Source organism: Vigna radiata, chromosome 6, assembly GCF_000741045.1.
Source record: "Vigna radiata var. radiata cultivar VC1973A chromosome 6, Vradiata_ver6, whole genome shotgun sequence".
Classification (NCBI taxonomy): Eukaryota; Viridiplantae; Streptophyta; class Magnoliopsida; order Fabales; family Fabaceae; genus Vigna; species Vigna radiata.
The window spans coordinates 27472020-27544108 of record NC_028356.1 but is presented as its reverse complement, the minus strand read 5'-3'; the positions used below and the strand labels follow the sequence as shown (position 1 = coordinate 27544108).

Genomic DNA, 72089 nt, shown 5'->3' with positions numbered 1-72089 from the left:
GGTTTTCCACGAGTCAAAGTCCGCGTTTTCAAAAAAATATCTTTTATAGGAAAAATGAAGTCCCTTAATTAGGTGGTGGGTGTCATATACATATACTTCTATCAATGTCTAAGGTGTGCATATTAAGTTCCAGGAATTGACTCCCCAAACAATAATTAAGTGCGAGTCACACTCATACAAATTCTTCGAAATTCACAGCCGCACAAATCCAACTATGTAATTAGTGTTGTCAAAATAAATTAGCACTCAGCAGGTTAATTCTGTTTAATAGGAGTTTTGGTTGAATTGGGTCAATTTTTAATTTAATTCACTTAAAGACTTAGGTCTATAATGAGTTGGGTTAGTTCACCAATTTATTTTGTTTAATTTAATTATTTATTATTTTAGTTTTTAATATTATTAATTAACATTTTTCTTATTATATTATAAATGGAAATAAAGAAAACTATGTTTAAAGAGAATAAAATATTATAAAATTATTAAATGAACACTTTAATCATATAAATGAATAAGTGAAATAAGAATTATCAATATTATAAATTTATTTATTTGTTTTTTGAGTTTACTTTTTTATTATATTTAAGTTTTATGTTAATTTTTTATGTTGAATCATCTTTCGAGTTTTATATCATTTTAGAGCAATTTTTTTGAATTTAAAAAAAAAACTTTTAATTAAATGAGTCAGTAAACCAATCCGTTTAATCAATTTATCCGTGATGAGTCGGACCGAATTCGAATTTTTTCAACTTATTAATAAATAAATCGAATTGAGTTACTTTAGTGACCATGATAATCCCTTTTCACAATACTATATGTGATGGAAGTTTAAGTATAATAAGTTAAAATTATAATTACATAAAATATATTTAGAGAGAGATGAGTATTTTTTCTCCCTATGGATGGATATACACACTCTGAGCATCTCTTCATGGTTGACCAATTACATATTTTAAATATTGAATATTTATTTAACTATTACAATATTTTTGGAAAATGATATTTTAACATCTTTTTTTGACACCATTTTGACACTGCACACTTGTCAAAATATGGTTGGACAATTTCAAATTAAAAAAAAAAACAAACTTTGGTTTTTCTCTTCTAAATATACCCTTGCTTCAACTTTTTTAATTTAAAATCGTCCAATCACATTTTGACACGTGTGCAGTGTCAAAATTGTGTAAAAAAATGATGTTAAAATATCATTTTCCTTAAATATGAGCATGTAGAATTGTTGAAAGAGAAAAGAGATTAGGCGTGAGGATGTGGAGAGAGAGAGCATTGATAGTGTTGGTGGTTCTACTCCACCAAATTCATGGAGGAGATGGTTGCTCCCCCAGTTCCTGTGGCAAAGTCACCAACATATCTTATCCATTCCGATTGAAAGGAGACCCAGAAGGGTGCGGTCGGTATGAGCTATCTTGTGAAAACAATATAACGGTGTTATCTCTGTTATCTGGAACATTTCATGTGGAGGCCATCAACTACAATAATTTCACAATCCGACTGGTGGATCCTGGACTTCAACCCACGAACTGCTCCTCCCTTCCCCGCTATTCTTTGTCTCCCTCCAATTTCACTGATCTTTCCCTAGACGCCTTGCGTCCCTTCGGTGGATTTCTGTATAACTTTTATCCTTATTACGATGAGTTTTTGTACGAGCATATAGTATTTTTGAATTGTAGTCATGGAGTGAGTGGGAACAGTAAGTATGTGGATACTGGTGGATGCGTGAATTGGGAGTCCAAAGGTTACATATACGCTATGGCTGTTGATGACCTATTAGCAAAGGACTTGGAAGTTGGTTGTCAAGTAAAGCAGGTTACTGGCACATCTTGGTGGGGTTTGGAAACATATGAATATTCCTATGCCACGATCCACACAGCGCTACTTTATGGATTTCAGCTTTCATGGATTCCTCTCGCCTGTCATGATCATTGTTCAGGTCCTTATGACTGCTATTTCAATTCTTCCAGCAAGAAGCTTCAATGCCAGGGTATGACATAAAGGCTTTCTGGTTTTAGTTTTAATTAAATTCCAAATTTCGCATTATTTAAATATTAAATATTTTTATTTCAGTCTGTATTAAAAACAATTGTTTTTTTTCAAAAAAAATTATATCTTTTAATTGAGTTGATGTAGTTTAATTATTCTATTAACTAAATGACTTAATCGTTATATAAATTTGTTATTTTCTTTATTTGTTTCTATTTATTAGAAAATATGTGAGTTTTTTTTTTCTAATAAAATATGATTAGTGATTTTTGTTGTTTTTACTAAAATCATTTAAATTAATAGTAGAGACAATAACAGTCACTTAGTCTGTAGAAATGATGACATAAAAATTATAACGATTAGATATCAATACAAACAATACATTTTTTGCTATTTTCTTTAAGTACACTATTATTTAAAATTTTACATTTTTTAACATAACAAGATAATTAAGCCAAATGATAGAACAATATAAAAGTCATGTCATTAGTTAATAGAAAATATTAAATGAGAAAAAATTCTATTAAAAAATATAAAAAAATGTAGACCACCAAAATTTAATAGTTTTGATTAAAAAAATTAGGCATACTAAAGTAAAAAAATATTAATTAATTTCTGGAATTGTCTTTATAATTTTAACAATAATGATATAATCTTTAATTATTCATAAAGAATTCTTTTGTACTTGTTCTTTTATAAATTTTATTACAATTTTACCTTAATGTTTTGGAATCTGTTCTTCACTGTTAATTATTACAATAACTAAACTTTGAATTATGTAAGTGTTTATTATAGTAAGAAAAGTACATGCCCTAGCAAATTTATTTTGGTATACACAAAAATCCCTATCATAATAACGTTTAGGTAACTGCATTTTTATTATGATGAAGGTTGTGGTAAGTATTTTCTATAGTTTTTGTAAACTTCTTGTGATCTTTAGCCAGATTTAAATTATTTATTGACATATATAAGCATTTATTGTATTTTATTTTTATAGTTATAGTCATGTTAGTTTACTCGTTTTGGATTCAAAATTTCAAACTTTGTATAACTATAATCTTTCTCCAATCTATAATATTTTTACATCAACAAGTGTCTTTATAATTAATTTGATATTTTATGTTAAAAGAAATTAATATTTTTCTTTCGTTAACCACTTACTAAAGGAAACTTTTGAGATGAAAATTAAGGAAATGATTATACTTTTTTCATATAATACACCATGAGTTATGAGTTATAAGTTTAGATTTTTTTTTCATATAATAGGTTTCATCTTTCATATTTGCATAGTTTTTTGAAAAAAAAAAAAAACTCATTTGTTTGTTGGTCTTTCATGCTTATTACTTCTTTTATTTCTTTTTAATACGTTTTTCTGTGTCAACAAATGATAGAGATGTTTTGAAATGTCAATTTAATTGAGATCTCAAATGTCTAGCATGAGCTTTAAAAAAATGCCGGTATTTATTCAATTAACTCCGTATATATATAGTTTAGATAGTGATTATCACTAAAAACCGTTTTTTTAAAAACTATATTTTGACACTTTCTAAAACTAAGTTTAGTCATAGATTTCCATTCCACATTATAGTCACTCTATTAATTAAATGTTTTTTTAAAACAAATTATTTTATTAGTTTTTTTTTTTTTTACTTTTGTATTTTACCTCCATTATGCATGACCTCGTGTAAAACATTTTTTTTGCTGTTCAAAAGAGAAATAAAAGCATTTAGACATCTTTGAACATTACCTTTGTGAAATTAAGTAAGTTGTCTTCCTTGTAGCGTTGTGATTATCTGATACTGATACTCTCTTCCTTTTTGGATAAACAGCGTGGTGGGTTCGGCCGTTGGAAACTTTACTGGGTAAGAATTCTACCTATTTGGATTACCTCTATAAGTAAACGTTGCATTGCAACGTTAATATTTCACAACATTAAATTTCTTAATTGCCAACGTTATTTTTTTTAATAACAACGTTAAATAATTGAAGCAACGTTATTATTTTTATGGTTTTTAATGTTTTTAATTTCTTTTATTTAAATTGATTTTTTTTTAGCTCTATAAATAGAGAGCATTTCCCTTACTTTAAGACACACCAAAAAAATAGTCTTCTCTCATTCTCATCTAAGTTTCATCGTTTGTTTCTTTTTCTCTTCTAAAATTATTCTGGGTCATTTTTATACTCTTTTAAGAGATCCTTACTAGTTCTGAGATTCTCAGAAGGGGGACTTGCGCAATACATCGCGGATAAGTCCTTAAAGAGTGACTCTATATGCCTCAAAAAATTTTGTTCGTGATTCTGTTAGCTTTTTACAACAATCTTAAGGACTTATGACTAACATCAACAACATGCCCTCGGAGAGCCAAACCATTGTTCCAGGAACTCAGACGGTCTTTGCAAAATCACTTCCCAACGTGTCAAAAGTCGAGGTTTTCTCTGGACAAAACTTTCAGTGCTGGCAAGAACGCGTTTACACCCTTTTAGACATGTATGGAGTTGCTACTGCTCCCAAGAGGTACATACACAAACCTGATCACAAAAGGAAAAATAATTTTCTTAAATCCCATCCCAATAAATCTAAACCCACCTGGTGTAAAGTAAGAAGAAAAGACAATCCTTCTAGGACAAATATAGCCAAAGGAGATGACATTATTGCTGCGGTCGTTTCTCAAGTAAATCTAATGACCAATGTAAGCAAATGGGTGGTAGACTCTGGTGCTACCAAGCATATCTGTGCAAACAGAAGTGTCTTTACCTCTTACACTAGTGTAGGGGATGGAGAAGAACATGTCTACCTCGGTGATTCCAACATCAATCCTGTTCTAGGAAAAGGAAAAGTTCTTCTCAAACTCACATCTAGAAAGACTCTAGCCTTGAGTGATGTGTTACATGTGTAATCAATCGGAGTTAATTTAATCTCTATAGCAATATTGGGAAAGGTGGGGGTTAAAGTGTCTTTTGAGTCTGACAAGATCATTATGACAAAAAATAATGTTTTCGTGGGGAAAGGATATTGTGATCAAGGACTCTTCATTCTAAATGTTTCTGAAAATATTAATTAATCAAGTTCTTCTGCATATATTGTTGACTCGTATGATAAATGGCATGCTAGATTAGGACATATGAATTCCTCATATGTTTTGAAGTTACAATGACTTGGATTGATTAATATGCGTGATAAACAAAGTAGTAAGTGTGATATATGTGTAAAATCTAAAATAACAAAGAAAACATGTTTTTCTGTAGAATGTCAAACTAAACTGTTAGGGTTAATTCATACTGATCTAGTTGGTATGAATTAAACTATGTCTAGGGGAGGTAAAAATTATTTTGTGACCTTTATAGATGATTATTCTAGATACACCAAAGTAGTTTACTTAATCAAACATAAAGATGAAGCCTTTGATGTGTTTTTAACCTATAAACTTGTTAGTTCTAGCTGATAACCTTTGGGGAGAAGCCTTCCCCAGTTCTCTAACTAGTGGTGTAAGCAAGTGCTCCATTGTGTAATGGTCTAAGGGCCTTTAAGTTATAATCTTACCTACCGTGTCTAAGGTGTGACTTCTTCCAACAGTTTGAAAGCTCTAAAACTGTTGATTACATGTTCTTAGGTTATGTTGAACATAGTGTTGCCTATAGGTTTCTAGTTGTTAAAATTAACATACTTGAGAGAAATTCTATAATAGAGACAACAAATGTTGAGTTTTTTGAACATGTGTTTCCCTTAAAGGTTAGTGAGATGTCTCAACTTGTTGATGATGATAATAATAATAATAGTGATACCATGAATGAGGATTTAAGAAGAAGTAAAAGACAGAGAAAAGAAACTTCCTTTGGAGATGACTTTTATACTTATCTTGTTGGTAGTGATCCAACAAGCTTTGTAGAAGCTATCAGTGCTCCTGATGTAAAACAATGGGATAAGGCCATTAGGACTGAAATTGAATCAATTCAAAAAAACAATACTTGGACTTTAGTAGATTTGTCTAAAGGAGCAAAACCCATTGGTTGTAAGTGGATCTTTAAAAAGAAATATCACCCTGATGGATCCATAGAGAAATATAAGGCGAGATTAGTAGCAAAAGGATTTACTAAAAAAACCCAACATAGATTACTTTGATACTTTTCCTCTATCCGAGTGTTGTTAGCTCTAGCAACTATCCATAAACTAGTGATACATCAGATGGATGTTAAAACAACCTTTTTGAATGGTTTTTTAGAGGAGGAAATTTATATGACTCAACCTGAAAGGTGTGTTATACTTGATCAAGAGGATAAAGTTTGTAAACTCTTAAAATCCTTGTATGGGTTGAAACAAGCACCAAAACAATGGCATGAAAAACTTGATAATGTGTTGCTTTGTGATGGTTTTTCACCTAATGATGTTGATAAATGTGTGTACTCTAAATCTGAAAATGGTGATAGTGTCATTATATGCTTGTATGTGGATGACATGTTAATATTTGGTACATGCAATGAGATTGTCGCTAGAACAAAATTGTTTCTAGGGTCAAAATTTGAAATGAAAGACATGGGTGAAGCCAATGTGATTTTAGGTATTAGAATCATAAGGAAGGGAGATAGTATATTACTATCTCAAGAACAATACATTCAGAAACTTCTTAAGAAGTTTAGGTTTTATGACTTAAAACCAATAAGTATCCTTTATGATGCTAATTCTAATTTAATGAAAAATATAGGAGAATCATTATCTCAACCTCAGTATGCCCAGATAATTAGGAGCTTACTGCACTTAATGAGCTTTTCTAGACCTGATATTGCTTATGCAATAGGTAGACTGAGTAGGTACACTCAATGTCCTAATCAGGAACATTGGGATGCACTTGCTAGGCTTATGAGATACTTAAGAGTTCAATGGATTATGCCATTGAATATAGTGAATTTCTCGCTGTACTAAAAGGGTATAGTGATGCTAATTAGATCTCTGATTCAGACGAGACAAAATTTACTAGTGGTTATGTATTCACACTTGGGGGTGGTCGATTACATGGAGATCAGCCAGACAAACTATTATTGCAAGATCAACAATGGAATCTGAGTTTGTTGCTCTTGAGATGGCTAGTAATGAGGCTGAGTGGTTGAAAAAATTCTTAGCGAACATTCCACTAGGAATGAAACCAACCCCATCGGTATCAATACATTGTGATTGCCAATCGGCAATAGCTATAGCTAAAAACAAGAATTACAATGGAAAGAATAGACATATACATTTGAGACACAATTTGGTGAAGCAATTGTAAAAAGAGTGGAACTATTTCCATTGATTCTGTGAAGTCAGAACGAAATCTAGTGGATCCTCTGACGAAACCCCTGGGAAGACAAATGATATTAGAAACATCAAGGGGAATGGGACTTAAGCCACTTGCAAACAAACAAGTGATGGTAACCCAACCTTTGTGATTGGAGATCCCATGAATAAGGTTCATATGGGTAAAAACAAGTCACTTGTTAGTTCTAATAGCACTAAATTGATTTTAATCAATTATGTCCCTTCCTATGGTGTATGTGAAAGTGCTAGAGACTGCATTATTGAGAGGCTAAACTTTGTCATTAAAATTCTATGTGGTGAAAGATAGCAACAAGGATTGTGGGGTGTATTGTGATTGATAAACCTCTAACACACATCAAGTGTCTTTGGTTCATATAGCTTACTATACTAACTACTATGTGTGTTAAGTATCTCAATCTAAGACTGGTTCATATAGTTTGCTATACTAGCTCTGATGCATTACATCTTATGAGACCCAGAATAAAAGTTCCTTATCTTTCTTTTAGTGTTTGAATTATTTGAGTCAAAGACTTTTCTTTCAACTTTATTTTGCAATATGTGGGAGATTCTTATAATATATTGCAAAATAAGTAAACGTTGCATTCCAACGTTAATATTTGGAAACATTAAATTTCTTAATTGCCAACGTTATTTTGTTTTAATAACAACGTTCAAATAATTTTGAAGCAACGTTATTATTTTTATGGTTTTTAATGTTTTTAATTTCTTTTATTGAAATTGATTCTTTCCTAGCCCTATAAATAGAGAGCATTTCCCTCATTCCGAGACACATCGAAAAATCAATCTTCTCTCATTCTCTTCTCTTCTAAGTTTCATCCTTTATTTCTTTTCCTCTTCTAAAAATTTTTGGGTCATTTTTATATTCTTTTAATAGATCCTTGCTAGTTCTGAGATCCTCAGAAATATTCTGAGTAATTCTTGTTGTATCTTGGGGGACTTGCGCAAGATACCGCAAATAAGTCCTTAAGGATAAGTCCTTAAGGACAGTGACTTTATACATACCTCAGAAAATTTTGTTCGTGATTCTGTCAACTTTTTACAACAATACCAACAACTAATTTTGATTGTATAACTATAAGATTAGGTTTTCTTTTTCATGTTTAAAATTATATCTCTTAATTTAAATATCGATTTTTTTTATGTTTGTCTTCTAGATTAATATTGTTTCCCATGCATTTCGAAAAGGTTATTTTCCTCTCTATCAAATGTGACTTATACTCGAAAAGGTTATTTTCCTCTCTATCAAATGTGACTTATACTGTGTTTTCTGAATATGAATTTTCATGATTTTTAATAAAAAATTTAAATTTGTATTCTAGATATGAAACATTATTTGTGGAGATTTGTATGAATAATCATAATTGAGAACAATGATTCAAAAGATAAGAATTTACAAAAACAAACAATAGAATTTCCAATAGGAAATCTAAAGATACAAGCCATAATAAAAATATATGCAAATATGATAATACTATAAAAACTAGATTATCTTTAATTAATTAAATTATATATATATATATATATAATATATATATATATATATATATTATATGGGGTTTGTTAAACAGTGTGTACGCCTGTTTTTCTCAGTTGGTACATTTTAATAATGTGTACCGGGTTATAGTAGACAAAAATACCCTAATATATTATGGATTCTAAGTTTTAAAGTCAAGGATATTTAACCCCCAAACCCTTACCTCCCTCATTCCTCTGAACCCTTTCTCTTTCATCTCTCTCACTCCAACGTTTTCTCTCTCATCCTATGGTAGATCCAACTGAAAAAAAAATAGAAATACTCTTCGTTAAACAATTTATCTTTGTAAAGAGTTGAGTCATTGGCATATTCGGCTTCAGGCAAAGGTTCATTCAAGATCTCTTCAATTTCATCATCTTCACTAACCTCTCTAATTTCATCATCTGGATGTTGAATCATCATCTCTTACAAAACCTTCAGGCCAATTACCAATTCCTTCTTATGTCATTATGTTTGTGAAAATTAGATAAATTAGATAAGACAAAAATTATAAAATGAAAACTCATTATAAAATCATTTTTTGTAAGAAATTGTTTAATAGCAAGTGTTTCTGATTTTTTCCAAGCGAATTACCAATTNNTTCATATGTCATTATGCTTGTGAAAATTAGATAAGACAAATATTATAAAATGAAAACTCATTATAAAATCATTTTTTTGTAAGAAATTGCTTAACAACCAGTGTTTCTAATTTTTTTTAATTGGGGATACAGTAGAGATGACAGATAAAAGGTTGGAATGAGAGAGATGAAAGAGAAAGGATTGAGAGGAATGAGAGAGGTAAATAAGGATTTGGGGATTTCTTGTTTTTTTAGTTTGGAGAATGAAAATTATTTAAATATCATTGACTTTAAAACTTAGAATCCATAATATATGAGACTATTTTTGTTTACTATAACTCGGTACACATTATTAAAATGTACCAACTGAAAAACAGATGTACGGACGTTAATAAACCCTATATATATATATATATATATATATATATATATATATATATATATATATATATATATATATAACGTTATCCTTAAATTCACGAAGAATTAGTACAGAATATTAATATCAGTCAAAAGTAAAAGTGTTCAAGTAATTTGAATAACACTTATTATTTCAATATATTAGAGTTGACCTAAAAAGAGAAACATCATGTAAAAAAAAGAAGACAATGCAACCAAACTATCTCATTAAATGTTAGAATCATTACATAATATTCAATTTAATTTTATTAGAGGAATAATAGACAATATCTTGTATTTTACTCTTCAAATAGATAAGATAATCTACTAGAAAATTGTAAAAATATAAAATAAAAATATTTAGTAGACTTATAATTAGAATGACATTAGAATGACCACCAACATTAGAACAAATTCGAAGAAAGTTATGAAAGCAAGAGAAGACTCCTAAACAGAATCCAAAGATATGTAAATCCAGAGAACTATTGTCCAATGAACTATGATGGAATAAACAACATATTAACTCAACATATGTACAACATAAAAAATATCACAAACAATAATAGTGAGATATACAACATAAAAAATATCACTAACGAATACCTTCTTAACGAATAAAAGCAATAATAATAAGAGTATGAATAGTTGCTAGCAATAAGGACTAAAGGTTTTTTTCATAATTATAAGAGGGGGAAGGGGAGAGGAGGGTTGAATGATATTAATGAAAAACTTTTGTTGTAGTAGAAGAATATCAGAAGATGAGTTTGAGAAGTCATGTTTGTAGTAGTAGAATATCATCCTTAATTCTCAGTTTGAAGATTATTTACAACAACATTTTCATCACTTTTGAAAAAATGGATCAATATAAATGAGATCAAACTTTTTAGAGTTTTGGGAGTTAGAAAGAAGTGAATGAAGTACTTCAAAACACTAGAAAGGGTGGGGGCGGGAGTGGCAGTCGAGTATAAAGATTTTTTGCGTAACTTGTCAAATGCTCGATCTCAAGCTACAACTAAACTATGTTCAGTCTCCTCTAATCTTAGAGGGTTTCATTATAATCCTCAATAACATTACAACTGAGTATTCTCACCACTCCTAATATCCCTAGACAATTCTGTTATCCGCTTATATGCTTCCTAGTTCAGTTTCACTCACTCCTTGTTGCGCAATATTCTTCACCACTTCTGGTATCCCTAAACAATCTTAGTATCAATATGATACGTTGCTTAGTTGAGTTTCACCCACTCCTGGTTTGAACTAGACAATCCTGGTATCCCCTGATACACTGCTTAGTAATCCTTAACTCTCCTGAGTTAATCAACAAGTGTTTTAATTCTCTTCAGAATGTATAATCAAACTAATTGTTTACAAGTCGTTAGAGGATTGCTCTCACATAGAGGCTATATGTTCAATACAATTTAGTCTACAGACTCGCTAGGTATTTTTCTCTTTTTTCTCTCTACTTACAAATAGAAAACTAATATTACAATGAAGCTTGAGAGTGTTTCTCGACTTTTACTTTTTCTTCTCAGATATTCACTTTGAGTTCTTGAGCTCTTCTATGCTCTTTCTCTCGACGATATTGCTTTTCTTATGATATTCTCTTCGTAAGTTATTCTCTTAATTTTTTCGTGAAATCTTCTTCTATTTGAAGGCTTCTCAAAAGATATTCATTAGACTTGAGCTTTTGCCTTGAATCTTATGTCTTATTTGTCTTGTCGTGTGAAACAACTGTTGGTTAAAGTCAACTTGTCTGAGGAGGCTTGCTTTTTTAGTACTTTGATAGAAGTAGGTTGTACTATTTTTCTAGCACGACTTATGATGGAGAGAACATTCTGTAAATGCATTCTTTGTCTCTAATGTCCACTTCTGATATATTTTGAATAGAGCAGGTAGATGTGTGTAGTAGGTAATCTGCACAAAGTAAAGAAGATTTGCATACAATAGATATGTATTTTTCTTATCACTTTTGTTGTTTTGGAATGTTGAACATTTAATAAAATTTAATTCTTGTTTAGAATAACAAAGTGCTTTTTGATTTTCTACCGCTCCTGTAGCATTTTATCATTTAAGCATTTCTTTAAGATACCAAGCGTTGATTAATGACTTCATCGTTGGATGAAGTAAGGGGTTTAACTCATGGTATCATCTAGTATGTTATAAGTGCTTTAATATTTTGCTTCCTTTAGCTAGAGCATTTAGCCATTTGTCTTCTACAAGTTTTTGGAATATTGATTAAGACTTTTAAAGCACTTACCAAAAAATTGTCTCGACACTTTCAAATTCTTATCTTTTGAGAGTTTGACTTCTTCTCTTCCTTTGTCTCTCACTTGGTTTTTCCCTCTCTTCAAATGACTCTAATGTACCTTACTAATCTGACCCATCTCCACTAAAATAAAGTGAGACCTAATGGTCCACATTATTTGACTTATTCTCTACATAGAAAGGGAACCCAATAACCCAAAACTTACAACATATATTTGCATGGAAACCCCCAAGCATTGTTCTCTCTTAGCATCAAATCCCCTGTTAGGATAACCCAACAAAACATACATAATACATTCATAAGGAAAATCCATCACAAATATTACATAAACTTTATGTCCATGCATACACAAACTCTTATTCAACAATAACCACAAATAATCATAATCATAATTATGAACACATGCATCAAAACTAGAATTAATCAATCAAGGTATTCATGGCATACAACAGCAAACAAACAAAGGTAAATTTCCCCATACATCGACCAATAAAGCGTCTTTTCTTTCCCTTATCTTTCTATTTCTTTGTTTTTTTATTATTTTAGGATAACAAAATGCAGACACCTTTTTACTTTTATCCTTTTTATTTTCTTCTATTCTATCTCTTTCTTTTCAGTTTTAATAAAATCTCTTAGTTTATCTCTAAAACTACTAAGATTTCCTTTTTTATTTTCTCTTAACTACTATTTAAAATATCATCAACCACTAAATCTTTTTAAAATCCACATAATCTTTTAAAATGTCTAACAATATCTAATAATGATTCTCTCTAACGATAATATTTCTTTTAATCTTTAAACCCACCAAGATTATATCTTCTATTTTTCCGAATCTTACATCTCTCATCTCTGCACATATCTAGTTTCATCTACTCTTGTATAACAATACAAGTTATAGGATCATCGCACAAACACAAACAATGAAAGGGTAAGCTAACTAAATAAAACATAAGATGAAGACATCATCACATCATTCACCCATAATAGTCAACTATCAACTTTAGTCCATCGATCTACAGAATAATCCCATAATCAATTATCGCATTACTCAAGGAAATCAACATATTATCTCAAATTGAGTATCCAATCAACAACCATATCTTGGAACATAAAAATGTAGTGTTAAGTGTCACCTTTCCACCACTCAAGAGCTTTTACCGAACAAGTACACATTACCATACCATTATACAATGTCACTTTCCGCCATTCTTACAAGAGCTTCACCAAACAAGGGTGTTCCTTCCTGCACCTCACCTCCTTCTTCCTGCACCTCCAATTTTACCATTTTATCCTTCATTTAATACAGTCAAACATATTCAATGATTACTTAATTATGTCTAACTCCTAAAAACTATTCCTAACTACTAAAATGCACTCCCCCTCATCTCCTTTCTCTTCACTTGAGTAGCATTCAGTCAGTGTTTCATTGGTTTGAGCTGTGGTGTATTGGTGTTTCTCATCAGATAATTATATTATCAATATATTACATAAAACAAAATTAAAATTAAAAGAAATAAAATAACTAAAAAAATCTATTAACAAATATTGAAACAAATAAGAAGAAATAAAAAAATTTAAAATTAATAATAATATATTAAAAAAAGAAATAAAATAAAAAAATATCACTTATTATAATACTTAAATAAATACAAATAAAAAAATATAATATTTAACAAAATAAAATTTACGCATAAAGATAATAATAATTATTTAATTAATAAATAATTTAATAAAATTTCTAAATTCATAAACAAAAATAAAAAAATTAACTAAAATTATATACATAAAAAATAATATAAAAATATATTTAAAAAACAAATAAACCAATTTACGAATAGTTTACTAATAACAAAAATTATTTAATTCAATAAATTAATTAATACTTAATCTAAATTTATAATTAATACTTAATCTAAATTACATTAATAATAAATAATATATAAATTTTATAAACTTAGAAAAATTAACTAAAATTAACGAACAAACTGAAATTAAAAAAAATTGAGAAAACTTTCAAAACCAAAAACATGGAAAAAAACACAGTCTGAGATGCGTTTCCTATAGCCGCAGCATGATTTGCGTTTTCCCCTGTGCACCCCAAAATCAAACAAACCACAAATCTATCGACGCTTACGTTTTGGCGCTGATCCAGGTGCAGTTCAACATGCACACAACGCACCCTCCTAAAATCCATCCATCGTTCGTACTGCGGCAAGGGTTAACCGCAGTACCATTTGCAGTTTCATATGGAGCACCTCAAACTCATTCGCCTTTCGTACTGCGGCAGGCGTTAACCGCAGTGCCATTTGCGGTTAACCCTCCCCGCCTCTCATTCGCACAGTTCACTTCATATAAACAGGCACACACATATTTTTATACACATACACAGTACAGTGCATATATAGAAGAAAAAAATGCGAACACAGATCCCAGCTACGCAGCACATTCCACACGAACGCCAACAGGACAAATGTTCTCTGAGAAGAAGAACCAAGAACTTCAAAGAGATAGCAGCTGCACAGGTTGGAGGGGAGGATAGGAAGATGGGTAAAGGGTAGAATAAAGAAAGGGGGTGTAGGGTTTTTTGGTGTGAATTGCGACACGCTCCTTTAACTTTTTAAAAACCAATTAATAGGGTGACAGATGTAGGTTCATAGAGTAGGAGTACAGTAGGAATGAAAATAAAAGCAGGAGATATAGGACGAGATCATGGAGGTGCAGGAAGGAACACTGACTAAACAAATACACATTGTCACTCCTCACCACTCTTTTAGGAAGTTTCACCGTACAAGTACATGATGTCATGCCTCACCACTCAATTCAAGAACTTCACCCGACAAGTACAAGTATTACTCTCACAACTCTCATAAGGAGCTTCATCAAGTAAGTATAGGATGCCACTTTCCACCATTCTTACAATGAGTTTCACCAAGCCAGTATACACAAATCTCATTCATAACTTGGCCAAGATGCATTCATCACATAAGAATACCAATCCACTCAAATTCTCCATAAGAAACTCATCATGCTCAAACATACTTAAACATCAACGGTAAGACTTAATAGAATAAACATATTCATTAAGCAACATGCTCATAATATTTAATCCACAACAATTAACGTAACCATATCCACACATGCTCATACATAATAGTTATAGGAAAGTAACAATTCAATTCAAACAATTAACGTAAGAAAATCATACGCATTCTAAAAATATAACTATCTTGGTAAGTTGAACCTCTATTTACACTAATCAATTTAATGACGCGGTTCATCTCTAATTAACAATACAGATGCATACTTAAATCTTAGTGCTAGAAACGCATAAATAGCTAAAATAACGTATCAGAATAGACGTTTCTTGTTCAGCTAACAATTTCTCTCGTCCAGCTAGAGGGTTTCACTCGCCCAGCGAGTGGACCTGGCTTGCCTAGTGAGTTTAGTTTACTCGCTCAGCGAGTGAGTTCTCCTATTCGAACAGATACAGATTTCTTTGCGAGTGAGTTCTCCAATTAGCAACTTAAAGATTTCCAGTCAAAAACAATAGTTCATCTGTTTACCAAACTAATCCAGCAAGCACTCACGGACTCATTTGAAAATCATCAAATCTATCAATCTGAACAGAAACGTCGAATGGTTCTCAACTCATAAATTTCAACCGAAAATACCACATCGTAACAGAGATAATTTCCCATTTACAGATTTTACACAAAAATAAATCCACGGCTCAGATCCATTATTCACGCATATCATCATACATTCACTATCAAACATAAAACAATCAACCATTACTGATTTCCCCTTCCATATACTGAATCGTCACCATAAATAACCAATTTTCACGGTTCATTCATACCATCACGAATATAATCAGAAAAACATACAGAAAGTTAAAGATCAAGGTTAACTCCCCTTGGGGTTTTCTCCTTCTTGATCGAAAAACACCCTCTGGTTGTCCTTCCAGAACTCAACCCCTCTCTGCAATCAGCAGCTCCATAGGCAACAAAACAGAGCTGGCACGGATCCTCCTCGCCATTACATCGAGTCCCACTAGTTTCCCATTGAAGATAAACAAAATAGCTCGCCCTACGAAAACTGGCTCGCCCAACGCCCATTTCTAGCTTACCCAACGACAGACTCTACTCGCCCGGCGAGTACATAGCTTTCCAGACCATCAGGTGCTTTTTCAAAGGGAATCTTGCTTTTTCAGAAAACTATGCTGCTCGCCAAGCAAACCATCTTGCTCACCCAACAAGTGGAAAAGCGTCGAAGGCTATCAGATTACTTTTCTGGATGCACCTGTCCCTTCCAGAAACAAGGCTACTCGCACAACGAGTAGACCTGACTCGCCCAGCGAGTGATCTTGCACTTTTTCCCATCCAAAATTCCATGGATCTTACACATTTCAACTCCCAACGTGGAAACAAAGTGTTGAAAAATCTCGCGTCACGTACATAACATACTAATAATCCCAAATAAACTATAAACTCTGATAGCATAATACTAATTAAACAAAAAATAATGACACCTTAAAGAATAAAATTTCTAATATTAATCCTAATAGAAAGTTTAAAGATGCAAAACATAATAATATATACATGATAATAATATAAAGACTAAATTATCTTTTTAAGTAATGAATAGTTAACAAGACAATTAGGGTAAGTACCCGTATTGAGATATGAAGCGCATTTCGAATTGTAGCTTAAAAATATTTTTTTATCAGCAAATATATGTGTATTCGTATACATTAATTTAATCCAGACAAGTTTATGGATGACTCTGTAACAATTTTAAGCAAAGATTTTACTGTAGGATATGACATAATTCAGAAAATGAGTAAAATGCCAAATTGCTCCCTGGATTATTACCGTTTGTTTTGACCCTTTATATGAAAGAATATTTTACTTTTGATTTTGTCATTCCATTTATTAACTCAAAGATTATCTTTTCTTTATTTTTGCAGATACTATTTTTGTTATCAAGGATGGTGAGTTCCTCCATTTCTATATAAGTAAAAATGAAAAAAATAGTTTACTGTCTCTATAACAGGGTTCCGTTCCTCTATTTCTATATGTTATAAATAATAAATATAATGGAACAAGTTCCTTTTATAATATATTTATTTGAAGAAATATATAAAAAAAATTAATTAAATTACTTAAAAGTTAAAACTAATTTATATATAAACTAAATTGTAGACCTTTTTTATATAACTCTAAAGCTTTATTTCTAATTTATAGATAATATGATTATTTTTTCTCTTTCTATTTTTCTTTTGTAAGAATACATGTAAAGAAAATTTTCCAAATATAACTAATATTATTTATACAAACTATTTTTCTCTAAATTTTATATAATAGTTTCCCATTATTATTAGTTTTTTATTCTGATGACATCTATGATTTTGATTCCTGAACACTTATAATAACATACTTTTAAAAATAGCAATATGTGTATACGTGGTAAGAGGATCACTCTTTCTTCTTTGTTTTATTGAGTAATTACGTGAGCAACTATATTTTTTTTTTAACAGATTTAGCGACCTTTATATTAATATAAAACAATAATAATCCTAAATAAATATAAAAATTTATGATTTTATTATTATTATTATTATTATTATTATTATTATTATTAGATTAATAAAAAAGTTGATAAGTGGTATCTTTTAGCTTAATCAAGGTGTCAAGATATTTTTTCTTTTTTTTTTTATTACAACCTAATGACAATAGGTATTTTAATTCACAGGATTGCTTAGATCAATAGGTAGACAAGACCAAGATAATGAAGAATTTGATTTCAATAGATATGGATCTGGATATACATCAGGGTTAATTGCGTTGGGACACTATGGTATACCATACTTCATAGTTAGAAATGTTGCTGGCACCATATTGTTTATTGTGTTTTTGGTATACAAATGGAGAAGAAGACATTCGTCAGTATATGAAAGTATTGAAAATTATTTAGAGCAAAATAGTTTGATGCCTATTCGATACTCATACAAGGAGATTAAGAAGATGGCCAAAGGTTTCAATGAAAAGTTGGGTGAAGGAGGTTATGGCTCTGTATTCAAGGGGAAGTTGCGAAGTGGACCTTCTGTTGCCATAAAAGTGTTACGAAATTCAAAAGGTAAAGGAGAAGATTTTATCAGTGAAGTTGCAACAATTGGAAGAATACATCACCAAAATGTAGTGCATTTAATTGGATATTGTGCTGAGGGCTCGAAACGTGCCCTTGTCTATGACTTCATGCTCAATGGATCTCTTGACAAATTTATATTTTCTAAAGAAGGGAATCTAAATTTAACCTATGACACAATACATGATATAGCAATTGGAGTAGCACGTGGAATTTCGTATCTACATCATGGGTGTGAGATGCAGATTTTGCATTTTGACATCAAACCCCACAACATCCTGCTTGATGAAAAATTCACCCCAAAGATATCTGATTTTGGATTGGCAAAACTATATTCAACAGATAAAAGTGTTGTGAGTATGACAGCAGCCAGAGGAACAATTGGGTACATGGCTCCAGAGTTGTTTTATAAAAATGTCGGAAGAATATCACATAAGTCTGATGTTTATAGCTTTGGAATGTTTTTGATGGAAATAGCAAGCAAGAGGAAAAACCTAAACCCCCATGCAGAGCATTCAAGCCAACTTTACTTTCCCTTTTGGATTTATGATCAACTTGATAAAGGGAAAGATATAGAAATGGAAGATGTCACCGAGAATGAGAACAAAATTGTAAAAAAGATGATCATAGTTTCACTTTGGTGTATACAATTGAAACCAAATGATCGCCCTTCCATGAATAAAGTAGTGGAAATGCTTGAAGGAGACTTTGCAAACCTAAAATTACCTCCAAAACCTTCTCTGTTTCCTCATGAAACATTGGAAGATGATGAAAGAATATCCTCTCATCAACCAACATTGTCTGACTTTGTTGGTTCGTCAAGTTATCCACTTAAGATTGTCTCAAATGAAAGTATGTGATAGTCTAAATTATTTATTTGCATCCAACTTATTTGACTTGAACATTTTTCCTCTGTAATGTTTACATTGTGTGACTTATTTTTATACTTCATACTTAAATATTATGATTTACCAAAATTTAAACATTTGTTCAAACTTTTCAATGTGTTAATTATACTATAGTATATGTAGAAACCTAAATCATTCGAATATAATAATAAATATAATAACAAATGTGAAATTAAATTGAGTTAAAATAAATAAATTAAACAGATATATTTTCTTGTATGTGTGTACTAAATTTTAGAATAATTGAGATTGTGTTGTCAGGTAATGTTGAAGGATTATATGTGAATGTAAACAAATGTTTGATATAGAATTGGAAGATGTCAAAAATGAGAACAAAATTGTAAAAAAGATGATGATAGTTTCACTTTAGTGTATACAATTGAAACCAAATGATCGTCCTTCCATGAATAAAGTAATGGAAATGCTTGAAGGAGACATTGTAAACCTAATATTACCTTCAAAGCCTTTTCTGTATCCACATGAAACATTGGAAGATGACCAAAGAATATCTTCTCACTAAACAACATTGTCTGAAGACTTTGTTGATTATTCAAGTGAAAGTATTTGATAATGTAAATTATTTATTTGCATCCAACTTATTTGAATCGAACATTTTATTAAAAATTTAAATATAAGTTTAAAGTCTCATATTAAATATAAAAAAAAAATAAAACATTATATAAAGATGAAAAATTCATTGTTTTAAAGTTTTGAACATTTGTCAATCTTTAATGTTTACATTATATGACTTATTTTTATACTTCATACTATAAATTTTAAATATTATGATTTTATACTTCATAATTCAAATATTATGATTTTTGTTCAAAGTTTTCAATGTGTTCATTATACTATAGTATGTAGAAACCTAACTCGATTGAATATAATAAAAAATGAGAAATTAAATTTAGTTAAATAAATAAATTAAACAGATATATCATGTGTCTCCTAAATTTTAGAATAATTGAGATTGTGTTGTCAGTTAGGTAATAATGAAGGATTATAAGTGAATGTAACCAAACAATCTAGGAATGATCAATAATAACTAGTTTCTTTAATTATAGCTTTATTTTAATTTGATTCTAAACACGTATTTTAAGAAAAGTTTTGATGAGTGTGAAATAAAATGAGTGATTCAAATCTATTAATTTCATCCCAAATAACATTACATTAACTTATATTTTGGCGGTTTTTTTTTACTAAATATCTCCAATAAGCAAATCCATATGTCCAATGTTACCAACTTCCATCATAGGACGAAAATCCACTCCTTACATTCGTAAAGTGTAACACTATTAGTATCTTCATAATTAAATTGTGTTACCCCTCACCGATTTCTTTTTAGTGTAATAATCTCAATGTTTTAATGCACTAGTACTACAAAAAATTTATGTTTTTAATTTTTTGTTTTATTTTAACAATTTAAACACGTTAATTGTATTATTCACAGAAAACTATGGTCAAAACATTAGTCATAAATAATTTACTAGTCGCTTTTTGGACAATTGTTATTAACACATGTATAACTAGTCATGTTTTAAAATATGGGCCGAACAATTTACATGCAATCTCATTAACAGCATATAACACTATCTATTTTCTAACTATTGTTACCGTTTTAACATTACTCACAATTTTTTAATCCCACCAATGCCACAAGTTATAATCCATCATTTGTCCATAGTCGTTTTCATTTGTGCTCAACCTCTTATCATTATAAAAAAAAAATTAAATTACATATAATTATATAAGACCCAAAACCCGTATATAACATTTGGTTAGATGCAGATTACATAGGACAAGAACTTGTATATAAAAATTGTCGTAGCTAAATTATATATGGAATTATCCGTACATAACTTATATACGGACAAATCCGTACATAACTTATATACGGTCAAATCCATACATAATTTATATACGGATAAATTCGTACATAACTTATATACAGATAAATCCGTAAATAACTTATATACGGACAAATTCGTACATAACTTATATATAGATAAATCCGTACATAATTTATATATGAATAAGTCCATACATAACTTATATACGTATATATCTGTACATAACTTATATATAGATATATCTGTATACACGACTTCTTCATTTGAAGTTGTGTAGGACCTACACGACTTGCCTATTTACGTAAATAAATAAAAAATTGCCTAGATCCATAATAATGATTTAATCTTTTCCTTAAAAACATAAAAAAAAAATCCAAAAGATGAAAATCCAGAAGGGTGGATTCATTTGTTTACGGGTCTATCTAATTTGGAATGGTAATATCAAGAATTTAGGAAAAAAAAATACATATTAGGGTTTTTTAATACATCAAAGGGCTCCATACACCAACCAAACCACACACCATTTCGTGCCCGAAAAAAAAATACATATTGGGGTTTTTTAATATCACAAACTAAGGTACTTACGAATTAAGATTACTTACCAATTCAATGCCTAAACACCAACAAAACCCTAACGGATGCTAAGAACAATGACGTTGTCAGTGCGAGGGTTCCACAAAAACAGAACGAGGGTTTGAGTAGGGGGAGAACTAGGGTTCAACTCAGCCAAAAATGATGGCTCCAATGTGACTTTAGGCTTCCAATGATGGAGAATGGTGGTTCCCGTCACATAAAACAATGACTGGACGAGGGACAAGTAGACTACACGAGGGAGAACGAGTGCGAGGTATGGTTGCGGTCACTGCAAGGTATGGTTGCGGTCACAGAGAAGAATGGTTGCAGTGTAGGGTTAAAGTAAGGGGACAAAGAGGGTCCGAGTAAAGGGAGAAAGAGGGTTCGAGAGGAGAAACTTAGGGCTCGAGTGAGAGAAAAGTTGATGCTGTGTTGTGAGTCTTAGGCAAAGTCAGATATATCATATTATGTTTATGTTATTTTTTATTATTAATTAACTCCCAATCCGTATATAACATCCGTATCTAAGTATTTTTTTCTTGTTACATACGGACCTACATACAGATATATCCCTCTGAATTTTCTTACCAAAATGCGCCAGATTACATATGGCTTTTACATGCAGACCATCTATATATAATTTATTTTTCACAATACATACGAATATTTTCGTATGTAATTTATTTTTCATGATCCATATGAAACATCCGTATATAAGGTCCCCATTATATACGGATAAAGATCCGTGTGTAAAAGTCATTTTTCTTACCGTGTATCCATATTCATTCCCATTTAACACCCTCATCTCCCTTATAAGTTTTCACTTTTTTTTAACTTTTATTGTTGTACTTATCCATCCCTTATTTATATTATTATTATTATTATTATTATTATTATTATTATTATAATATATTTTTTTAGAGTCAAAATAATCCAATAAATATAGGATTCGAGTGCAAGATCCATATGATATATTAATCTCTCTAAAATAAGGAAAATATAATTTATGTGATATATGATGTTATTCATGATTTAAACTGAATCCATTTACAACAACATAATTGATCAATTACTTGACCCAACATATAAGGTCTAAATTCTTTCTATTCTACTCGAAGTTCCATGAGGACCCAAGATGACCCAAAAGAGAAAGCTTAGGCCCATCTTTTATAGATGACATCAACTATTCTTGAATGTGCTTGACCATGGCTAAATATGTTGTGTACGGTAGGGGGTAGGGGGGTAAACATTCCAAGGCGGCCCCTTTCAAGGTGGTTGGAAAGGCCTTACGCATAATGACATCAACAATCAAGTACAAACTGACTTGGGTGATATACATGGTGACATGTTTGTCAGGATCAGTGCTACCATCGATCTAGTGGAAGGGAGTGGCGCGTCTGTGATACCGTCAACAAAGGGGTATCGAAGACTTCCCCCTACGATTAAAGAGATGTTTATTATTCCTCTAATTTTCTAGGTGGGGTTTTATCCGCTTTCTTCTTCGATTTCTTTCATAGTGCGAACACAAGATATGGTCTTATGCACTGAGTTAGTACTCTCATGGATTTTCTTCTCCTTCCCCTTGTTGGTTACCCGTTCAACTTCTACCCTCCTCTCTAGCCTGACATCTTCTTGCTTCAAGGAATTTATTTCTTCGACATTTCTCTTTTTGAACTAAAAAAAAACTCTTCTTGCATTTTCATTTATGTTTATAGTATCGTGACCATGTCAACCAACAAGGGTCCCGATCATGCTTCCTTTGCTCCAAACATCTTGCTCTTGATAAACACCATATAACGCTTTTCTTAACAGAATATATGTTGACAACATAGTGAGTGCTTGTTCTTATAGATTCGAATATAATCTGCAAAGACTCCAACTCCATACACTCCTAGCTCCAAATTCATGGTACTCATCCTCTCCAAGGGTAATCATCTTCTCTAATCTGAATGAAGGTTGTGCCCATAGAAGATACACTAGTGCAAAAACATTGTATAATGTCACCTCTTATACGTCGGATAAGGGTAAATACGACGTATATTGATGACCGGTGGCATTTTCGTAAATAAGTTGGCCATATAGGCGCTAGGTCGAATATCACCGACGTTTGTAGTATTTTAGACGTCAGGCACTACCACAACCGACGACTATAAGGCGGGAAAGATAGACTTTTCACCTACCTGGCAGACATATAGGCGTCAGATAGCAGGTTCCCTAACGTCTATAGTATTTTAGACATCGGAGCCACTCCTAACTGACGTCTATATGTCTGACAGGTAGGTGAAAAGTCATTTCTTCAGGCATATAGACGTAAGTTAGGAGGGGTGTTAACACCCTGGCTAGTGTATCAGATCGTATTAAGTAATAATAGAACAGTAAGTCTAAATATCGTTTCCCAAGAGACTTTGTGGCCTAAACGTTCATGTGAATTAATCGCATATAACTTGAAAGAATTATAATTTCATGTTGTAATGCATAAACGAAATTAAACATGCAAATGCAAAAGCTGAATCAATTGACAGATAAAGTTATGGATGAATGAAGTTGTTAGGGTTTACGGTTTCATCCTGATCCACCCTCATATATCTACTATTCCTATTAAATTCCACTCTATTATCAATGTTCATGCAACTTTCTAATTTACTCTAAACCCGATCTCTCGGCGAAAAGTGTGACACCCGGGCACTGACGAGGGCGGGGAGTGATCGCCGGTGCAAGAGGCATGGTGCAGGGGGCACATACAAGGAGCGACTTCTGGCAGGCTTCCAGTGGAAGGGGCACATGGACGAATCGAACATACACCGGAATGAGAGGGATCTGGAGACTGTATAGGTATGGGACTATACAATTGAAGGATAGCTTAAAAGGAATTGATTTGGCTACCCATATCATCAAAATGCATTTACTTTTCGGAAGCCTAACCCATAAGAACTTCATGGTTAAGCGTGCTTAGCCTAGAGAAATTTTGGGATGGGTGACCTTCCGGGAAGTTTTCCCGGAAAGTGTGCGAGTGAGGACAAAGCACACTGGAAAGTCTCGTGGTGATGTGTGGGGGCAGTCAATATCCCCTGTAACAAACTGAATTTTGGCCCAAGCTCAACTACAGCGCTCAGCGGTAGGTGCGGCATTCCACTGGATCGCTTAGCCCTGACGCCCAGGCGTCCTATCGTACTGAACTGAAGATCTCAACGCTCAACGATGACTTTTGACTCTAAACGGTAGGCACGGTTCTACATTCACCCTTTAGCGTTGGCGCTTAAGCGTCTAACCGTAAGTCTTCCACAAGGCTGGCGCTCAGCATTGAGATTGACACTAAGCGGTAATTGTGATTCCTCTTTTGCACCTTTCTTCATCCTTTTGTTGAGTCCAACTCCTTCCTACTTCACTTTCCATCCTTTAATTCTCATTAAATCTTGACAAAACAATGTAAAACCAAGCATAATATCTCTAAAACCACTTTTGACTCTTTTGTAACCTAACTTTAGTGTTTTGCATGATTTTAAGCTCATTCCAAGTCATAAAGGGTGTGTTTTTATATCAATTTCAAGTATAAAAATAACGATTTTTAGACCGTTATCAAGGGGTCCCGACGTCTATTTGACGGAAATTAATGGCATTCATCTACCTGTCAGACATATAAACGTAAGTTACGCCGCTCCTGAACGTCTAAAATACTATCGACGTCGGTGCCTTTATACCTGATGCCTATATGTCTGCCAAGTAGGTGAAAAGTCGCCTTTTAGACATCAGTTCCCGCCATACTAACATTTATATACAATTATAGACGTTTGTGGGATTAGAACTCGACATTTATAAGCACGCGAATATTAATTTTTAAATATGAAAGACGTCATATTAGTGACAGCCCGACGTCTATAATATTATAGACATCGGATGTACATAGAAACCGATATCTATAGGCTTATACTGCAACACGAACATGCATGCAGTTACGCTCACTATTTCATCGTCTTCCTCGCGGAGCTGTTTGCCATTGCATCTCAAGGTTTGTTTTTCTCTCATTTGGACAGTTTAAATTCAGTTTTACTCTGATTAAATTAGTTTTCATTTTCGTTTGAAATATGTTCCATTTGAACCGATTAAAATTCGTTTTCGTTTCGTATTGGTGCAGTTTGTAGCGTGTTCTTGTACGACGTTTGTGACCCTTTTTGGACTTCGTTTTTGGGCGTGCAGTCATCGATTTCACTCCATTGTCATATTAATCTGCTAAAAAGGTTAGCTTCTTAGTTGAAAAATTTTATTGTATGCATGTTGTTGTTATTTTGTGTATGCATGTTATTGGCTTTTGTGATAAGAAAGTTTTTAGGTTTTAGGTATGCATGTCTTATTTGCTTTTGAATATGCATGTGCTAAAGTTTAGTTGTTTTATCATAATTTGCATGTTAGATTATAAATATGAAATCATTGTGTGAAATTTAGATCCCGTTTGAAATTTAATAGAAACAATTAATCTTTTAATCGTTTGTATTAAATTTTGAATTGTCCAATTGGACAGTTTGGGAAAATTATATTTCATAAATTTGCTATAACATGTACTTTGGAGTTTATGCATAAGATTGATAAAATTTCGATTCAGTATTTGTGTTGTTCTTGACTACTTTCATTTCGTGTATTTCGGAGACCAATGCGAAATACTGCCGAAATGTTATCAAATTTATGATGTAGACTTCTTTGCATGTGTGTTATAGCAATTTATGAAATATAATTTTTCTGAATGGGTATGACTTAACCTTGTGAGAGTTAAAAAATTGAAACTTATGAAGTTTGTTAAGAACATAGTATGGATTGAAGCTGGATGCATGAATGTCGCATCAGTGAAGAATATGAGAAGGGTGTTTCGGTGTTCTTGCAATATGTTCAAGAAAATGCAAAGTCTGTGAATGGGACATATTTTTGTCCCTGTGTTCGTTGTCTAAATCAAATACGGCAAGACTTAGGCAATATGTGTGACCATCTACTCATGTTCGGCATAATGAGAACTTATACCGTTTGGACGTGGCATGGAGAAGTACTAGACCAGCCAACCACGTCACAAGGAACAAATTATGTGGAAGAATGGATGACTGATCATTTAGAGGACATGATACGTGATGTTGGTGAAGATAATTTTGGAAGAGCTAATTTGTATGATTCTCTTATAAATGATTCAGAGCAACCGCTATACCCAGTACGCTCGAACTTTACATGTCAGTCTACAACTTTGAAGTTGTTTAGATTATAAGCAAGGAATGGATGGACCGATAAAAGTTTCACAGAGTTGTTGGAGTTGTTGAAGGACATGTTTCCAGAAAATAATACTCTACCTGTTCATAATTACGAGGCCAAAAAAATTTTATGTCCAATGGGTCTTGAATATCAAAAGATACATGCTTGTCCCAATGATTGTGTTTTGTACATGAAGGAGTTTACTTCGCCAAAGTATTGTCCAACATGTGGTTTATCCCTTTTTAAAAAGAAATCTGACAAAAACACTGGTGATAAAGGTAATGATGGTGTACCTGCTAAGGTGATGTGGTATTTGCCTATAATACCTAGGTTGAAACGTATGTTCTCTATTAAAAAAGATGCAAAGAACCTGAAATGGCACGTTGTCGGAAGAAAATGCGATAATCCTCTTCGACACCCAGCTAATTCACCACAATGGAAAAAGATCGACGAAACATTTCCAGAATTTAGTGCAGACCCAAGAAACTTAAGACTTGCACTTGCAACTGATGGTATGAATCCTTATGGGAACTTAAGTAGCAAACACAATTCATGGCCAATTATGTTGATGATATACAATCTTTCTCCTTTGTTATGCATGAAGAGAAAATATGTGATGTTGTCCATGATGATATCGGGTCCTAGACAACCTGGCAATGACATTGATGTTTACTTGAAACCTTTAATTGATGATTTGAAATTGTTGTGGGAAGAAGGTGTTGAAGTGTTTGATTCAGATGTTGAAGAAAATTTCCGTTTGCGTGCAATGTTGTTTTGCACTATAAATGATTTCCCAGCCTATGGAAACTTCAGCGGTTATAGTGTTAAAGGTCATTTTGCATGTCCAATTTGTGAAGAAAACACTAGTTACCTTTAATTGAAGCATGGTCAGAAGACGGTATATAGAAGACATAGGAAATTCCTTCCTCGCAAACACCCTTATCGTAGATTGAAAAAAGCATTTAATGAAAGTGTCGAGGATAAGGTTGTGTCCAGACCCCGGAATGGTGAAGAAGTGTACAACGAAGTCAAAAGCATTGACATTGTGTTCGGAAAACATCATAAAAGCACCTTTGCAAAAAACATTTGGAAGAAACGATCAATATTTTTTAATCTTCCATATTGGTGTAAACTTGATGTTAGACATTGTATTGATGTGATGGACGTTGAAAAAAATGCTTGTGACAATGTAATCGGAACTTTATTAAATGTGAAAGGAAAGATCAAGGACGGAATAAAAGCACGACAAGATTTGGCTGAAATGGGAATCCGATTTGAGTTACATCCACAAACAATAAGAAGACGCACTTATCTACCCCCAGCCTGTCACACACTATCTAAAAAAGAAAAACAAAGTTTTTGTTACTCTTTAAAATGTGTGAAGGTTCCACAAGGTTATTCTTCAAATATTAGTAACCTTGTTTCTATGCAAGAGCAAAAGTTAGTTGGTTTGAAGTCTCACGATTGTCATGTATTGATGCAACAATTGTTACCAGTTGTTATTCGAGGCATATTACCTACTTCTGTAAGGGGTATTCTGACACGACTGAGTTTGTTCTTTAATGCCATTTGTAAGAAAGTTGTTGACCCTCGAAGTTTATATCATTTGAAAGTTGAAGGAATAATATTGTTATGTGAATTGGAGATGTACTTTCCACCTTTTTTTGATATCATGGTTCATTTGATTGTTCATCTAGTCTGAGAAATTTGAATATGTGGGCCGGTTTTGTTAAGGTGGATGTACCCTGTTGAAAGATACATGAAAATCTTAAAGGGATATGTCAAGAATCAGTATCGACCAGAAACTTCAATCATAGAGTGACACGTTTAGAAGAAGCCATTGAATTTTGTTCAAGTTATATGTTAAGTTATGAACCAGTGGGTCTTCTCAAAAGCATACTTCAAGGAAAATGTGTAGGTAAGGGTGTTCGTGGTGTGAGGATTCAAAGTGTTAGTAGAAAAGAAGTTGATCAAGCTCATTTGTACATCTTAAACAACATTGATGATGTGATTACTTACATTTTTGAACACGTTAATGAAATAAAGGCCTCACACCCAAGAATGAGAGAAAAATGGCATCTTAATGAACATGTCAAAACCTTCTTACAATGGTTTAAGAAAAAGATTTATGCGACACCACATGTTTCTGAAACTCTATTGAGGTTATCTCATCGGCCAAACACAAATGTCATTACATATGTGGGTACTATATAAACAATATTTCTTTTCAGACAAAGGTAGAAGATGACAAAAGTAGAGTTCAAAATAGTGGGGTTACACTACAAGCTGAGGTTGGCACTTTGCTAGTTCTAAAGACAAAAATCCAATCACTGCATCGATGAGTTATTTTAGAATGATTCAAGAAATATGGGAGGTGGATTATGTCAGTTTTAGAGTCTCAGTTTTCAAGTGTAAATGGGTTGATATAAATTCTGATGTCATGACAAATGACTTTGGTTTCTCACTGGTAGATCTTAATAAGATGAATTACACTGATGCACCATTTATTATGGCTAGTCAAGTAAGGCAAGTATTCTACGTAAGTGATCCAGCCAATAAAAAATGGTCAGTGGTTTTGGAAGGAAAAAACATGCATGGGTGTCATGATGAAGAAACTCTTGATATATTTGAGACAATATCTGCCTCATCAAGACTCATTCAAGACTCAGTTGATGACGTTGCCGATGACATCCATGCAATTCATAGTGATCACAATGAAGGGATCTGGGAGAAAAAAATATCTTAATAGTTTATGTGTTGTTTTTTGTTATGTCTTTATATGTTGTTTTATTTGGATGCATATTTGAAATTAGTACTAACCTTGTATATATTTTTCAGGATGTCGACCTCAAACTTAGGATCAAGACCGACCAGACGTGATTGAGGTGTCACACGATTGCCAGATGTCACAACCGGACCCGTTCATGGGCAGAGGAGACATTTTGAGATTGACCCCAGATCAGGTGTGGCATCTGGGCCAAATGTTGATAGCTTTAGTAGTTATCTGGGTAAGTTAGCAAAAACACATGTTTCTATCCTTCATGCATGTTGGGATGACGTCCCAAAGGTGGAGAAGAACCTTTTAATGGCAAGATATTCAGGTATGTTTACTTAAAAGAAATTTTATATACTTATTTATTTGATCTTATTATGTTAACATGTTCTTTGTTTTAAACAACTAAAGTATGATATTCCAAACACAATTGAGATGGGAAAGAAAGTGTTATCGCATATATGTACCAGATGAAGGGATTTCAAGACAAGGCCGACACGTTTGTATATCTATGGACACAAACAAAATGAGAATCTAGGTCAGCATTATTCCTTCACAAAGGAAGAGTGGGCACTATTTCGTGCATCAAGAGAGATTGAGAAATGGAAGGTATGTATCTTAACATCTACAAAGTCTTAAAAGGATTTTATTATGATTTTACAGTTATGAATTTACATGGTTTTACAGAGTAAAATGTTAGTCGCCCAAGAAAGGCAAAAGCTTAATGATGCACCACAGTTGTTATCACGAGGTGGTTATGCGAAACTCGAGAAGAAAATAAAAAGACTCGAGCGGATGAGTTGGGGCTTGAATCCCCCGACCTAGCACCTGCACCTACTAGGTACGAGCTGTGGAAAGCTGCTGGGACAAAATTCGATGGGAACATGACATCTGCCTCAGCTATATTGATCTCACAGAGAATTGTAAGTTCAAATTCTAAACATTGTTTGATTGTGTATTTATCATAGCATGTCTTAAGTAAAAAAGTTTTTTATTATGTGCAGGATGAGTTGGTTGAGCAACAGACACAAGGAACATTTACTGGCCAAGGTAGAGACAACATTCTAACAATGACCATTGGAAAGCCAGAGCACATAGGACATGTACGTGGAGTTCTTGGGACGATTGGTCTTCGTGACTACTTTGGCCCTGCACAAAAAAGCACTCAATCAATGAGTCAGGAGGCACTGAGGCAAATGGATCTTCAGTGGGAGGAAAGACTTCGCCAAAGCATGCAAAAAATGGAGCAACAATTCATGAAGCAGCTACAGGAACAAAAAGAAATACAAAGAGCGCTTGAAGAGAAGCTGCAATCCATGACACAGGGTTCCCTGGGTGTGCCCATTGAAACTCCCACACCACCTCGTGTCAGCACTAGAGGATCATGCTTTGCTGTAGAGCCTACTGACTACAATGGTTAGTATGAGTTGTTGGTTGATGGGGATCCCCCACACATTGTGCCTGTCGGACGAGTACTTCAGGGAGGACACACTATTCATGGTGTTCCCATATCACCCGGCCACGTGCATGTCATGATTGACGAGGTTCGGGATCCTCAGGCTCAGGTGCCTGTACCTACTATAAAAGTTCAGTTTGTGGGGGAGGCCATAGGAACATTTATAGCCTGGCCTAGATCATTCATCATGACACACATTGCTACANAACAGGTATAATATTTTTATCGTTAGTATTTGTATGTTAAATTTTTGTATAATACTTAATTATAACTTTCAAATTCTTATCTTTAGTTCACACGTCCTCANGAGTAGCCCATGCATGAGTCAGTCATACCTGAAAGTGATGACATGGCTGAAGCGGAGGATGATCTTATATCAAAATTAATGTCAAAATTACCCAGGTTCAACAAGGGATCAATACTAATATACTACGATTTGAGAGTACTTGGTCTCGGACCCCATTTGCCAGTATATATCACATTCAATGATGTATCGGAGATCACTGCNGGAGACAAGATGTTGAATATTTCCATCCTTCAACTATGGTGCATGTAAGATAGTTAATTTTGTCTTCCATGTTAGTTTTATTTACATTCCTAGTTTCTAACAACTTAATTTTGTTGTTTTAGGAACATGGACACAGTCATTGTAGACCAAAGTCGGTCTTCCATGTACGGATTTGTTGAATCTTAGACCATTCAACGTTCTGGTAACACACTTGAAACCAAACAACATTATTTGCAAACATGGATGGCTCAATCAAACAGAAATGTATACCTTGTACCATAAATTGATGGGTATGTATTGTTTTATGTAAAAGTTCTTTAAAGTATACTTAATTAGTTTACTAACTATTTATGATTCATGATAGGTCTCACTGGCAGCTGATGGTCATCGGTCCCAAACAAGGTATAATTGTATGGTTTTGTTCACTGCACAGGAAGATGAAAAATGACTTGAGAAGCATGCTTTAAGGGTACGTGTTTCTCCAAAAATGACTTTGAATTTCATGTTCACCTTAAATTTTTATCCTAAATATAATTATATTAATATTACTTTGTGTTTTCAATCTAAATAGAGTTATGGGTAAATCTCGAGGTCAACTAGTTCAAGTTTTGTATCCAAAGGTTGTAAGTCATTTATAACTATAATTCATTTTCTGTTATTGAATGATGTAAATTCTTGACCATTTAGTTTGTCATTTTAGTGTAACAAGCAGTTAGATTCTTGGGAATGTGGCTACTATGTCATGTCTTGGATTAAGAGCATTGTTCGAGCTGTCATTACTGATGAATGGAATGAGGTAATGATGCTTACCTTCTATACATTACAAATCATTTCCAAATCTTAGAACATATAAGAAACCATAATCTTTCTTGATTTTTTAGCGCTTCAATAGTGCAGCTCCTATACTAGATGACACAATTAGGCAGATAAGGCAAGAGTGGACAACTTATCTTCTGCAAAGATGGAACTAGGATTATGTTGTTGTTCAACATTACACAAGACATACTTTAAGTTTATAGTTTGATAGTTTTGGATTTTTTTTTTATTAAGTACAACTTTCTTTACTTGAAACGCATAATTATATTATAGTATACTGTTCTGGGACAATTTTTTGTATTTCAGGTGTGGTTTTATTGTAAAAATAAATTAATTTTTTTAAAAAACAAACTGAGTAGACGTCTATTAATGCAATGCCTAACGTCTATAATATCCAGTAGACGTCTATCAGTGCACAAACAGACGTCCAATGAGTTACAGTGCACAAAATGTCCAGCGCCTATAGACGTTGGTGATTTTGGCATCCAACGTCGACATAGACGTCGGGTGTACCCACTACGACGTGTATATAAATGTCCCTTGACTCCTAATGGATGTGGATATAGACGTTTGTGTACAAGCAGCCAACGTCTATATAGACATCGGTTATTTGCAGTCCGACGTCTTATTAACATCACCCGCAAAGACGTCGGTTACCTGTCTGACGTTAAAAGCCCAAATTAACCAACGTTAAACAACGGTTTTGAACTAGTGATATTTTGACACTTAAGTAAGCTAAGTGTGTAAGATAGTATTAAATGTTGTAATTAATTAATGTAGTCCATATATTTTGTGTACCGTGTTATTTATATTATTGTTTATTTATTTTTTACATGGATGAGCCCGATTCATGTAGCTAGTTACCTTGACTTGCCTTTGATTAACTAGTCTCTTAATCATACTTTAAACACGATTTTAAGATAAATCAACTTTGCCAACGTTCTTAGAAGTCGATCCTAATTGATTGACATGTAATCAGTCAAGTCGTCATAATGCCAAATCATACCAGGAGAACCAAGTATATCAAAACATGAGTAATCGAGATGTACTCGAACATGTATGATACATACATCTTACAAATTTTATCAATGATTAGTTGATAATTACTAGGATTTTAACTACTTATATTATTAGTTTATTAGTCTCTAATATTAAAAGAAACTGATCTAGAAACTAATAAAACTTTTGTAACAATTAATTTAGAATTTGATTTATAATCTAATTATAAATTTTCTATAACAATAGAATTATTTTAGATGTAATATTTAGTTTAAAAATAATTCTAATTTAACTAATATAATAAATAATTATTTTTGTTCTCAAGTTGTTATTAAGTAATTTTCTTGTAATGTGAATGTGTCATCTCAAGAAATTTTAGTTCAATTATTAAATTTAAAATTCACGTCATGGTGTCATAGGTATATATGCAAAATTAGTAGTGTTAGTCTATAATTTTTCTATAGTTTATGCTAACACTTTTCATTTATAGTTTTACTTTTTCAATCATATGCACAAACCACTGGAAAGATAAAAAAAGACTTATGATTTCTCATGAGTCAAAGTCTGCGTTTTCAAAAAATATCTTTTATAGGAAAAATAAAATCCCTTAATTAGGTGGGTGTCATAAATATATTAGCATACATTTAATTCTATCAATGTCAAGGTACGTGCATGTTAAGTTCTAGGAATTGACTCCCCAAAACAATAATTCAGTGAGAGTCACACTCATACAAATTCTTCGAAATTCACAGCTACAAAAGTCCAACTGTGCGATGGAAGCTTGGGTATAGTCAGTCAAATTCATCCTCTTCACGTTCTCCTTTATCTTCTACGCGTAACAACACAGAAAATTCAAGCCAAAGCCAAAGACTAATTATAAGTACAAAATATTATAATCAAATTTCAACTTCTTAAACTATACTTGTCTTCAAACTAAGCACATTTCCCAATGAATATATTTGGGGTAATTTGGTAAAAGTATATTTATATTGTATACAAATGAAACCACAAAATAAACTTAACACTAATGTAGAAAAAGAAAAGTAGTTGTGGTCCATTTATCAAAAATAGTTGCCCAAGATTTTTAATAAGGAGAAATAAATAAGTTAGGAAATTAAATACTTTGAGAAAAAGTGTGTAAAGCTGAGTTCGACAAAAATCATAAAGTAAAATAAAAGATAAGGTTTTCTGAAAATTGTGACGTAAGTTACATTAAGAGAAAAAATTGTTTAATGGACACATATCATTACTCGTAAATAAGTGGGTCGTCAAGAAGGTACTTTTAGATATTATATATGCGTAATTTATAGTGTAAAATATTTATCAAATAAAGGTTAACAAATAGGATATTTGTATATTATTCTCGAAGTTTGTAACGTTGATGTGTGTGGCTAGTGAAATTTATTTTGATGTCTCTCGTCAGAAACTTCATTTTTAGTTCAAATTTTTCAAGTAGTCCATTCCCTTACAATTATTCTGTGTTTATTTTCTTTCATTAAAGTACTTAAATCTCTCTCAAACTGTTCTTTATTTATTTATATACAAAAACATGTTTTGCATCACTATGAATGTTGTTTCCAACTACGTTGGCATATCAACAACACTCACCAATCATATTCCGAAAGGCTAAATCTATTCCTAAAATACCTCCTGAAAACAAAAGATAAAGAATTTCACCACAGAAAATCAAATATGGTACATTAACTAATTATCAACTATAAGAAGTTTTAAAATCAGTAAAACCATTTATCCACTTGAATTTATTCCATCTACTTAATCTTCCAAGCGACCTTAGTTGGAATGAAACGCTTGAACCAGAATGGGTGAGTAGCATTCCAACCATAATGAATTACATCATTCAAACGGGAAAGTTAAATACGGATCATTGTTGTGAAAGCGTCGGCAAAAATTGCATTAGTAATAGCATTAAAAATATTAAAAGCACCAACAAATCACTACTTGAATATCTAAAAGTACCAACACTAATGGAAAGATCATGGCAACCCCTAGTATAGTTACAAACGAGCTCTGGAGTTCAATTTTACTAATTTTGTTATATAACTTGTTTGCTTTAATGTCTCAAACTTTCATCTTCTATAAATTTTGTACAAATTGAAAGATTATATTTTCCGGTGTAAATCATTCTTCAATCACTTCCAAATGCAAAGGTCGTCTTGTCGAAATGGGTCCCTTAGCAGTGGAAGTTGCTGAGTGAAAGGGATTAGGAGGCACGGCAATCTGGTTTTCCTCTTGAGTTTCTAGCATGTGTATCACAGATTTTATAGATGGACGGTTCCCTGGCTGCCACTGAATGCACCAAAGCCCAATAATTGCTAGTTTCTTTGCAATCTTAAAATCATCTTCATCCTCAACATGGATATGCACATCTCCATCAACCAGGTTATGGATCCAATCTGGGTACAGAACATGGAAATCTTCTGGAGATGACATGTCCACATTCTTCCTCCCACCAACCATTTCTAACAACAACATTCCATAACTGTAAATATCAGACTTGTAAGATACGTTTCCAAAGTTTCTAGAGAAGACTTCAGGTGCAATGTATCCCAAGGTTCCCCTAGCAGCTGTCATCGACACCAAACTGGGATTCTTGGAACACAATTTGGCTAAGCCAAAATCAGATATTTTTGGAGTGAAGTTGTCATCAAGTAACACGTTGTGAGGATTGATGTCAAAGTGAATAATGGGATGATTGCAACCTTGATGAAGATACTCAATCCCTTTAGCTATACCAATAGCAATGTGTTGAAGCTTCTCCCAGCCAAGGAAATGGTCCTTGTCTTCTGGAGGAAAAATGAAGCTTTGTAAAGAACCGTTTGGAAAGAAATTGTANACAAGAGCACGATGGAGTCCTTCTGCACAGAAGCCAAGCAAGCGCACCACGTTGATNTGATGGATTTTGCCCATAATTCCCACTTCATTGATGAACTCATTCCCTTCTCCCTCTGTATTGTTGAGGATCTTCACAGCCACGGGTATCTCACTGGAAAGTTTTCCTCTGAACACAGCCCCATGAGCTCCTTCTCCTAACATTTCCTTAAAGCCATTGGTGATTCTTTTAAGGTCGGCGTAGGTGAATCTTGCAGGCTTTTCTGCCCTGTAGTCCTCTAAAAACTTGTCCACTCTTGCTTGATCTTCTTGTTTTTCCCTAAAATAGACAATGCTCTTAAAGACAGCAGTGACTACCAGACCTAAAAAGATCGAACCTACAATAGCAGTTGGAGACTTCATTAAGAAAAGAAAAAAGAAAGATTTATTTTATTTATTTTAGTATTTGTTTCAAATCTTTGTAAGGCCATTCACTTGTTGGCACCCAAATTTCTAGGAAAAAAAGGAAGAAAACAATATTAAAAAGCGAAAGTGTAAGAGTCTCTGATATGACCTGTAGTAGCAAAAATAAGAGATTTAGGAACGTGAATTGTTTTTCGTGTGCATTCAAAACATTCGATGTCTCCTTCTGTGTCGTTGTTGGTCTTCCATTTACATCTCTTGCCTTTAGCTTCGCACTCAGAACAATTTGGTTTTAACCATCTCCAATAGAAGGGATACGTGTAGGTGAAACTGATTGGCGAAGGGATGTCGAACATCTTGGTACAGGATGTTAGATCTAAGTCGAGGACACTTTCAGAAGAATCAGAAATGAAAATCGGACAGGAGACCAAATCTTGGGAATATGAACCTTCCCTGTAGAGGTAGCGGAGGTGTCGATGCCCAGCTGAAGTACAATTGAAGAAGCTCAAGTTTGTATATGCTGGTTCAAATTGGTAACTCTGAACAAAATTTAAGATTTGCATAAACTTGTTGAAAAAGCAGTTTTCCGGGTCAGTTAAGACAATTAGCTGATATTCGTAGCGTATATCTTTGACTTGGAGTTTGATCGTTGGAAGCAGAAGCATGGTCTCATTTTTTTCAGTACAAGAAAGACAAAGACGGGGATAATTGCATGGCTCCTTCATCTCCTTTACGAGTTGGAAGGGAAATCTGATAAGGGGTTGGTTCGGCCCACAAGACAAATTTTCCTCATGGCACTCGTTATGAGCGCTGCCACTTCTGATAAGAATAAGCATTAGCGATAGCTTCATCAATACAGAATCACGTTGGAGGAGTAAGACACTTGCCATCATGTTTTCTTCGCTGTTATTTTTAACAAACCAAGTTGAGTGCCTCTTTTAGTTTATGCTAACACTTCTAACTAGTATCATAATCAGTTGCAGAGACCACATAGAAAAGATAAAAAGGACTTATGATTCTCACGAGTCAAAGTCTGCGTTTTTAAACAATATTTTTTTAAAGAAAAATGGAGTCCCTTAATTAGCATATATTTAACTTATGAGTTAGTACAATTTGACTCTAACAAAAAAATTTATGATAGCTTTTTAAAAAATAGGCCTTACATCTCTTCCCCCGCCATTAACCTCAAACCCTGTTAAATTTCCCTTTAAATATCAACATTCAAAACTAATTTTGATTCTACATAACTATCATATTACCTACAATACATTTCTCATGGTTAAATTTTGTTATAATCTCTTAATTTAAATTTGATTTTTTATGTTTGTTGTCTAAATTAAAATTTTTTTCCCCTTTGAAATTTCTTTTCTCTCATAACTTCACTATAATAAAGCACTTATATGAAATAAAATAAACCCATCCGGTTGTTGGATCCTATTGGCGAAGTGATGTGGAACATCTTGGTAAAGGATGTTAGAAACGATTTGATGATAACAATTTTAATTTATATGTTTTACTTTAACAATCAGTTGCAGAAACCATATGGAAAAGATAAGAAAGACTTATGGTTTCCCATGAGTCAAAGTTCGCGTTTTCAAAAAATATGTTTTATAGGAAAAATGAAGTCCCTTAATTAGGTGGGTGTCATAAATATATTAACATACATTTAATTTCTATCAATGTCTAAGGTGCGTGCATATTAAGTTCCAGGAATTGACTCCTCCAAACAATAATTCAGTGAGAGTCATACATGTAAATTCTTCAAAATTCATAGCCACACAAGTCCAACTGTGTGATGGAAGTTTGGGTATAGTCAGTTAAATTCCTCCTATTCACGTTCTCCTTCATCTTATATGCTTAATAACACACAAAAGTCAAGCCAAAGGCAAATGAATAGTACATGTGAAAATAACAAAAGCTTGTTCCAAGAAATAGCATAATTTTGCCTTAAAAACGCAAGTTTTAGAAGCTTATGTATTTATCTTGTTTTTATATCAATTTATAGTTGCCATATAATTGGTTTTACCAAAAAGTAAAAAGCTTAGCACCATTTAACTCCAATAAAAACTTATCTGATAATTTATGCAAAACAGACCTCAGATCTCTTGCCTCCACCAAGTTATCCGAAACCCTGTGAAATTTGCCATTAAATACGAGATTCTATTCTGCTGACTGTAGAAATGTTGAAAGAGAAAAGAGATTAGGCGTGAGGATGTGGAGAGAGAGAGCATTGATAGTGTTGGTGGTTCTACTCCACCAAATTTATGGAGGAGATGGTTGCTCCCCTTCTTCCTGTGGCAAAATCAGCAACATATCTTATCCATTCCGATTGCAAGGAGACCCAAAAGTGTGCGGTCGGTTTGAGTTATCTTGTGAAAACAATATAACTGTGTTATCTCTGTTATCTGGAACATTTCATGTAGAGGCCATGAACTACAATAATTTCACAATCCGGCTGGTGGATCCTGGACTTCAACCAACAAACTGCTCCTCCCTTCCTCGCTATTCCCTGTCTCCAACCAATTTCACTGACGACGACTTGCGTCCCTACGGTAGATGGTATATGTCTGGTTGGTCTTATGAAGACGTTTTTTACGAGCATATAGTATTTTTGAATTGTAGCCATCCAGTGTATGGGAAGCGTAATTACGTGGATACTGGTGGATGCGTGAATTGGGAGTCCAAAGGTTACATATACGCTATGGCTGTTAGTGACCTATTAGGAAAGGACTTGGAAGTTGGTTGTCAAGTAAAGCTGGTTTCTCCCATATCTTGGTGGGGTTTGGAAACAAATGGATATTCCTATGCCACGATCCACACAGCGCTACTTTATGGATTTCAGGTTTCATGGATTCGTCTCGTCTGTGAGGGTCGTTGTACACACATCGACTTATGCCATTTCAGTATGAACCAGAGGCTTGAATGCTACGGTGAAGGTAATGCGTAAAGGCTTACTGTTTTTTTATTTTAATTAAATTTCAAATGTCGCATAACTTAAATATTAAATACTTTTTATTTCTGTCCGTATTAAAAAAAATTGTTATTTCCATAAAATTTTACAAACCGGTGAAAACACATGTGTTTTCTTTTTTTAATATTATTATTGTTATTATTATTATTATCATTATTATTATTATTATTAAATTAAATATAATAATTTTATAATTTTATTGTAAATAGTTTTTATTTATTTTATAGGTAGTTTTATAATTAAAAATGATTAAGTTTAAAAAATAGTTAAATTGAAAAAGATTAAATTTAAGAAAATAGTAAAATTAATAAAATAGTTATTTTAATTTAAAAAATTATTAAAAGAATTAATTTGAAAAATAAATGTGAAACACCAAAGAATGAATCATAACAATAGTAATGATATAATCTTTAATAATTAATAAATAACTTTTTTGTACTTGTTCTTTTATAAATTTTATTACAATTGTACCTTAATGTTTTGGAAACTGTTATTTACGATTAATTATTATAATAACTAAATTTTTAATTGTGTAAGTGTTTATTATAGTAAGACATGCTCTAGCAAATTTATTTTGGTATATATACATAATTTTATCCCTATTATAATGACGTTTTGATAACTGTTTTTTTTATTCTGATGAGGTAATGTTAAGTAATTTGCATAGTTTTTGTAAACTTCTTGTGATCTTTAGCTAGATTTAAATGATTTATTGACATATCAAAGCTTATTATATTTATTTTTATAGTTATAGTCAGGTCATTTTACTCACTTGGATTCAAAATTTCAAACTATATAACAATGATCTTTGCCCAATCTACAACATTTTTATATTAACAAGTGTTTTTATAATTAATTTTGTATTTTACGTTAAAAGAAATTTATATTTGTTTTTCATTAATCACTTACAAAAAGGATATTTTGAGAGGAAAATGGAAGAAATACTTATAAAAATATGTGATTTTGAGTTTTTCATCGGAAGGATTATCACACAGTGCAGATAAATCGATATCCTAATATACAATAAGTTTAGATTTTTTTTCTATAATAAGTTTCGTCTTATATATTTAGAATTGCATAATTTTTTAAAAAGTTATACTTGTTTGTTGTTCTTCCATGCTTATTGCTTCTTTATTCTTTTTAATAATTATTTATATATATATATATAGGGATTTTTTATATTTGTTGAAATCCACTAAAAAAAAAAGTGACATGTAGTATTATCGTAAATATGAGAAATATTTCTATATCACTTGCACTTAAAATAAATATAAAATATAGCATAGTGATAAAACTGTAATAAATTATAAAGATTTTTATACCAGTTTTACTGAGAACAAGTATAAAAAAGTTGTTTTGTTATAGCTGTTAGACCTGGTATGGAAGTAACGCGATGGTAGAAATGTCATAATGGAGAACTTTTTCTATACCAGTTAGACACTGTAACCAGTATTGAATGTTTGGTTTTCTACCCCAAATCTCTTTTGGCGTATCACTTTCTCTCTTCTACACTTCTTCACCTTTCTTCTTGTCCGTGTTTCAATTCGCTTCACAACATTTCTCTTCATGCTTCTTACTCCGTTCACTCTTTGCTTTCATTTCTGGTCGTCGCTAATTGCCATCGGTGGTTGAGGTTATCGTTGTGGTGGTTGGGTGAAGCTATTATTCGTCGTCATTGGTTGTCACTGGTGGTTCAAGCTCTTGCTATGGTGAGTGGGTCAACAATTTATTCGTCATCACTAGTTGCTATTGGTGGTTGAAGTTCTCGTCGTGGTGGGTGGGTCAAGCTGTCATGGTTGTTGTCGCCATGGTTGAAGCTCTCGCTATGGTTGTTCATCCAGTGCACTACTATTGTGGTGGGTTTGTAAGTTGTAGTGCGTGTTGTGCATTTGGTCATTCTCCTATGATGTGCTATGGTGTTATTGTCGTGGTGTGCATTTGTCCATTCCCCAATGTGTTGTGTGTGTTTGGTCGTTGTTGCATGTTGTGCTGGGTGTTCCAACTAGAGATATTGTCGCAGCTACTTGGTCAATTTGGTAGGGCACCATTTCCTTTGGCCAAAAGTGGATCTTGGAATCTTAGCTCACGAACAAAAACAAGGTAACTCATTTCATGAGATTGAATTACACTTGGATCCAAATTTTAGATTAATGTAATGGAAAAAAATCAAGTCATATATCAGCTTGAAATAAAATTTGAACAGAGTATATAAATGGAATCGATCTTCATTGTTTTGTGGATGAACAGAGTATATAAAATGAAGAAAGTATATACTATTTTAGGAATTGGTTTTAGTAGAATCTTTTTTGTTGTTTTAAGTATAGCTTAGATTTTATCCTGTTTTTAATTTCCTCGATATTTTATTCTGTTTGAAGTCTTTTTCTAGGTTCATATAGTCATGTTTTGCATCCTTAGTTCTTTCGAGTAGATAAGGATTGTTTTAGGTTAGTTTGATGAATTAGAATTTGTTATCATAGTTATTTTATTGTTTTGATAGTGTTAAGAGTAGACATTAGATTAGTTCAATATTTCTAATTCATTTTTTTAGTTTTAGTGCATATTTAGGCTTTCACTAGTGAGGTTTTGTACATCTGTAACTTTTGGTTTTGTTTTTAGCTCTCATTTACCATTCAAAACTTGTTTAATAAACAATTGCATTTTATTTAACTTTTCTGGTTTAGTGCAATTTTAGTTTTTAGCTACTAGTTAGTAGGATATTTTTGTTGGTTTGCATACTTGAATTTTAAATTGGTTGTTATTTGAGTTGCATTCAATTTTCCTACACTTTCTTATACCATTTAAAAATGTATAAGTAGTTTCATTTCCATTTTATTTTAGTATTGCAGTGCTGATATTTCTAGTTTAGGTTGATATTTTAATTCTGCATAGTCATAGAGAATACTTAGATTTTAAATGTTGATAAATTTGAACTTTGTTAACTTTGCTTGTTTGGTTTATAACTTTTTCTATAGTTATCCAACTGAGTTGATTCTTTTTGCATTGAATTTTTTATTCAATTATCTTTAATTTGAGTGCAAGAAATTAAATTTTTCACTTTTGTTGTGGTTGAAGTTTGATTTCGAAAATCTCTAATAGTTTGTGAAGCTCAATTTTGACAGCTAGCTTTTTTGTCTTGTTTTTGCTAGATAAAAGTAGTGCACATGCTTAGATTTTGATTCCTTTATAGTTTATAGTAGTTAACATTGGTTTTAGTTTTATTTTACTGTTTTAAAGTTTTAAGAATTGGGTTTAGTAGAATCCCTTTAGCTATTTTGAGTATAACTTAGAATTTGTCTTGGTTTTACTTTTCTCATTGTTATGTTTTGTTGTTTTAATTTTTTTTATAAGTTTACATAGTCATGTTTTTCATACTTAGTTCTTTCGAATAGAAAAAGAGAGACATTTTTAGGTTAGTTTGATAAATTAGAATTTCTTGTCATAGTTATTTTACTGCTTTGGTAGTATTAAAAGTAGATATTATTAGTTGCATGTTTCTAGTTCATTCTTATTAGTTTTAACTCATTTTTAGATTTTCACTATTGAGTTTTTGTAGATTTGTAGCTTTTGGTTTTGTTTATAGCTATGTTGTGTTATGTGAGCAATAATACCTTAATAAAAGACTTGCCCGTGTTTCTTCTTTTCTTACTTAACAAGTTCAATCTTAATCTATTTCCTTCCATACAACACAAGTTTCACACCCAATCTCGTCCATCACCGATCCATTTGAGACCTCCTTCTACATGGGCACCGACACGACTTCGATCTCCGGCAACAACAACATGACACTATGCTTATCCAGGAAGAGCGGTGCAAGCATGATATGTGGCGTGTGTTGGGTCTATCGAGCAGGAGGACCGGGGAGACACAAACACCAGTGACAACTGAGCCCAACCACATAAGGGATTGACACCACTCTTTACCCAAAACCTTAAGGCAATAGGTTAATGGGTCTTTCATCTTTATATAGTGTTCTACTTTCTCATTTCTATCCAATGTGAGACTTTGACTCACACTTGGATTTCCAACAATCTCTCCCTCAAGGGTGAGTCCCTTCCACATAAGTACACTCCCCCTCCAACGGAAGTATTCCCAACCAACCACAACCACGAGTAGACCTTCGTACCGTCGTTCATCTTAATAGGGCTTGCTTACCTGAATACCCTGCCAGGAAGACTTTCAGTATAGGGACCATTATACTCGTCTAAGCCAGTCACCAAGACTAACCATCGACTCTTATACCATTGTTAGGTCTATTGAGGGGAGGTTCACCAGGGAGACACAAACACCAATGACAACTTAGTCCAACCACATAAGGGATTGACACTACTTTGGACCCAAAACCTTAAGACAATGGGTTAATGGGTCTTTCATCTTTATGTAGTGTTCTACTCTCTCATTTCTATCCAATGTGGGACTTTGACTCACACTTGGATTTTAGTATAGGGACCATTATACTCGTCTAAGCCAGTCACCAAGACTAACCATCGACTCTTATACCATTGTTAGGTCTATCGATGGGAGGTTCACCAGGGAGACACAAAGACCAATGACAACTGAGTCCAACCACATAAGGGATTGACACTACTTTGTACCCAAAACCTTAAGACAATGGGTTAATGGGTCTTTCATCTTTATATAGTGTTCTACTTTTTCATTTCTATCCAATGTGGGATTTTGACTCACACTTGGATTTCCAGCAACATGATGGGTTGGTTTCGGTAGGAAACATAGACCGAGATCTTGTTGAAGTAAATGAAGACACGCCTTTTAGGGTTCCTTATTACGACATTGAATTGCATGGAGATGGATATGAATATTTGCGTTGCGGTGTTGAGGCCATAGGCAGTGACACTGACCAATGGCTTGGAAAGATGGTAAGCGAGACAAATGATGAGGAGTATGATGCCAAGTAAAAGGAGGAAAATAATGATGCAAATATAGTCCGTGTTCATGTTTGGTGTATTAAACTTTTTATACCAGTTGAGACACAATAGGTATATAAAGTGAAGTTTATTATACCGATTGTAGCGTAATCGATATAAAATGTCAAATTTTTTATACTAATTATAAATCTGATATAGAAAGTTGAATATTTTCTATATTCCTTAATTCTATATCAATTCGAAAATTAACATAAATTTTTTTTTAAGGGCTTGTATGTTTTGAAATATCAATCTAATTGAGATTTTATAAGCTTGAAAAAAAATATCAGTACTTATTCAATTAACGTACATAAATAAAGTTAGATATTTACTAATTATTACTAAAAGCCGTTTTTCTATCTATTAAAACATCTTTTGACTGTTCTAAAACCTATATTTTGAAAATTTCTAAAACCAAGTTTCAAAAGTGTATAATTATAGTCAAAGATTTCTATTCCACATTATCGACAAAGCGTCACTCTAATAATTAAATGTTTTTTAAAACAAAAAAATAATTTATTAGCCTTTTTTATATTTTACCTGCATTATGCATGAACTCGTGTAAAACATTTTTTTGCTTCAAAAAGAAATAAAAACATTTAGACAGCTGTGAACATTACGTGTGTGAAATTGTGTAAGTTGTCTTCCCATTGCGTTGATTGTCTGATACTGATACTCTCTTCCTTTTTTGGGTGAACAGCGACACCTACGGGGCCGGTGTACGTTTAGAGGGTAAGAATTCTACCTATTTGGATTTACCTCTATTTGAATTGGTACGTAATATATATTTTTGATTCTACAACTATCAGATTACCTAATATATATTTTTTCTTGTTTAAATATATCTCTTAATTTAAAATTGTTTTTTCTTCTAAATTAAAACAGTTTCTGTTGAAAGTCTCACATCGACTAAAGATAAAATCAAGTTATAATATACAAGTGAAAAGTGTTCACCTTGTCAAATATTATTTTTCTCTCTGTAAAATACTTAATTGATGTGAATGATATATTGTGTTTTCTGTAGATTTATAAAATATGATTTTTAATGATTTTTAAACAAAATTTTAAATTTGTATTATAGTTATTAGTTATAAAATATTATTTGTGGAGATTTGTATCAAAAGATAAGAAAAGAAAATAAGCGTAATAGAATTTCCAATAGAAAGTATAGAGATAAAGACTTAATAAAATTATAAATATACATGATAATAGTATAAAAACTAATTAATATATATATATATATATATATATATATATATATATATATATATATATATATATATATATATATATATATATATGATTTTATTCGAATCTTAAGTGATAAGATCCTAATGATGTTTTTGAAGAGGGTCTTCTCATTGGTGAGAGAGGATGATATATCTGCAAAGATTCTCTAATGCTTAAATCAATAAGAAAGTTAAGATTTATAAGTGAGAGTGATTATGAAGTTTGAAATGAAGTATTTCTAAGGAATACTAGTTGTATTTACAAGATTAGCATGAGTCATGGGCTTATGCTCTTATTAGAATGATACTTACTGGAAAGAATAATAATAATATAATAAATAGTCACATATTTATAAATAATAACCAACATATCAAATTACCGAAATTTAGTTATATTGTGTGAATATGGCCAAAATAAGTATAAATTGGGCTGCTTCATTATGAAGAAGCTTAAAAGACTTTACTAGGTCGTGCTCTTTAATATGTTTATTGGGCTGAGTAGGAACATAAGCCCCCCAGTCTCGGAAGTTTTGTTTGGCGTATGAGGTCATGTCAAACCTTGAGCCTACTTGTGCGGCTTGTAGATGGGTGGACCATGTATGTAGGCGGATTGGTCATAAGGCCATATTTGCATGTGTATGGGTCCTAAGGCTATTTTCATTCAGTTTGTATGGGTCATTGGTCGGGTTTATCCCGTTGGGATTGGTCGTGGAGGCCCTTATCTAGCTTGGTCGTGGAGGCCTTCATCGAGCTTTTTGAGTAGCTAATTGATGAGTGCATATTTATGCCCACATTTTAGGTTTAATTTCAATTTTTGGTGAAATAATTGTGTTTAAATGGTGAATTAAATATGATTTGCGACAGTTGGATTTATCGAATTTGGGAATTAAAGATGTTTGAAAAGTGATTTTTAGTTGCATAAATTATTCTTGGATATTCTTATGTTTATTTGTGTAGCTGAAATTACAACTTTATTGGTCAAAAGTTGCAAAAATAGGCCCAAAATTAAAATTAGTTTATTCAAGAAAAGGGGCAGAATGCACCCCTATTTTTACAATTATTCACCCCTCTTTTCTATACCAGACCCAACAGTAAGCCCTAAGTTATCCTTTTCTACTACACCTCCCTAATTCCCTATACACACCCCTCCCACACTAATAAGTTAGATTCATTCAGATTATGCCATGTGGAAATCCATCATACACAAATCTGTTGGGGAAATTGGTGATGACATGGTAGGTGATGTGGCAGGGCTAATTGTTAGAAGGTTCGGCAAGTGTACCGAATCATTCAAGTAATAAACCATGGTAAGACCAAATATCGTTTTCCTAAGAGACTCATGTAACACTAGTTAATTGCACTGTTAGTAACTCATTTAGACTCAAGAACAACTCATCATTTAAGAATTTGTGCAAAAAGATAAATTCACAAATAATTACAAGATTGGACTTTGGTATTGAAGGCACTTAGAAATGGAAAAGACTAGAAATGCTATGAAATGACAATGTTAAGGTTAGTTTTCACCAATTCACTCTTGTGTATACCCAATTTCATCTCCTCTCCATCAATTTACTAAAGTAAATCCACTAAAACACTCTAGCCCTAATCCCTTAGGTGAAAGAGCCTAGGTTTTCCCTATTAAACTCCAATCCCTTGGAAAGTCTAACAAACAAACACACATTAATGAGCTAGGATCTTAAGACAACATGTGAATCATCTTCCATCCCTAGAATCAATGAACCACAAGGACTTTTGTTTCAGTTCTGGGTTCCATCTTACGACCCACAACCCATGAAACCCCAAACTCAAGTCATGAACGTCTCCATTACATGTAAGCTTTAAGATTGGAAACAAGAATACTAGCAATTGATAGAAAAGGCATACCCAACAAGATGGGTTTGGCTCTCCATTTCCATGGAGAGCCTTTAAGCTTACAAAATGGCCATGGAAGAAGAAGAAGAACCCAAAGAGGAAGAAGGGAGTGTTCCCACAAACCCTAGCAACCCTCTAAGTGAAATTGCGCCTCCATACCACCAAAGACCCAAACCCCTTTGCGTTTTAGGATTAAAAAAGCTCAATCTGCCACATCAGCGAAGGTCGCACTTAGCGCCTCTGGAAGGACGCCCGGGCGCGAGATTTCCGAGCAAATGGGGCTCAGCACCCCTAGAGAGGCGCCCAGGCGATATTTTGACAGCATAATGGCGCTCAGCCCGAGCACACTAGAAATCAGCTTTTGTGTAGTTTGTGCTGGTGGCGCTCAGCCCCCTAGACCAGGGGGCTTAGCCTGATTTTTCTACTCCGCATTTTTTCCTGTTTTTCTGCAAATCTACTTGCTTCTTGTGATTGGTTCAGCTCTATACATTTTTTGAGATTCTTCCAAGCACATTATTAGCTACAAAATAAGGGATTAGAGATGAAATTACATCAAAGTAGCCCAAACACAATTATTCATAAAAACTAAGATAAAAGAGAGGATTAAGCAAGTTACAAGCCAGAAAAGAGTTGATTTTGCTACTAAATTGATGTTTAAATAATGGTAAGAATTAGCATTATCACTAATGAGGTGGTAGCTTGAGGTTGCACAGATTTGTGTGTGATGGATTGCTTGTGGTAGACTCACTTTTTAGCTTGGCTCTCAAATTTGGAGAAAGATGAAGGAATAACTGAAACAACCAAATTCTTAAAAATGTTAGCAAACCAAGGTTTAGGATACATACCTTCTACAGTAGTAAATTTCAATAGGACTTCATCAGGAAAGTCATCCTTAATAGGAATTTCATCCTCTTCTTTTTCAATCCTACTAAGATGGTAGCTACTAGGTTATGTGTCCCACTTTTGTCTCGAATCTCAATGTCAAAGTCTAAGAGCAGCAGCATCCATCTGATCAACCTTGGTTTGGAATCTGNTTTCTTTAGAAGGAATTTCAATGCAGCATGATCAATATAAACAATTACCTTCGATCCAAGTATATATAATCTGAATTTATCCAAGGCAAATACAACAACTAATAATTCTTTCTCAGTTGTGGTATAATTTGCTTATATGCAATGTCCAACGTTTGGGAAGCATAATATATCACATGTGGTAGCTTTCCATCTCTTTGTGCAAGTACCGCTCCCACTGTAAAGTTTGATGCATCACACATCAACTCAAACAGTAATGTCCAATCAGGTTGTTGGATGATGGGAGTGGCAATGAATGCACTTTTCAAAGGAATCAAAAATGGCTTTGCACTTCTCTTCAAAGTCAAATGGTATGTGCTTTTGAAGTAAGTTGGACAGAGGATTAACTATCTTTCTAAAGTCCTGTATAAACCTCTTGTAAAACCTTGCATGTCCAAGAAAAGATTGAACCTCTCGTACAAAAGAGGGGTAAGGTAACTGGAAAATAATATCAATTTTAGCATGGTCTACAGATATACCATTCCTAGAAACAACAACATAAAATTATACCTTGTTCCACCATAAAATGAAACTTTTCAAAATTCAAAACAAGGTTAGTTTTTTCACATCACTCCAAAACTCTCACAAGATTAGCTAGATATTTATCAAAAAAAATGAACCATACCACTGAAGTCATCATAAAATGCTCAATACAATGCTCCAATAAGTCTGTAAAAATACTTAGCATACATCATTGAAATGCATCAGGAGCATTGTAAAGGCCAAATGGCATTTTCCGATAAGCATATGTACCAAAAGGATAAGTAAAAGTTGTCTTATGTTGGTCCTCTAGGGCTGTACAAATTTGAAAATACCTAGAGAATCCATCTAGAAAGCAATAATGTGACTTACCTGTCAAACGGTCTAGCATCTGATCCATGAATAGTAAAGGTAAGTGGTTCTTTCGAGTGACTTGGTTCAATCTCCTATAGTCAATACAAACCCTCCAACTATTTTGAATACGAATAGGAATCAACTTATCCTTCTTGTTCTTTACCACTGTGATTCCAGATTTCTTAAGAACCACATGTACAAGGTTCACCCAAGTGTTGTAAAAAATAGGGTATATAATACCTGCTTGTAGCAACTTAGTGACCTCTTTCTTGACAACCTCCATTAATTGAGGATTCAGTCTTCGTTGAGGTTGTCTCATTGGTTTAGCATCCTCCTCCAAAAGTATTCTATGCATATAAAAAGAAGAGTTAATACCAAGAATATTTGCAAAAGCTCAGCCTATTGCTTTCTTGCGATCTTTGATAACCGTAATAGTTGTTTTTCCTACTCATCAGTAAATATTGCAGATATAATAATAGGGAGTTTCTCATCCCTCTCAAGATAAGCATATTTCAAATGAGATTGTGAGGGTTTCAACTCTAAAACGTGTGGTTGTACCACATATGACAACATTTTATTGCCTGAGGTAATCTCAACATCACACTCGAACGCCACAAAGGTATCATCTATTGATACCATGTCATCAATATCACTTGCCTTATAATTTTCTTTGTCATCCAAAGTTAGACATGACATATTTGAAAAAGAAAAATCCAAAGATGGAGAAAAAATTGAAAAAATGTTTAGGAAATTAGAAGAAAAATGATTTACAACAACACTTACAAAACTGAGAATGCTCTTCAATTGGGTGCTTCATGGCTTCCAATATGTTAAAATGCACCTTCTCGTCTCTTATCTCCATGGTTAGTGTTTATGCATGCACATCTATCTTGGTTCATTCTGTCATCAATAATCCAGCCAAGTTTTTGAAGTAAATAGGCCCTAAGGTCGAGCTTTTCCGTGGTAAATAGGCCCTAAGGCCAAGCTCCTTGATGGCATTGGAGACCAAGCGCATCAGATATGATGGCCATGTAGGTTGAGCTCCTTCGTGGCCATGGAGGCCGACCTCATTGGTTAAGATGGCCATGAAGGGTGAGCTCCTTGATGGCCATAGAGGCCAAGCTCATTGGTTGGGTGGCCGCGAAAAGTGAGCTCTTTGATGGCCATAGAGGCTGAGCTCCTTAGATCTGATTGCCATGGGCCAAACTCCTTGATTGTCATTGAGGTCGAGCCCCTTAGGTGAGTTGGCCCTAAGGTCGAGCTCCTTGATGGCTACTAAGGCCAAGCTCTTTAGAAGCAATAAGGGTCGAGCTCCTTGACGATCGCTTTGCAGAGCTCATTAGTTGTGATGGTTGTGAGGGTCGATGTAACACCCTATTTCAGGATGCCATGAGTTGTGATAAACGTTTGAAATATTTGAAATTGTTTTCATGCAAAAAAAAATGGAATTAATAAAAAAATTATTAATTAACCATGCAAAATTAAAATGGAAACATAATACGCTCAAATATAAATTTTGATTACATTGTTTTTTAATTTTATTAAATAAATTACTTAAATAAAAAACCCATGTCTTTTTTATCCTTTCGTTACTCTATACTATATTATGAACCTTTGCAAAATAATTTGCTCCCGTATAACCAAAGAGTCATATGATCATCACATAAAACGCACACAACAGTGGTAAGCTAGCTAGCAAAAACATCAATCAAATGAATCACATCACTAAACAACAAACATCATATCATAATAAACCAAGATATTAATATCACCATCATCATCAACCTTGTTGGACAAATGTCTACCTCCCATACCCTACCATACGCACATGTTCCTTCGAATAGGTTTGTTCAAGTCATCCCACCCTCACGGCTAAAGGACTTGTTTTCTTGCTCCTCAAGAACCTACGAGTAAAAATGTCAGCATATCACACACCGAACACTATTCTCAGCAACGAGTCAAAGTCAAAGGCAAAATATCCTTCCCCGCTAAACTGTCCTACACAAGTGAGAGGGTGCAACACTCAAACTCATTCTCTTCCTACATCTACGGTTGAAGAGAACTTCTTTTCTACATTGCATGACCGAAGGAATCAACCTTTGAATTTATAAAGTACGATGAGAAGACACTTCCATCACACAACATACGACCTCACCAAGCAGAGTATGTCATAGCCAAACAACAAGGCAACTACAAATGTATACATCACCCATATAGTCACATTACCTTGAGCTCAACAATCAACAAGTCAAATTCAAGTGTATGTTAAGCCCCGTAACAACTTGAACTTCAAACACTAAAAATCAACCAAAACGAGCCATAACACATAGCAAAAAATTCGGCATCTTCATGTAATAGCTCGGCCTACAACCCAACACTCATAAACCAACAAAAACACACAAGATCACAACAAACACAACTCGAGTATCAACTAAGGAGCTCCGCCACAACTTCAAACAGCTTGGCAAACATGCTCATTAGCTTGGCCAACCCTGAAAAACCCCAAACCGACCTATTCCATGTTAAAAATAGAAACATAGAACCCTTAAAACGAGGCTAGAAACCAACATGGTGAACTTATCCAAAGAGCTCATCCAACACTTGGAAGAGCTCGGGCACTTCCTCAAACTACTCGACCACCAAGTCCATCAGCTCGGCTAACCCCAAAAGCCTCTAGAATGACTTAAACCATGCTGAAAACGAAGTTCTAGAACCTTTAAACTAAGGTCAGAAAAACACCGAGGTATCTCGGCCACAAAGCCAAACCTCAACACCAGACAGTCCGACCTGGACTCAACCTAGCCTAGACTAGACTAGAGATAACATAACCCGACCTTAACAGAAGATAGCTCGCCCTGCACAGGAAGGAGCTCGGCTTGGGAGAGCTCGATAAGCTTAACCTACACAAGATGGAGCTTGGCTTGACCATGGGAGAGCTCAACCAACCCACATTGGATATGGGACACCCTATTGTAACTATAATATTGGACAAACCCCTTTATAACAACTAACTCTAGGATTTAGACTCTACAATAACTAAACAAAATGAACAGAGATCTTATAGCAACTGAACAAATGGACAGAGATCTTATAATAACTAAACTCACTAACATTACATAATATAGCACCTGTACTACTGAAATTCTACCCTTTAAGCAACTAAACCAGTGAATATAAACACTATAACAACTGAACCACTGCTCTTCAAACACTAATTCTACCTTTTAGACTAAACAGCCAGTAAAACACGCAATCAGCCCCCTGACCACATTGAGACAAGGTCCTACACAAATTTGAAGACTCTATCATGTAACATCAGCTTATAAAGTACCCAAAAACATACAAGCACGTACACACAAAGGTGTTGAAATAAACAAAACATTTTACAGTTTTTCTGTTACAGTTTCAGATCAAGTATAAATAATGTTGTAAATCATACTTTTATGCTAATAAAAATTTTGAGAAGTATCATTCAGTACCTTTGAGTGTCTCTGAAGTGTTGTTGCCTTTGATCCTTGTGCTTACTCTGGTGGTCGGTGGTTGTCCGGTATGTGATGGCTTGTAGAGGGAAACCCTATCAGAGCTTGGATGCTCTGACCTCTCTCTAAACTCGCTCATTCTTTGTTTTCTCTCTCTTCTCACGTGGCTCAGTTCTTTCTAAAACATCAGAAGATATTCTTGCTTGGGTTTTTACACTTCGGCCCTTACTTTTCTAATATGGTAACAAAGCATAGGCTGTTTTCCTGGTGTGTGCATGAAGTGGGTGCTTGATCTGTATTTGGAGGTGTGTGTATCCAGAAGAGAAGAAAGAAGGGTTCTTTGGTTGGGTGGAGATCAAAGAATCAGCAAGATTGTTGCAAGAAAGGATGGTTGGGATTTGAGGAATACAGGGACCATTGCCCATGTTTGATGGTAAGCAGTTTGATGATTGGCGCATCAAAAATGCAGGCTGTGTTTGGTTTTCAGGATGCTTGGAGGTTATTGACGGAGGTCTGCCTGAGTTGAGTGAAAAGGCGTCTCAAAAAGAGAAGAAAGAACACAAGATGCTGGTGAAAGTAGATAGTAAGGCCAGATTCTTGATGTACAAGTGTGTCAGTTCGAAGATTTTCAACAAAATCTCTAAGGCTGGTACTGCAAAGGAGATATGGGACATTCTTGTGAAAACCTATGGTGATGGAGACAGGAATACAAAGGTCAAACTGCAGGCACTGAGGAGGCAGTTTGAAACTCTGATCATGGAGGAGAGTGAAATCGTGGCTGAGTATTTTGATAAGGTACAAGAATTGGTGAACAAAATGAGAGCATGTGGTGATAAGATGACTGATGAGTACATTGTAGATAAAATTCTGAGAACATTAACTCCCAGATTTGACTATGTTGTGGCTGTAATTGAAGAAACACGTAGAAAGGAGGTTATTGATATTGAGGAACTGTTGCATTCATTAGAAGCCCGTGAGTATCGCCTCAATGAGCGCAAGTAGTGTCAAGAACAAACCCTACAGGCCAGATCACAGTTTAAAGGCAATAAAGGGCTCAAGAAAGGAGGTAAAGGTGGCAAGAAGGGCAAAGATTCATAGGACCAGCAAGGTGAAGAGTCTAGTGAATCAAGAAAGGTGAAAAATCAAAAGGATGGTGAATGGAAGTTTTAAAAACGAAGGTTAAGTGCTATAATTGTCAGAAACTTGGCCACTATGCCAAGGAATGTTGGAAAGGTGAAGGTGCTAAGAACAAACTAAAGAAGAGGGTTAATCTGGCCCAAAAGGAGGAATCGGATTCTGATCCAATGATGTTGATGGCTAAAACTGAAGAAGATTCATCGGAGAATGATGTGTGGTACCTAGATTTTGGGTGTTCTACCCACATGATAGGGAGAAAAGACTGGTTTGTGGGAATTCAAGGTGCTACACAATGAAAGATTCGGTTTGTTGATGATAGGAGTCTAGTTGCATAGGGTACAGGCAGAGTTGTTCTAAGGGATGCAGTTGGAAAAGAAGTGACAATTGAAGAGGTACTGTATGCAACCAATCTTTAGCGTTTCCTCCAAGAGAGAAAGGAAACAAGCTGAGTCTGACCCTGTCATCTGAAACTCCGTTCATCTTGATAGTATTGCAAATTTCACCAAAGATGGTCAAATGATTATAGGGATTCTCATTTGACAACCCGTGAAATTGGTTGTTCTGAACTAACTGGATGAGTGCAGGGCTCATCACCATGCTTGTTGCATTATCAGCTGACAATGTTATACTGTTGAAGCTCAAAGGACCCACTGTGTTTGCTGAGTCCCCCAGTGTACGTCTTGGAGGAGGTTGGTCTGCCATCTCCTCAACGTCTTGTGCAGGAATCTCAAGTGAAGACTGCAAGAATACTTCAGGAGAGGGAGATCTCTCACGTGAAGGACGTCTGCTTCTCCTTCTCCTCCTTCTTGATAACCCTTCTAAGAGAGGTTGCTGGTCTTTTCTGCTTCTAGTATGTATTGCTTCCTGCATACACAAGAAACAAACCCTAAAAGCACTTTTACAGAAAAATAAAACAAAATTAAACAAAATAAAATAAATAATTACAAACAAGTCAAATTTAGTCAATCCATACTACTAGAAAAAGTAAACCTTGAGTCCCCGACAACAACGCCAAAAACTTGTTGACTCACTGGCAAGTGTACCAGATCAACTGTAGTTTAAACAGAGGAGAATAGAGAGAATGACAGGAACAGAAGGTCATCTAGAATCTCACAACTGCCAGCACATTTGAGGGACTCTGATTTGTCCTATGAGGCTACTCTAACAGCAGAGGGACAATTTGTGCATTATGCTCTAATTACAGAGGCTGAACCGGTTGAGTTTGAAGAAGCTGTAAAGGATGAGAGATGGCATAAAGCCATGTAGGAGGAGATTGATTCCATAGAGAAGAATCAAACTTGGGAGTTGGTGGAGCTACCTTCTGGAAAGAAACCCATAGCATTAAAATGGGTCTACAAGTCAAAAATAAACCCCCAAGGTGTTGTTGTGACATATAAGGCATGGTTGATTGCTAAGGGACTTCTACAGAAGGCTGGAGTTGACTATGGAGAGGTATTTGCCCATGTAACTAGAGTTGAAACTATCAGATTGGTGGTATCTCTAGCCACTAAATTTCGCTGGTCTTTACACCAGCTTGATATGAAGTCAGCCTTCCTAAATGGAAGACTGGAGGAGGAGATGTATGTTGTGCAACCACAGGGCTTTGAAGTTAAAGGGCAGCTGGACAAGGTGTATAAGCTGAGGAAAGCTCTCTATGGACTTAAACAGGCACCAAGGGCCTGGAACCAGAGAATTGATGGGTTCATGGGAAGCATGAGTTTTGAGAAGTGTGTCTCAGAACATGAGTTATATGTGAAGTGCCGCCAACACAATGACAGAACAGAGAAGTTGATTGTGTGCCTATATGTGGATGATTTATTAGTCACTGGGGGCACTGAAGAGTTGATTTCAAACTTCAAGACACAAATGTTGATGGAGTTTGAGATGAGTGATCTTGGGAGACTCAGCTACTTCCTTGGGATAGAATTTACTGAGACTGAGTGTGGAATAGTAATGCATCAGTCCAGGTATGTGTTAAATTTGTTAAAGAAGTTTGAGATGGCATATTGTAATGCAGCTACAACCCCAGCAGAAGTAGGGCTGAGACTTGAGAAAGAACCGGAGGAGGAAGTTGTTGATCCAACAGCTTATAGAAGAATGGTGGGGAGCTTGAGGTATCTTTGCAATTCCAGACCTGATCTGAGTTATGGTGTTGGGGTGATTAGCAGATATATGGAATGTCCTAGGATATCACCTCTGAATGTTGTGAAGAGGATACTGAGATATCTACAGGGGACTCACTCCTATGGTATTCTACTGGAGAAAGGAAATGGTGGAGAAGAAGTGCGAATCACTTCTTACTCAGATGTTGACTGGTGTGGAGATAAGACTGACAGGAAGAGCACAGCTAGGTATATTTTCTTCGTGGGTGGATCTCCTTTTTCCTAGAGTTCTAGAAAGGAATTTGTGGTTGCTTTGTCATCATGTGAGGCAAAATACATAGCTGCCTATGAAGCTATATGTCAAGCAGCTTGGTTGGGGTTCCTATTAGAAGGATTGAAGGTGGAGTTAGCTGGAAGAGTGAGGCTACTTGTCGACAACAAGTCTGCCATAGATCTTGCTAAGCACGCTGCATCTCATGGTAGGAGCAAGCACATTGAGACTAGGTTCCACTATATCAGGGAACAGGTCAGCAGCGGAAGACTGGAGATGGTACACTGCAAATCCGAAGACCAACTAGCAGATATACTCACCAAGGCTCTCAAAGGCGAATGCTTCCCTGACTCTCAAAAAGCAGATCAGGATGGTGCGAGTTGAGATTGTTGAAGATCGCACTAGGAGGAGGTAAAAAACCTAGGGTTTTCGACGGTGAGGAGGAGATCGACCCTAGGAGGAGTTTTCTCCGATTCTAATCGGTGAAAAACTCGTCTGTGTGCTCGAAAGGATGCGCTTTTACCAATTTTAATCGGTGAAAAGTGCTCAAAATCGAAGAAGATGGTGTTTTTCACTGATTTGGTAGGTGAAAAAGGGGGTTTTCAAAAAAATCATGTTCGTTAGTGTTTTTTGTTTAGGAGTGTTGAAATAAACAAAACATTTTACAGTTTTTCTGTTACAGTTTCAGATCAAATATAAATAATGTTGTAAATCATATTTTTATGCTAATAAAAATTTTGAGAAGTATCATTTAGTACCTTTGAGTGTCTCTAAAGTGTTGTTGCCTTTGATCCTTGTGCTTACTCTGGTGGTCGGTGGTTGTCCGGTGTGTGGTGGCCTGTAGAGGGAAACCCTAGGAGAGCTTGGATGCTCTGACCTCTCTCTAAACTCCCTCATTCTTTGTTTTCTCTCTTCTCACGTGACTCCGTTCTTTTTAAAACATCTTATGATATTCTTGTTTGGAATTTTACACTTCTGTTCTTAAAAGGACCGTATGACCAATTTCTACTCATATATATATATATATATGTGTGGCTATCTCTGATTCTAATAAATTAAACCACTATAGTACACCAGCCATCCCAAACAACATGTCCAGACCCTTCATTCTAAAACTCAACGTGATCATAATTCCAAAACTTGATTCAAGAAACAATGGCTACAACGTGCACTGGTTTCAAGCAAAAAGGATTGGTTCACTTGAAATTGGTTTCACAGAAGTTATGACCACTGCAGCCACATTTTCTTCATTCACAAATTCTTTGCTGTTTCAATTTTTTGTTATTTTCTGTTCCATCAATATCAAAAACTGTTACAGACTATCACTCAGTCTTCACGCAACCAACCTCACCCAGGGTGCACTCCTTCCTTTTTACTCTCCTTAGTTTTTTCTACCGTGCATAAAAGAAAACAGTCGTGACATAAAAAAGCTATAACATCCCTGAGTCCTAGTCTAGGTTCGAAACAAGAAAATATATCTTTAACAATGTTTTTTTCAACTTTTTACAACCCCTTATATAACCCTATTGATAGTATTGTATAATCCCTCAAAATATAAGAATCAATAAAAGAAGTGACACATTATTAAAAAATTATTAAAAAATTTATTAAATTTTAATAATCCTTCACCAAGTGAAGTATACAAACTTTATAATAATCATATTAGTTTTTATTATTTTATAAATTTTCCTGGATCTTAAATGATCATATTTGATGACCGCTTTTCCGAGCTCGTTAGCTGTGATGGCTGCGAGGGTTGAGCTCTTTGATTGTTCCTGTAGTCGAGCTCCTTGATCGTTAACTTGTTTTTATTGATTTTAGGCCATCGTGGCTTGGTGCCGCTGTTTCGATGTGGGCTTTGTTTATTGTTGTTTATTTAAGGCCGTCTTGGCTTGGTGTCGCTGTCTCGAAGCGGGTTTTGCTTTGGCGTTATGTGGATTACTCATCTAACAAATTAAAACAAGATTTCACTGTGAGATATAACATAATTCAAAAATTGAGTAAAACACCAAATTGATCCCTAGATTTTAAATCACTGTTCATTTTGACCCTTTATATGAAAGAATATTTTACTTTTAAGTTTGCCATACTATTTATTAACTCAGATTTTTTATTTTTTATTTTTGCAGTGGCTATTTCTAGTATCCTAAAAGGTGAGTTTGTCTCTATTAGAGGGTTCCATTCCTCTCTTTCTTTGTCATAAATAATAAGTATAATGGAACAAGTTTCTTTATAGATATATTTATTTGAAGAATTATATATAAAAATTAAATAAATTACTTAAAGGTTAAAACTAATTTATATACAAACTAATTTTTAGACCTTATTTAATATAACGTTTTAAAACTTCTATTTCTAGTTTATAGATAAATTAATTTAACTTTTACCTTTTTATTTTTCTTTTATAAAAATAATTATAAAGAAGATTGTCCAAACATAATTAATTTTAGAAACTATTTTTTTTCTAAAATAGTTCTATAATAGTTTCACATTATTATTTTAATATGACTCATCCAGACTCTGAACACTTGTAATAACATACTCTTTTAAAAATAGCAATATGTGTAAGAGGGTCATCTCTCTCTGTTTTTTTTTTACTGAGATACGTGAACAACAATTTTTTTAAAACAGCTATCGAACACCTTTTATTAATGTAATAATAATAGTAAAACATAAATAATTTAAAAATTAATAATTTTACTATTATATTAATAGAAAAAACTTAGTAAGTGGTTATTCTTTATCTTAAAGGTGTCAATAATTTCTTCCTTCTTTTATTACAAATGATGATGACATGTTATACTAATTCACAGGATTGGTTGAAATATTTAGACCAAACACATATGTTGGAATTTATTTCACTCAATCTCATGGATATGACATTGAGTATGAACAAGGATTAACTGCGTTGGGACACTATGTTATACCATACTTCATACTTAGATATGTTGTTGGCACGATATTGTTTATTGTTTTTTTGGTATACAAGTGGAGAAGAAGACATTCGTCAATATATGAAAATATTGAAAATTATTTAGAGCAAAATAGCTTGATGCCTATTCGATACTCCTACAAGGAGATTAAGAAGATGACCAAAGGTTTCAATGAAAAGTTAGGTGAAGGAGGTTATGGCTCTGTATTCAAGGGAAAGTTGCGAAGTGGACCTTCTGTTGCCATAAAAGTGTTACGAAAATCTAAAAGTAATGGACAAGACTTTATCAATGAAGTTGCAACAATTGGAAGAATACATCATCAAAATGTAGTGCAGTTAATTGGATATTGTGCTGAGGGCTCAAAACGTGCCCTTGTTTATGAGTTTATGGCTAATGGATCTCTTGACAAATTTATATTTTCTGAAGAAGGAAATTTGCATTTAGCCTATGATACAATACATGATATAGCAATTGGAGTAGCAAGTGGAATTTCGTATCTACATCACGGGTGTGAGATGCAGATTTTACATTTTGACATCAAACCCCACAACATCCTGCTTGATGAAAAATTCACTCCAAAGGTCTCTGATTTTGGATTGGCAAAACTATATACAACAGATAAAAGTGTTGTGAGTATGACAGCAGCAAGAGGAACAATTGGATACATGGCTCCAGAATTATTTTATAAAAATGTTGGAAAAATATCACATAAGTCTGATGTTTATAGTTTTGGAATGTTTCTGATGGAAATAGCAAGCAAAAGAAGAAACCTGAATCCCCATGCAGAGCATTCAAGTCAACTTTACTTTCCCTTTTGGATTTATGATCAACTTGACAAAGGGAAAAATATAAAAATGAAAGATGTCGCACAAAATGAGAACCAAATTATAAAAAAGATGATGATAGTTTCACTTTGGTGTATACAATTGAAACCAAATGATCGTCCTTCCATGAATAAAGTAGTGGAAATGCTTGAAGGAGATATTGAAAACCTAATATTACCTCCAAAACCTTCTCTGGATCCAAATGAAACACTGGAAGATGATAAAAGAATTTGCTCTGACCAAACAACATTTTCCGACTTCATTGGATCTTCGAGTTATTCTACGGAGATTGCCACTGCTACTCCACCAGATGAAAGTATGCATTAGTTATTTATTTGCATTCAATTATTTGACTTGAATTTTTCATCTATAATGTTTACTTTGTGAGTTATTTCCTTTTGTTTTATACTTCATACTTTAAATATTATGGTTTATCAAATTTAAATATTTGTTCAAAGTTTTTCTATATGTTCATTATACTATGCAAATACCAATCTAATTTGATCAAATATAATAACAAGGGAGAAACTAAATTTAATTAAAAATAAATAAATTAAACAGGAATATTCTCGTAAGTGCCTCTACTATATTCTAGAAAAATTTAGATCGTATTTAGCTAGGTAATAAGGATTTTACGTGAAAGTAGTCAAACAATCTAGGAATTCATCAAATCAACTATAATTATAGTTACTTGAATTAGCTTTATTTTAGTTTGATTTTAAACACGTAGTTAAGAAAACTTTTGATGATTATGAAATAAATTGAGCCTTTCAAATCTATTTTTCATTAACTTATATTTGGTCAGCTTTTTAAAGTAATTAATTTCTCCAATAAGTAAACCCAAGTGTGCAATGTTACCAATGTAACATTTATTTTTAAGGATGGGCAAATAGAACTGAATTGCATTGTACTATTAAAATTTGTACTGAACTAAAAACTAATTTGTCTAAACTGAATTGAACTGTAAAACAGTTCAGACAAACTGAAGTGAACTGTTTTTTGTTTTATTAAATTGGACTGAACTGAACTATACTAAATTGTATTAAATTATAATATAAATTGAATTGAACTATTAACTATACTAATTTTAAATTGAACTGTATTAATTTTAAACTGAATTGTACTAATTACCTGTCAGATGACACTCATTTTTTTTATTTACTCTTTTACCCCTTCTCAACCATGTAAATTTTTTATTTTAGTTTTTTAATATTTTCTATTACTAACAAATTAATTAATTTTATATCTTTTAAATTATTACAAGAGATGTCATTTTTTTATTTTATTTCCTGTAAAATAAGTTTTTTCAATTTTTCTTCTTCCAAAGTTTTCAATAACTATTTTCAATTTTTTATTCTATTTTTATTCTATTTTATATAATCCTGTAACATTTACAGCAATTTATTTTCAACAGATAAATAGAAAAGTATATTTAAACAATTCAGAAAATAATAGAATAAAATAGTGCGACTGTAGTGGAATCATATTTTCAAACACATCTTCAAACATGAGTTGAATTTGCTAACAAATAAATAAATTATTTGAAAGTTTTTTTTATTTAGTTATGTTTCTGTTGTATTTTAATATTTACTAAATTTGATTGTTTATTGATATATGTTTATTGATAAAAAAAATATTTAGTAAAACAGTTTGTCTAAAAAAACATGAATATTAATAAAAGTAATATATGTTTATTGATGAAAAAACATAAAAAAGTGATAAAAAATTTTGTTTTAAAAAATTAATAATTTTTTATGTGAACGGTTTCTTTCATTAATATTTTTTTTATTATTAAATAATGTTTTCTTGGCAAGACGAAATTGTTCAACGGGAAACTAGAGAAGAAGAAAGAGTAGATACAATTCTCACAGTTAATGGAACCAAAATTTTTATAAGTTCAGTTTTTAAAAACTGAACCATAAAATAATATACTGAACTTTTAGTAAAAGTGGATCAGTTTTTTAGTATAATATAGTACAATTAACTGCAGTACAGTACAGATAAGTTATTTTTGTCCAGCCCTATTATAATGCAATGTCACGAGTATAAATTTTTTTTCTCAAATCATTTTCATAAAGCATTCATTTCATATAATTGAAGTTTTCTTCAGTTATAATGCGGAAGCAAAACCATAACGATAAACGTCGTTTGTACAAAACGAAAATTTTTGGAATGTCACTTTTATATAAAATTACTAAGTTTGAAAACTTTTAAACAATGAAAATTAAATAATCAACCCTGAACTTAAATGTCCTAATTTTCGTTAGCTACTTCGATCCGGTCTTATCTACAACACCATCTATTCTTGTACAAGTATGATCGTCGTAGGTAGAAACTACAACCACAAATATGCAAGGGTAAACAACCAGAAATTTCATAACATATAACACAATACATATTCATTTTAAATACAGAACAAGATAAATCATATAATCATATCCCATCACAGCCAAACTGCTCATAAACCAATGTCATTTCTATAAGATCCGAGAAAAATAGGTATTATGATTTTAAAAATTTTAATTTTTCAATCATAATCATGGTATCCCAAAATTGGGGTGTGATTGAGACCGTATCCGAATCAAATTCATATGTAATTAAAGTGTAGTATATACTAGGAAGTGACTCCTAGGTCGTCTCTCAAAGATCAATTGTTGGTTCAGTCATTAGATTAAACACGTAGTAGGGGAGGGGAATGTGGACAATTTATGCGAACTAGATTAAGTAACTCAAACACGAAATAAAACACAAAATGAAGACAAGTTGGCCACTGGTTCAATTGCATTTGTTTTCAATCCTAGATTAACAAAAATTAATTGTTCCTCTCATCCCTAATCTAATATAATTAACCAAATAATCGAAGACTAATCTCATTTTCATAAAATGTGCATTAAGCAAATGCAGTGCACCAAAATTAATAGATTTTGCATCAAATGAATTAACAAAGCGAGAATTAAACCCAATTAGTCCACTATGTGTGTCCTAATTGCAAGTGCAAAACAGATTGAATTATGATGCGGGGCATACAAGAACAGAATCACAATTAAAGCATAATAATCTCATGAACAAATGCAACATCCCTAGTGTCCAACCCAGCAAAATTAAGCTATCATCAAAACAAAATTAAAACAACAAAACGAAATTGAATTCAGTAAACCACAATAAGAACAGAGTCAAAACGTAATATTGGAACCCAAATAGAAAACGAAAACTGAAATGAAAGCTAAATTTTCATTTAAAACAACAAAATGAAAACGAATGGAATGCAACCAGAGCACAACAAAAACGTAACTGATTCAGTGGATGAGAACAAAAACGAAACACATAAATGAAACTGTAAAACAAAATTAAGCAAGCGAGCAAAAATGAACTTGAAAATGGAAGTGCAATTGAATATAAAACGAGTTCAATACAGCAGAAGGAAAGTAGACGAAAATAAAAACCTATGAATAGAGAGAAGAGCTCTCTTCTCTGTCCAAGCCTTCTAAAACGAAAATGTTAAAATGAAGGAGAGGGTTAAGGGTGGTGGTTGTTGGGCACTAAAACCTAGGTAATAAGTCAGTCCCATCAGATGAGTATCTACAAAATCTGCCTAAAAATGGGCCCAAAATCCGCATCAAGCACCCTGCTAGTTGTTTTTTGTATTCCCAAATGACCACCTGGTGAGGAAGCATGACAAAACTACAAGACCGATTCAATCTCATGGTCAGGTATGCATCTCCTAGTAACCTAGTCACTACACAACTTCCAAAAATAGGGGTTGTCCCATATATAGTACTTAACATGACTATTGATTTTAGCAATTTCAGTTCGAGATGCTAATGGAGAAAAAATAGAAGCAACTAAGAAATTTACAATATTTGCAAACCAAGGGATAGGATAAGAAACCGAAATTGTCAATAATCTCTCATCAGGAAAGTCATCCTGAATGGGCAACACATCAGCTTCATCTCGGCTCTTTCAATTTGGTTGAGATGGTCTACAACTAGGTTTTGTGCTTCACTCGTGCCTTGGATTTACAAATCAAACTCTTGGAGTAAGAGCATCCACCGAATCAGCCTCAGCTTTGATTCAACCTTCTTTAAGAGAAACTTTAGAGTTGCATGGTTAGTAAACACAATAATAGGTAAACCAAGCAAATAGATCTAAACTTATCAAGAGCAAAAACAATTGTTAACCGCTCTTTCTTAGTGGTTGTGTAATTTGCTTGGGCATCATCTAAAGTCCTGCAAGCGTAATATATCACTCTTGGCAGCTTGTCAATCTTTTGTGTCAAGACAACCCCCAGTGCATAGTTGGATGCATCGCGCATCAATTCAAATGGGGTTGTCCAATCTTGTGACTGAATTATTGAAGTTGTGGTCAATGCTTCCTTGAGGCAGTCAAAATCTTGCTTCCAATTATTATCAAATTCAAACTCCACATCCTTTTGCAGCAGTTTAGACAAAGGAAGGGCTTTCTTGCTGAAATATCTGATAAATAGCTTGTAGAAACCTGCATGCCCACGAAAAGATCTCACCTCTCGCACGTAAGAGGGGTAAGGAAATTGTGCAATAACAGACATTTTAGCAGGATATACTTGAATACCCTCACTAGAAATTATATGCCCTAAAACGGAACCTTGTTCTACCATGAAGTGACATTTCTCAAAATTGAGAACAATGTTGGTCTTAATATATCTTTGAAGAACTCTATCCAAACTGTCTAAACATGAATCAAAAGAGGATCCATACACAGTGAAATCGTTATAAACACCTTTATGTAACTCTCTAGAAAATCACTGAAAATGTTCGGCATGCACCGCTGGAATGTACCAAGGGCGTTGAATAGGTCAAAAGGCATCCTCCTATAGGTAAAAGTGCCAAAGAGGCAGGTGAATGTGGTCTATTCCTGATCCTTGGGAGCAATATGGATTTGGAAATATCTAGAAAAGCCATCAAGAAAATAATAATGAGACTTACATGTTAGTCGTTTGAGCATTTGATCAATGAAAGGAATGGGGAAATGATCTTTCCTTATTGCTTAATTAAGTCTCTTATAGTTAACACAGACTCTCCAATTGTTCAGTACTCTTATAGGAACCACAAAGAGGTTAGTCTTCTTTGGAACCACATGGATCGGGCTCACCCACTGATTATCCGAGATAGGATAGATGATCCCAACTTGTAGAAGCTTGGTCACCTCCTTATTTATAACATCCAAGATCATTGGGTTTTTCCTTCTCTGCAGCTGTCTAACTGGTTTTGCTCCATCCTCCAATAAAATTCTATGCATGCAAGTGGATGGGCTAATACAAGGAATATCAGCCAAGATCCAACCAATACCCTTCTTGTGCTTCCTAAGCACATTGAACATCTTGTCCTCTTGAACAACATCAAGGGAGGTGGAAATGATCACTGGCAACTTTTCATCGTCCTCCAAGTATGCATACTTAAGATTTTTTGGAAGCGGTTTAAGCTCAGGAGTGGGTGCCTACAATAGTTTTATCTATGGTTCCTACAAAAAGGTTAACACAGTCTGACTCTAAAGAAATTTACATGCAAAGGCACAACACCCATCTCATTAGATTCGACATCCATATCCATAACAGAAGATACATCATCAACATCAACTTCACAATCATCAATATCAAAATCAACATCAATCATAGATTCAGACTCAATCTCAAATTCATAGCATGTATACAGACATGATAGAAAAGAATGTTCTTTATCATGCAAAGAATCAAATTCAACAGCATATTCCTCAACAACATCATCCAGAATATCAACTTTAAAAACAGAATGATCCTCAGCTCGAAACTTCATTGCATCAAGAACATTAAAATGCACAACAATATCACCAAATTCCATTGATAAAGTTCCAACATACACATCAATTTTATTTCAGACTATTTTAGAAATGGACTGCCTAAAAAGATGGGAGCAAATCCATGGAAGAATCCCTCCTTCATTTCGAAAACATAAAAATCTACATTTGGAAGATCAATTCTCCAACCCGAACTAAAATGTTATCTATGCAACATGTTGGGTGGACAACACTTCTATTAGCCTCCTGTCTGCCCAATCGATACAAGCTACACAGTCGCCTTTATAAAGGCAAAGTAACACCAAAGTTAATGCTTTTGAGTAACAGATTTTTCTTGAAATTTCCTATATAAGGAAGACTGCATGAAGAGAAGAAATCAATCATAACTGCATATACTCATACGATGTCATTCTATTGCATCGTCTAGCTCTTTGATAAAGAAAATTCTTTGTAACAAGTTTTCCATATATACTTTGTAATGTTTAAATATCTTATCTAAGAAAGATTCTATATGTACTTGTTTTTTAAAAAAAACCATTGTTTCTGGATAATCAGAAGTGATTTAAAATACTTGGTTGTTTAATTCAAGAGAGTTAAACATTATAGTCAACTTGACTATTTTATACCAGATCGGATTATACTCGTAAAACTAGGAGTGATGAAATTCGTTGTATCTTTTTAAAGATAGTGGAACCCTTTAAGAGTTTTTAAAGAAGACTTGGACGTAGCTCACTTGGAATAAACTAGGGTTACATCCATCTTTTGATTTTAACTATTGTTTTTGCACATCAAAATCTTAAATTTAAAATTTATTTTAATTTTAGCATTTTACCCAATTGGGAATTCTTTATCTCTGTTTAGTTTATGCTTCAATTAGTCATTCTTAAGACCAACTAATATTGCATTGAGTATGATTGCATTATTAGGATATAGTATACATGATTCCAAGATTCTCCACAATTTACATTTTTGTTCTTAGAGAACTTTCATCAAACAGGTATAATGTATTTTTTTATCCTTAATAAGCTAGACACAATTAAGTGTATCTTCATATTATAATTGGTTAATCAATTTCTATTTTCCACTCATTATTATTAACATTTGCATGGTATGTGCATATATGAATATGTCATAAGAAGGAAATAATGCTTGCATTTTAGATTCTTGCATTTTAGATTCTTACATTTTAGATTTAAAAGTACGTGCATTTCATATTCATTTCTCCCATCTTTACATTTCTATTTTGGATTAAGTTCGTGTAAGCATAACACTGGTTTATGAGTTATCTGGTTTGTTTTCACACTTTAGTTGTCATATATTATATTAGCTGAAAAATAAAGTTTTTACTATATTTGAAAGTTTTTACTATATTACATTAGCTGGAAAATAAGGTTTGACAATATGAAATTACTATTATGAATTGCTCAATTTGAAAGACTTTAAAATTGTTCAATTCAAAAACTTCAAAATTACATAATCCAAAAATAACTTCAAAGTTAATATTAAATGTAGTGTTATCAAAATAGACCACCCAGCCCAACTCGACCGAACCAATCACAGGTTGGTCACTTAATGAGTTAACCTAAACCAGCTCAATTATTAACGAGCTGAAAAAAATTTGAACCCGACTTGATTCACCACATGTTGGTGAGTTAAATGGGTTGGCTCACTGACTCGCTTAATGACAATTTTTTTTTTCAATTCCAAAAAAATAACAATTTTTTTTTCTAATTCAAATCTAAATAAATTTCAATCCAAAATGATGTTAAATTTCAAAGACAATTCAAAATAAAAAACATATAACACAATCCAAAATCATCTTAAACTTCAAATATAATCCAAGAACAATAAAAAAAAAAAATTAGGTGGATTAGCGAGTTAATCCGACTCACCACGAATTCAACCTGAGTGAGTCAGGTTCTTAGTGGGCTCGACTCAAAATTAAACCTTCACCTCCAACAATTCTCTCTAAATCCGATATTTAAAATAAGTATCAATAAAAGTTTTGGAGATTGAATGAGTTATAAAAAAATCAAAAACAAACAAAAATAGACAAATTAAAAAAATGAGGAGTGCATAAAGTAAAAACACTACATTGAACAAACGTGCGGCCCGCAGATACCATTCCCCGCCCCAAATGCCTTTTGCCTCCGTCGCTTGCCCGGAAAAGAAAAGGACTGGAAATTTTTTTACAAATGAGTCGAAATTGCAGTTAAACTTAAAACCCATCCACAATACCTTTTCTTTCATCTCTCTTGTCATAATATTTTCTTTTATTTTTATCTCTCTTTCTCCATTTCCATTTTTTGAATCCCGCGCAATCCCAATTCGCTTCTTCAGCTCTTCCTCTTCTCGTTCTCTGTCTCTGTTCTTCTTCCCAGATTTTAGGGCTTATCATTCCGTTTCCGCATGTTCCTCGCTCTCTAACAATTCTCCCTGAAAACAAGCACCGACGCCCGATAAATTCGCCAATCGGCAATCACTTTGATGGCGGAGGATACGGCTCCTCTTGGCGGCGGCGATTCGTCGTCGGCGGCGAGGGCTCCGTCATCCTTCGTGAAGAAAGGTGACAGGCAAATGTTCACAGTGGAGCTTCGACCGGGAGAGACCACCATAGTGTCCTGGAAGAAGCTGATGAAAGACACCAATAAGGTTAACAATAAGGGACCCGCTTCCGCACCAGAGCACCTGCCCAATGGGAACCCTGTGCTCGAGTCCAGAATCGCTCCGGTTAGTCTCTTTTTTTAATTTTCATTTAGGTTCCGAATTGTTACGAGTATGTGTTGCTGTGGTTCTGAAATTTCAGTGTACACACATTGTTATTCAGTGAGTAGATAGCAATGTGTAGGATAGTTACCGTGGTTTATGGATGATATTTTTTAATTGTAATTTGTAAGAGTGGCTTTCTACTGAGCGGTGATTGTTTTTCCCTTTGGCACTGAAATACAGGTCTGGGTATGGCTAGGTTTTGGGAACAGATTCTGCCAAACCTTTCGTGACTGACCTTAAGTTGTTTCTGTCTAACAATCTAGGTTTCTCTTTTGAAAATTAAATAATTGTCTGTCAAAAATACGTGTTTCTTCTCCGTGTTTGACAACGGTGTATGCTGTGTAACACTGTCTTTATGCAAAATTATTTGAAAGGGTTTTTGTCATGGCAAAGTTGAATTGCTCCTGGAAGTACTTGGATTAGATTTCCAATTTATTAGCTTGAATGCATGGCGACAACTGTTTGTTTCGCGTGGTACTGCTCTTACGGAAAATTATTTAAAAGGGTTTAGCCGTGACAAAGTCAAATTGCTCCTTGGAAGTACTTGTATTTGATTTCTACTAGTTTGAATGTATAACCGTTTGTGCCAGCAGTGCTGCTCTTATAGAAAATCATTTGAAAGGTTTTTGTTGCGGTAAAGTGGAATTGGACTCGGAAATACTTGTCTTTGACTTCAAATTTAGTAGTTTGAATGCATAACTGTTATTATGGAAAAACTATTTGAAAGGGTTTCGTTGTGCTCAAATTGCACCTGGAAGTACTTGTATTTGACTTCAAACTTGCTAGTTTGAATGTACAAAGAGAATGGTTTGTGCTGCAGTGCTTCTCTTACGGAAAAATTTTTGAATGGAAAAGTCGGAAGTACTTGTATTTGACATCAAAATTGTAAGGTTGACTGCATTATGCACATTGATATAATGTCTGTTTGAATTTGCCTTTTGGCATGGTATAATATTGTCAAATGTTGCCTCTACCCGGATTAGCTGACTTAACATGAACATGTGTATCCTAGATGCAAATCCAAAATCATATATCTATTTATTTGTGACATGAAATTATTGTAAACAAGGTGATCAAGCCTTTAATTGTCTCTGTCTTGTTTTACGCCACATTTTATTTATTTGAATTAATAAACCAGTAGAAATCAGCATATTGTCTCTTTTAGTGGTGTGTGGTTTTTTTTGTGCTTCACTATTTTTATAAACTTGTCAATTCTAGGGACAACCTAAGAAGACTGAAGAACAAGGTGCTCCTCAGCCAAATCGTTTCAGTGCTGTAATAGAAAAGATTGAACGCCTTTACATGGTATGGTTGTATTGCTTCATGCGATAGTGTTACTGGATGCACTGTACAAAAATGAATTGATTTATACTGTAAATTCACATCATAGATGCATATGTAAGTTTTATTAGTTTTTTCAATCTGTTTTCCATGTTGGGAATAATGAGACCAAATCATTTTTAGGGTAAGGATAGTAGTGATGAGGAGGATCTACTTGATGTTCCTGATGATCAGTATGATACAGAAGACTCTTTCATTGATGATGCTGAATTGGTTGGTATCTTTTATACCATTTTGCTTTGTTATGACATTATGACTATTTGACCTTTGATTGATGATAAAACAGGAATTTCATTGTCCTATATTGTGACCATTTCACCTTTCATATTTTTTAATTAGTTTAACTCTTCTTTCTGCAGGATGAGTATTTTGAGGTTGATAACTCTGCAATCAAGCATGATGGGTTCTTTGTAAATAGGGGGAAATTGGAACGCATGTGAGTGATTTTTTTTTTTGAATATTTTCTGTGTATTTCAATTTCTTTTCTTTATGAGGAGTAGCCTTAGTGCAAACTAAGGTTGCCACCTTGTGGCCTGGAGGTCACCAGTTCAAATCCTAGAAATAGCCTCTTTGCTTGTAGGGCCAAGTCTGTGTAGATCTTCCTTCCACAAATTTTTGTAGGTGAGAGTCTCATGGATTGGGTTGCCGTCTTTATGTCTATCTCTTTATTTTTGTAAATTGCTTAATTTTGGAAGTGATTTCACTTTTCTCTTTTTAAGGTAATGGATATAATACTAAAGTCAGTGGAATAATCTTGGGACCATCAGTTATATTTATGCTTGTGGCATTGTCTTAACATGAAATGAGATCATATACCATTCACAGTCATATTTTGAGTCTGTTAGTAGTGATCACAACTAGTCTATATCAATCTATCTATATGTACATGTGTGTGCATTTTTGTTGAGTGTTATCCAACAACCATATAAACGGTAGACCTTCATCCCTCTTTGTATGTGCAGATGCTAAGAGTAAAGATTGATCAATTGTTTTCTTCATATACAAGTTCATATAATTCATAGAATTTTGAAATGGCCGGGATGATTTCATGGATGTGTAGATCCTTGATTAGAATATGACCTTTAGGGTCTTTGGTAGAGGATAGAAAGGGAAAATAAAGGTTTAAGTTAGGTGGATGGCAGACGGTGGTGGCAATGGACGGCCGACAACCGGAAGTGGATGGGCGGCAGTGGCGGTGGATGGCCGGCGGCGGACGGTGGACGGCCAATAGCAATTGTGGATGGTCCGGCGGCGGACGGTGGCAGACAACATCGGGCAGATGATACGAGACAGAAGAAACTTGTTATCGGGAATACTCAAGAAGGCACTACAAGCCTGATATTGAGACTGAGAAAGACATGATTACTCATTGAAGTATTTCAAAAAGATGAGATTGTTAAGGCTATCGATGGCTATCACCGGTGGCAACAAAGACAAAGTAGAAAGAGACTCAGACAACCTGTACTAATACCAAGTTGAATATAGTGAAAATTATATATAAGATTAATCTCACTTGTATATATACATAGGTCTTCTATTTGTAATAGAAAATGTAACGCCCCGGCAACTTACAGGGACTATTGACTGCCCCCACACATCACCACGAGACTTTCCAGTGTGCTTTGTCCTCACTTGCACACTTTCCGGGAAAACTTCCCAGAAGGTCACCCATCCCAGAATTTCTCCAGGCTAAGCACGCTTAACCATGGAGTTCTTATGGGTTAGGCTTCCGAAAAGTAAATGCATTTTGGTGATATGAGTAGCCAAATAAATTCCTTTAAGCTATCCTTCAACCGTATAGTCTCATACCTATACAGTCTCTAGATCCCTCTCATTCCGGTGTATGTTCAATTCGTCCATGTACCCCTTCCACTAGAAGCCTGCCAGGAGCCGCTCCTTGTTCGTGCCCCCTGCACCATGCCTCTTGCACCGGCGATCACTCCCCGCCTTCGTCA

The 72089-nt window shown here is 33.7% G+C and overlaps 5 protein-coding genes across 7 annotated transcripts in view; 4 read left to right on the top strand and 1 right to left on the bottom strand.

Annotated features, from left to right (window-relative positions):
• The first annotated feature begins 1263 nt into the window (after positions 1-1263).
• LOC106763649 lies at positions 1264-2007 on the top strand. Its single transcript, XM_014647817.1, has one exon. It carries the CDS (start codon positions 1264-1266, stop codon positions 2005-2007), a length of 744 nt encoding a protein of 247 aa, XP_014503303.1.
• A 12471-nt stretch (positions 2008-14478) lies between these two features.
• Positions 14479-19159, top strand: LOC106763648 (rust resistance kinase Lr10-like). The gene is made up of 2 exons (XM_014647815.2): positions 14479-14611; positions 17819-19159. The coding sequence occupies exons 1-2, from the start codon at positions 14479-14481 to the stop codon at positions 19069-19071; spliced, it is 1386 nt and encodes a 461-aa protein (XP_014503301.2). The 3' UTR covers positions 19072-19159.
• A 16070-nt stretch (positions 19160-35229) lies between these two features.
• LOC106764745 (rust resistance kinase Lr10-like) lies at positions 35230-38748 on the bottom strand. Its single transcript, XM_014649110.2, has 3 exons — positions 38668-38748; positions 36724-37475; positions 35230-36547 (listed from the first exon to the last, which is right to left on the bottom strand). Exons 2-3 carry the CDS (start codon positions 37463-37465, stop codon positions 35460-35462), a joined length of 1830 nt encoding a protein of 609 aa, XP_014504596.1. The 5' UTR covers positions 37466-37475; positions 38668-38748; the 3' UTR covers positions 35230-35459.
• A 24-nt stretch (positions 38749-38772) lies between these two features.
• Positions 38773-45194, top strand: LOC106764746. Its single transcript, XM_014649111.2, has 2 exons — positions 38773-39508; positions 45166-45194. The coding sequence occupies exons 1-2, from the start codon at positions 38785-38787 to the stop codon at positions 45192-45194; spliced, it is 753 nt and encodes a 250-aa protein (XP_014504597.1). The 5' UTR covers positions 38773-38784.
• A 22953-nt stretch (positions 45195-68147) lies between these two features.
• The window catches only part of LOC106765113 (ubinuclein-1), a 17735-nt gene continuing 13793 nt past the window's right edge, over positions 68148-72089 (top strand). For 2 of the 3 annotated variants that reach the window (XM_014649617.2, XM_014649616.2), the window contains exons 1-4: positions 68154-68754; positions 70012-70098; positions 70258-70347; positions 70494-70570. In XM_014649617.2, the coding sequence (XP_014505103.1) occupies positions 68512-68754; positions 70012-70098; positions 70258-70347; positions 70494-70570 (497 nt within the window). In that variant the 5' untranslated portion in view covers positions 68154-68511. Of the gene's footprint in view, positions 68755-70011; positions 70099-70257; positions 70348-70493; positions 70571-72089 lie in introns of all 3 variants that reach the window. The other variant, XM_014649618.2, reaches the window with a different exon arrangement.

Bases quoted from the DNA above. Each gene is read 5' to 3' on its own strand.
- LOC106763649 (XM_014647817.1), top strand. From the start codon at position 1,264: ATGTGGAGAGAGAGAGCATTGATAGTGTTGGTGGTTCTACTCCACCAA.
- LOC106763648 (XM_014647815.2), top strand. From the start codon at position 14,479: ATGCGAACACAGATCCCAGCTACGCAGCACATTCCACACGAACGCCAA. The intron at 14,612-17,818 runs GTAAAGGGTAGA...TTTAATTCACAG, and splicing joins AGGGGAGGATAGGAAGATGG to GATTGCTTAGATCAATAGGT.
- LOC106764746 (XM_014649111.2), top strand. From the start codon at position 38,785: ATGTGGAGAGAGAGAGCATTGATAGTGTTGGTGGTTCTACTCCACCAA. The intron at 39,509-45,165 runs GTAATGCGTAAA...TTGGGTGAACAG, and splicing joins GCTTGAATGCTACGGTGAAG to CGACACCTACGGGGCCGGTG.